Source organism: Antedon bifida, chromosome 5 (assembly GCF_963402885.1).
Source record: "Antedon bifida chromosome 5, ecAntBifi1.1, whole genome shotgun sequence".
Taxonomy (NCBI): Eukaryota; Metazoa; Echinodermata; class Crinoidea; order Comatulida; family Antedonidae; genus Antedon; species Antedon bifida.
The window spans coordinates 15,225,350-15,297,438 of record NC_136230.1 but is presented as its reverse complement, the minus strand read 5'-3'; the positions used below and the strand labels follow the sequence as shown (position 1 = coordinate 15,297,438).

The 72,089-nt window shown below is 33.2% G+C and overlaps 1 protein-coding gene across 1 annotated transcript; it reads left to right on the top strand.

Moving 5' to 3' along the window:
* The first annotated feature begins 24,517 nt into the window (after positions 1–24,517).
* On the top strand, positions 24,518–55,626 carry LOC144842385 (uncharacterized). The gene is made up of 23 exons (XM_078698832.1): positions 24,518–24,535; positions 27,778–27,868; positions 29,016–29,051; positions 29,387–29,638; positions 30,252–30,417; positions 31,277–31,380; positions 31,767–31,886; positions 32,253–32,357; positions 34,739–34,890; positions 35,109–35,198; positions 36,111–36,269; positions 38,072–38,320; positions 38,782–38,967; positions 39,299–39,454; positions 39,534–39,815; positions 40,292–40,366; positions 40,859–41,075; positions 42,146–42,283; positions 42,737–42,895; positions 43,005–43,301; positions 43,772–44,095; positions 53,021–53,551; positions 54,084–55,626. Exons 1-23 carry the CDS (start codon positions 24,518–24,520, stop codon positions 54,089–54,091), a joined length of 3,915 nt encoding a protein of 1,304 aa, XP_078554958.1. The 3' UTR covers positions 54,092–55,626.
* The last annotated feature ends 16,463 nt before the right edge of the window (positions 55,627–72,089 follow it).

Sequence of the window (72,089 nt, the reverse complement as noted above, 5' to 3'; positions counted from 1 at the left end):
ATTTAAACTAAATAATGTATTGATTATATACCAATTAGGCCTACCGAATTTATTTGAATAAACGCCGTCTACCCCATAACACATATTTGTAATATGCAACATCCACCCTCTAATAAACGCCCCGCAACATATATTTATACACACAATAAACACAAACACAATTGTATTTGTTGAATAATTCATTGACTGCTATCTATTTATTTACCAAGTATTTTCATACAATTGTTGACTGTTATCACTTCTTGATAATATCAAATACGGTGTTGTACTTGTTCATATCTAGGGGAATTTATTATTATAAAACGTTACCAACAATGCCTCCCCGAATGAACGCCGCCACACCTAACACCCACCCACGACATCACAACAACATCATTGTTTGTATATTTCTCATTACATATATCTGACGACGAGCGTTCCTTTAATGTGTCTTGGTATTTTGTGACCATCATAAAAAGCTTTTAAAAAAGGCGCCGCAATACAACCATGAGAACATTCTAGTCATTTTACAGGACGTAGTATTCCAAATGGAATATGACGATTGCTGAATTAATTACGCTTTAATTGCACTAATTGCCAAAACATAAAAAAAGTACTATTGTTCCTATAAAACTAACCCTCATAAGATTCATTTTAAACAAATTAATACTAAAACTACAGACAATTGTTAATTCCAATAAACACGCACTTCAAATTAAATTTATCTTTCATTTAAGACAAACTGTTCATATTCATAAAAGAAATTAAATACATTGAGTCGAAAATAGATATCGGAAAAGGACAATTACTAGAGTTCTAATAATTGTTAATACCTACTATGCAGGGTGACGTAAATAGATAAGTGCATTTTTTTAAAAATCTGAATGACTGTGAATTGAGTATTTGCCCGATGGCGGCTAGTTTGATGGATGAGTATGCAGTGACAATTGCTAATTTATTCTTTGTAACTTGTTTTTACATCTGACCGGCATTGTCGAAGTTCAACTCAGTCCCAAGAATGGTTCTAGTGACAAGAACACACTTTTTTTCATTGTTGTGTACCACTATTTTGGAAAATGTTTGAAGTGAAATATTTTCACATGTACACATGTACGGAAAGAGTACCTAAGTATACAGAAAATAGTGCAATCTGTGGGTATACTTAACAGAAAGAATTTCAACTAGAATGTTTACAGTTTCTCAGTAGCATGTTTTATCTAACCAAGTCAACAGAGAAAACAATATAATATAAATAAATTAATAAGTAGATAATTTAAATATACTGTAGTGTATAAGCATAAATAATTTTTTTTTTTTTAATAACGAGGATTTCATTGCCGGTTTATGTGAGCTTGAAATAAACACTCGATTCTGCTACTGTCAATAGGTGGTGTCTGAAAAACTAAAGGTTAAATAAAAATAAAGAAAGAACCACCATATTTTACACAATTATTAAGTGTTTAAACGTACTGTATCATCCATAAGAATATCATGCAAGCAATTACGTATGTAATGCATTAATATTAATTAACTTTGTTTAATTTAACAGTGTAGCATATATAAATTATATTATTTAATTGAATTAGTATTATACATGATCACATCTAATTGATTTTAGTACAATATTAGATAGTTTGTTGTGAAGTGAAAAATACTATAACATAATGTTTGTAATATTTCAGAACGGATGGACACCTTTGGGTGCTGCTGCAAGTAATGGCCACACAGATGTTTGTACTATTTTGATCAAGGCAGGTGCTAATTTGGATCTTACAGACAATGTAAGTTTTACAAACATTATTAAGGGGTGCTGTATAGTTCAGTGTGATTAAAACAATGGTTTAATTTTCAAATTTAAACCGGCTACCGGTATTATATAACACCTAAATAAATTCCTGTCATTTGATAGGACGAATGTGGTCACATGGCGTGCAATAGGACGCACTTTTAAACGATTGTTTAATGGTACTTTTTTCCGTGTACGAAAAAACAAATATTTTCGCGTTTGGAAAAATAATATATTGTTTTATACTATTGATTTTGAAATGCAACAGCGCCACTTATTTTCGCGGCGATTTTAATGCTATGATGACTAGTTTTTCTGGAGAGATATATGTACTAATTTAGATCAAAAAGGCATTTAAATTAGCTTTAGATCGTGTGTAAGATTTTTATTAATTAATGGGAACATCTCTACAAGATGTGGAATCGTTGGAAAAACCATAATTAGCCTAGATAAGTTCAAATTGTCTGTCGAAATTTTACCTTTCAGCCAAGCTAGTACTAGGCCTAGGTCTAGCTATAGGCCTGTTAGTATTAGGCTAGGCCTAGCCTAGGCGTTTTAGCCTTGCTAGGCCTAGGATTATTTGGTCGTTTGTTGACATAATTGAAGCTAAAGTGTGTTTATAAAATCCAAGTATAAAATTTAATATAATATATTATTATACTTCAAAACAACATGGTACAACATAACAACAATAGTTATTTTCATATCATTTTGTATAATAACAATCATGGCCTGTATAACATGCTCGATCTGTTGGCCTCAACAATGAAAACAGGAAACAACGCTTTTACATGCATAATTTATATTACAGAAATCAATCATGCAAATTGATTTTTATACGCCTCTTTTTTTAAAAAAAATTAAAATATTCCAATTTACGACCGACGCATTAACGTCAGAAGTCATCAGCAACATTATTTAAAGAAAAGCGTCCGCCGGTTGATCTGATAGTTTTGATAGAAACAGACATTAAGTTATACAGGGAAACCATCGATAGTAACCCTTTGTTTGTATTTTTTAAATAGTATCCACGAATAGGCCTTTTGATACGATGAAGCCAAGTAAAGCGAGAAAAAAATAAATAAATAACTAATATAAATATACTGTATAAACTTATGTTTTTTATTAACGATTTCATTGCCCGTTTATGTGAACTTAGAATTAAAAGAAAATTTTGCGATTGCAGAGTGAGACTGAGAAACAAAATCGGCTAAACAGTTATTTGAAATAGGCATAATTAACCTCATACATTATAATTTAAATGCAAAAAACTCACAGTAAGTCTTCCTACAATTGTTTATTTAAGATTCCTGATAATCGGTATGTAATCAGTTGATTTGCGAAACAGTTTTTGTCAAATCCGAAACACTATAATGTATGACTGATGAGCTTTAATTGATTTAAATATTAGTATAGTTCAGACGTTAACGAAATGAGGTTATCCGTGTATTCTTTTTTCATTATGTACTTTTTATATTATAGTATTATTTGTTTTTACTATATAACTATCAGCCCGATAGATAACATATCTGATGACGCAATGTATAGTTTAACATACATTTTACATGTTATCGTAAACATAATCACGGGGAAGGTGTTGCTGTATCATGTACGTAAATAGCAGCATACTGAAAACAGCAGTTACATAAAGACATTGGATACTAAGCAAGTACATTGTCATTTCCTGACATGTTTATTTGTAGAATATAGTTGTTTTATGATTGCGTTAGTGTCATAGGCGATTTAACCGTGCATATACCAGGGCACATTGCCATGCCCAAAAGCTAAAAAAGTGGTTGACATACCTACTAGAGAAGAGGCTATACTTGACGTAATTATTACAAATCTGAAACAATAATACTTATAACTAGTGTCACTCTGACTATACAGTAACTGTTACTTTGTCATCAAAATATTTTTTAAAAGAACACAAACAATATCAAGTGAATTCGCCGACCCATGACTCCTCTTGCCATTCAACAAATTGTTTAGTGGATTTACATCGCATCCTTTGGATGAGGTTTTCAATGTAACTAACATTGATTAGAAGGCAAGCATTATTATACTAATTAATTATTCCAATCAGTACAATTAAAGTAAGTAAGTAAACACATGATGAATTGGAAAATTGAAGAAATTATTATTATTATTATTATTATTGAGTTACTGATCCAGTGACATCGTTGAATACACGGTTTACGCGTAATACAGCATGTTCCATCCAGGGACCAAAATGCGTACGTCGTGTACTGTGTACGTACGCTACAGCAAAAGCCTACAAATTATGTTCACGATCTAGGTTGTGTTTAGATTAAATGTACTACTTGTATGACATTTTGTACCGTTGGGTACATAAAATGCACGTTTCATTGCAGGCCTACTGGATAGGCCTACAGTAAAACAAAACATGCCATTTTCGTTTTTATCCAACATTTTTGTTGCGTTGTTTCGCCTGTCACGCATGCCATCGGACCTTGATGATTTGCAATGTTTTTTAAAAATAACAAGTGGGTGTTTTTTAAAACATGTAATTCTCTCGTATCGTCGGCTTTTGTAACTGATTTTATCTTCTCTTTAAATTATATAGAAAAATGTATTATTATAGGATACTAAAATAAGCTCTTTCACTGTGTATAAATTACATAAACATATTAATACCACCAAAATTACGAGTGAGAATCAATAATATCATAAGGCATTTAATGAAAATACAGACCGTCTTAAAATTACGTGACATGTTTCGATAAATCTATTCTCATGATAATTATTGACTCATTTAAACGCAACTGTGTAGTACGTATACAAATACTCTAGGCTTTGATTACAGTTCTGATGAGAATATATTTATCGAAACATGTCACGTAATGTTAAGACGGTCTTTATTTTATAATTATAATGAAATGATGTTGTATCTTCTGTAAAAGTGTTTCCTTTCAAGTTCTCTATACAAATGAGAAATGGTTTAAATAAAAGTAGTACTGTAATACAGCCTGTTCAAGGTACGTACGTATTACCCGTACATAAACATCAAAACAATCATGTTTCAAACAAATATAGAGTAAAATACTCAAATCAATCTTAAAAAGTACTCTAGGCTTTGATTACAGTTCTGATGATGAGAATATATTTATCGAAACATTTCACGTAATTTTAAGACGGCCTGCATTTTAATTAAATGCCTTATTGATTCTCACTCATAAACCGGTACGTGTGCAGCAGAGGTGCCGTCCCCATAATGTCTGAGGAAAAGTATTATTAGGCCTACTAATATTGTAGAATTATTTTTAAAATTATTAAGTGATAGAACGTACGGGTTCAATGTGATGGAAAAGTAAGTACATCAACCTGAAGCCATAACTCATTCATTCAATAATTGCAATGGCCTCCTAGCCGCGCCTGTGTCTCGCATAATAAATTATTGTATATATAAAAAACAGAGCATTCACAGAGATGTGTAGCGGTTAAAATAAGTACAGTATTGTACGTGTGTCAAACATAAAAGAAATCTTTAGAGTCGATGGCCTAGTTTTACAACCGTCTAATAAACGTCACGTGATATTCGATTTTGTCGATAGGTGGCGGTATAAATTACGCAATATTTCACTGCATGACGATTGGTGTGTACTGCATGACGATTGGTGTGTACTGCATGACAATTGGTGTGTACTGCATGACCATTGGTGTGTACTGCATGATGTTTGGTGTGTACTGCATGACGATTGGTGTGTACTGCATGATGTTTGGTGTGTACTGCATGACGATTGGTGTGTACTGCATGATGTTTGGTGTGTACTGCATGACGATTGGTGTGTACTGCATGATAAATGTGAACGACGATTGGTGTGTACTGCATGACCATTGGTGTGTACTGCATGACCATTGGTGTGTACTGCATGACGATTGGTGTGTACTGCATGATAAATGTGAACGACGATTGGTGTGTACTGCATGACCATTGGTGTGTACTGCATGACCATTGGTGTGTACTGCATGACAATTGGTGTGTACTGCATGACCATTGTGAACTGAAGGCAGAGGAGGCGTTCCATACTCTATAACGCTGCGAATCAACTGTTACATTTTTTTAGAACAAAACGTATAGCCATGTAGAAATCGTACGCGCAGTCTGATTGTTCTGTTGACATGTCTGCGTTGATGATTAATTGACAACAACAATATATTACTGAACAATTCTGTTTTAATTTCATCACAATCGGACTACGAAAAGTTCACTTTCTTTCGACAGGTAATTTTAAGTAGTTGGTAATCTATATATAAATTTAAGTAAGGGCAACATTCGGTAATTCGCGCGTTATTTCTAGAATGTTTTACGCGATAGTATAAAGTTGTACTTTCGGAACTGATTTTAACCACCTGATGTAACCCTGTTTACTAATTGAATTGACTTCGATAATTAGTTATTTACAATTAAAACGAATTTAGGTTGAACGATTTGCCCCAAATAGGGGTGTTTTCTGATCGTGGTATACACTGTCTAATGGATGTCCATTTTGAAAAATACCCGCATTTCCTCCTACGATAATTGTTTTTAGTAGCTGAAAACCGTTCGAACAGCTCGAGTGCAGCATCATAATGTTGAAGACAGGCCGATTTTCTTTAAAAAATACTATTTTGATATATTTAATATACGTTTATACAAATGTATTGATTTGCGATGAATGGAACATTCCAATCTGTATTAGAAGCTTCAAATTCCTCGGTAAATAGAGGGCGCATTATTTCGACAAACGCTTAGTCAGGTGTTGTAAACAAAACAGTAAACTCTAATCAACAATAAGAATGGCTTTCGGATAATTTTAGATCGACGACCGATACATGAAGATTCATCAAACTGGGGTAGGCTTATAAGAACTAAACTAGGTTATTTTTTCCGGCTATAGCTCACGTTTTTGGTCACCATCCAACCAGCAAATTAGGCCTACTGATGTGTGCATGGTTACATAAACAAGAATACAAAAACTCAAAACCAAAACTCATGATATTATTTTTTTGCTCACAAAAGTGAATTCAGAACATCAATCATATATTTCTGAATAAAACTGAAAAAATTATTTGTTTAAAAATATTGCTTAAAAATTCCTTAAAAAATGTTATAAATACTGGGATTTACTTTTATACGGCATCTGAATGTATACATACACCTTAATCTGTATACCTATCCAAAATGAATACAGTGTTTAAACAGTGAATAATACTAGGCCTTAATTGTAGATTCATTCCATAACATAGTTTCATTCCATAAAAACTTATACAATAGTAACAAAACATTATCATATAACCATGACTTTTTCAATAATATTTCTCTGCTCGAATGCTGGATTGTACGAAAGCACATTAATGCCATTTTAAGTATATGTTTTTCGAACGTAATCCGTTCTAACGAATTAGTAATTCGTTTGAATGGATTAATAATCTGTTCAAACGAATTAGTATTCGTTCAAACGAATTGAAACATATACAACAAGTGCTATTTAAAGTATATGTTTAAACAGATTAATAATCTGTTCAAACGGATTAGTAATCTGTTTGAACGAACTAGTAATTCGTTCAAACGAATTACTAATTCGTTTAAATAGATTAGTAACCCGTTTAAACAAATTAAACAAATTACTAATTTGTTTAAACGGATTACTAATTCGTTTGAACGAATTAGTAATTCGTTTGAACAAATTAGTAATCCGTTTAAACAAATTACTATATCGTTTGAACGGATTCCTAATTCGTTTGAACAGACTATTTATCTGTTTAAACAAATTAGTAATTCGTTTGAAAGGATTAGTAATCCGTTCAAACGAATTACAACATATACTTTAAATATCACTTGTTGTTGTTGCAATTCGTTTGAACAGATTACTAATTCGTTTGAACAGATTATTAATCCGTTCAAACAAATTATTAATTCGTTAGAACGGATTACGTTCGAAAAACATATACTTAAAATGGCATTAATGGGCTTTCGTAGGATTTTCATGAGTTTTTTATATTAAATATTGTTATAATGTGTCCTATTAATAATGTATTGTTTGTTTAAAGATGTATTGTCCCTTTGACTAATTCCAAAAAAATAAAAAATAACAGATTTCGAAAAAAGGTGGGTCATTTTGAAGTATCACAATAGTTATTAACTATCACCAAAAATTTGTCGAAAAAAAAATCATTTAACTGAAATACAGACATTTTTTTGTTAAAAAAATAACTCTGACTTCCAGTCAAAGTTTTCGATCAAAACATACCCCATAATGAAACGCGCTTGTTTGGCTACTCTGTATGCATAATCATAAAACTTCTTCACGATCTGTTTGAAAATACCTTCTCAACCGTGACGAGTTGTAAACAATCCTAATTAGCATATGCATAATGCGTACTCGTGGTTTGAAATCTTTGTTTACTTTCGCTCGCGACGATTTTCCAGACGAAATGTAATCAAACTAATTTACCTGTTAATTACGTAAACTTGTTGCTTTTGGCTCAAATTTTCGACTTAAAGTGAATAACTTTAATATTACTTTGATATGGCCAATTTAAATTTAGAATATTTTGACCTTCATTTTTTTGTGTTTCAAGGGACAATACATCTTTAAGGTCTTTTACCAAACTGACTTTTAATGTGAAATCGAGTTAAATGTATTCAGAGTGAGATCTGACAATGTTAATTATCTTAATTAAAATAATTTACATTAAAAACTTTCAATAGTATTTATATTATATTTTATTAATGTTAATTGCTGTTCAAACACAAATGCACAGATACAAACACAGTCTACCAAATCATGGAGATATAATTAAGCTCAATGAGACTAAAAACTGTTAACTATGATGTACACAGCCTATTTAATACTTTGTTGAAATGCCATTATTTTATCATTTCAATCATTGATTTATTTAGAGAAATTTATAAAACTTCATCAGACGTTTTAGAATGGTCATATCAGTTGTATTTTGATTATTTATACTACTATATAACACTATATTTTCTCATTTTTTAGTAAAATAGTACCAACATGTATAGATAGTATTGTAGCAATATAACACCATGTTTGCATAGGAAAAAACAATAAAAATATGGATGTTTGTTTTTGAAAGAATATGTACGGTAATATGTACTGGATCAGTGTGTATCTTCACTATGTAAACTTTTATTTATGAAGAGTTAAAATCATGACTGAATTAAATGATTTAAAAAGATATATGAAAAGTTAGTATTAATGTGTTTAAACAAATTAAACACATTAATAACCATGCCTCCTCATTGCTAAGAAGTTTGTAATATTGTATGAAATATTATATTCTATGTTTAGGATGGAAATACACCACTCTTGTTAGCTGCTAGCTTTGGTCAAACTGCATGCTGCATAGCATTAGCCCAACATGCTGATTTATATTGTATAAACAAAGTAAGTTGTAAATAATTATTTCATAATTTCAAGAATAGAATAGTACTTTTTTTGTCCTCCTAAATCAGGAAAAATTTCAGATTTATAAAATTAGACTTTATATTTAGCAGTTTTAATTAAGTTATTCAAGTCCATAGAAAATAAAAATGAACACAGCTAATGATTTCTCATATAAAAAGATACAGTTAAATTCAACTATTAATGCGACATTCATTAAAATGGCATATTCACAATTCACAATATTCCCTGTTTTCAGGGGACAATAATATTTTTAAGGTAATTGATTTTTTTTTTCAAATACAGCAAAAAGTTGGTGGATAGTATTTATATAACTATCCAAGTAATATTAGTAATTTTTTAGTCACTTAAAACATTTTTACTGGTGTATGTTTTATTTATATGTTGTAATAATAGTGAATGCTGGTACTACACTCTATGCAAACTCCCTATATCTGTACCTGGCTGGTGCCAGACTATTATTGTAGGTATTATTTATTCCACTGTAAATTCACCAACCAATTTATTGAATCTTAAAGCAAAAAGTATATCAAACCATAGAGATATTGAGATAAAACCAAATGTTTTATCTTTTGATTCAAAAAGATGTAATGTGACAAGAAGCTTTTATATTAGCAGCCGTTATAATGAATACAATTCTAAGCTGAATCAATCATAGTATTATAACTGATCTAAGTAACCATTTTTATCGTCTGCAATTTGCAAAGTAAATTGAAATTTCACTAAAGAAATATGTCCTTTAAATGAAAAGTTTTTTTCTCTCCAGATATCTCATTAAATAAATATGCTCTTTTTGTATTCAGTAAATATAATCAATCAATATAATCAATGAAATGGTAGATAAGTATTGTTCATATCATTTACAAATCATCCATGTTTCAATTTGGACAGTTTTTACTAAAGTGTTGTATGTACAATCAAAATATAATATTATTCACAATTTATTAATAATGGCCTTATATCATAATTTTATATCAGTCGGCTCTGACAGAAAACTTTGAAAATAAACAAATAACCAATAATAAAAAAATCTTATTTTCTCTTTTTTTCAACCATATCATTTGTATTGATTTCTTGTAATATTTCTAGTTATAAATTGTATCTATAATTAAGGGCTGATCCTAAATTATGTTGCTATTAAGTATAGTGGGTGGTTGTCCTAGGAATAGTTGTCCTAACATAACACTAACAATAACAGGGTAATTTTCCTATAATGGAGTGATTGTCCTACAGTACAAGAGCGGTTGTCCTAGTGAGTAGTTGTCCAGAGGGTAGTTGTCTGGGTGTAAAAGACTTTTACTTTTATATGATGATATTGTAACTACTATAAAGTAGCATTGCATCAGAGAGAGCTAAGTTCGCCAGACTGTGACAGTGACCTCCTCTGATGTAATGTACTCAATTCTCATTACATTGAACAACTGAGTTCCACCTGAGAAATTCTTTGGTGGAGTCGAACCCATGACTTCAGCCTGGTATTCATAGCTCTACTGACCACTAAGTTTGTGCTGATGTCTAGGGTTAGATTCCAGTACCACCACCATTATGTTGACAATAATGTAACTACTATGAAGTAATGTTGCATCAGAGAGCCATTTTAATAATAATAATTGTTAAGATGTTTTGCAAACACTCGTGAATACATTCCCAAATAATTCTCATGTGGGACTTGAACATATTAGTTCCTGAACTGTTGTGTATCCCAGATTATTAGGGTCCCAGAGCCTAAAAATTGTTCTATCCTTTTCATTGTCTATCATTATATATCCTCTACACTACTTTAATATGTTGGTGGTGCCATTAATTATTTTTGTTAAACTTATTTAAAATATATGCAGTACAGCTGGTGCACTTTATTTTATTTCACTTTTTACTAGAATGGAGACAATGCTATGCATCTATGTGCTCGAGCAAATATCCTGTATGAAGAACACAGGAATACTTTTGTGTTCTTCATACAGGAAGGACATATGGACATTTACAATAAAAACAAGGTTAGTTTGTTATTAAGTACTGTAATAAAATTATGTTAATAATATAGATGTTCTATTCTTTTTTTACGTTATATTATAATAAATAAGGTTTATTATTATCATTGACAATAATTACAGGCTACTGTTTTCTTGTCTGATCCTCGAGCAATCTATTGACCATCCACCATGTACCTGTATATTTGTTTGAATATTTGTATAAATATTAAAATGAAAATGATACTCCCAAACAAATTGTATAGTGATTAATATTTTTTTTTTTTCATTACAGTATTCACATTGTATTGTTAAATTGTAAATCTAAATTGAATTGTTTATAATCACAAATAAACAGAACCATGCTTCCCTTATTGCTACTTTTCTCATATTTTACTAAACTGTAAACTGAAGTATTATACATAATTAAATACATATAATAAATAATGAGAGTACATTAAGTATTTGTTCTATATTTCTTTAAATTTTAGTTGTTGACATATCATTTGATATTAAATTTATCCTCTCAGTTGCTCATTATATATACATATTAACAAAATCCTAATTTATTTCAGCTGGATGTACCCTGTCCAAAAAGGTTCCTTTTGAACTATTTGTAAGCTTTGGATTTAAAGCAAATTGATTTTTGTGGTAAAATTTTTTAGTTAATCTAATCAACAAATGTTTTAGACAATTTGAGAATGCTTAGAATGAACACTTTTATTCCCTCTGTCTAGGAGGTTACGTTTTCGTCCCTGTATGTTTGTTTGCTTGTTGGTTTTGTTTGTTTGTCAATTCAACTGTCGTCTGAGGATTTGTTTAATGCTTTTCTACTGTAACTAATATTGAGATAATAAAAATGTAATAAATATTGAGAGATAGATAATCAGAACTTAGTGTTAAAGGCCTGCTACATCTAATTCTTATTAGGTGATCATTTAGAATAAAATGATCACCTATTGTTATTGTATGAAATCTTTATTGGTTATCCGCCTCAAGCGGATAAGCCCTTGGAATTGTAGTGTTACTTTTTTTTTTTATTATTCTTCTTTCTTTCTCAGATTTTGTGCACGCGTTTTCTCTTCAACGTGTTAACATAACATGTTGTAACTTGGTCAACATTTAGACATTTAACTGAAGATGTTCAGCCAAGCTTTTGGACGCTGTCAGATCCGCGTAGCGTAAGTCACGCGGGATTTTCTGAAAATCTTAAATCGGTCATAACTTAGAAACCGATAAATATTTTTTAACGAATTTTTAAGCCACGTTTTCTTCACATCAATGGCAAACTTTTAGAATGTTTAACAAATTTTTGGAGACTAGAAAGTTTTCGCGTAAATTGCGTTTGAAATATTTTACTCTTCTTATTTTGTGCACGCTGTTTCTCTTCAACGTGTAAACATAATATGTTGTAACTTGTTCAGCATTTAGACATTTTACTGAAGTTGTCCAGCCAAGCTTTTTGACGATGTCAGAGCCGCGTAGCGTAAGTTACGCGTGATTTTCTGAAAATCTTAAATTGGTTATAACTTCAAAACAAACGAATATTTTTTAACGTCTTTTTCAGCCACGTTTGCTTCACATCAATAGTTAACTTTTTTAACGCTACCGCAATTTGTAACATTAGAAAGTGCGCGCGTAAATGGCGTTTGAAATTTTAAAATGCTTCAAATCAATTTCTGATTAAATTAGAGCACGATTCAGGTCATTTTAAGCGTTTAAAAAATTGCCACTGGTGCGCACATTTTTACGCGCGCACGGCGCAGGGAACACGTATGAGCATTTCTTTTACAAGATTTGTGTTTTTAAATCTTCGGTTAACAATTTTACGTTGTTTTATTCACTTTTCAACTTGAAATGGCGTTCTACGAGCACGTTAAACATGACAGGTTGCGCACGAAAACGTCAACAAATTGTGGAAATGTTCCAAAATATGTCTACTTTTAAAAATGAAACAGTTCACCAGAATGCAAGGTTTCCCCCATTTTTTATTTTATTTTCTTGCAGTGTATGAATCATAGGTCTAATTTATTATAGTCTTGAATGTTAAAAAGTGTTTGATGGCTACATTATTTGCATATTAAATGTAATTTTTGAAATAATTATCATCAAACAAACATAAACATATTCAAAGAGTAAAACAATAAACATAACGTTTATCTTTTTTCTTTACATGTTAATATATAAAACTTGAAAGTATGCACTTTCATAATATGTGACTGTTTAAAATTTGTGAAGATTTCATCATAGTAAAAATTATGATTTAAGTTCGATATGTAATAATCAACTTGCATCGAGGGGGTTCACGACATACCGAATGAACGAGGATTCTTTCTTCGGATTTTCTTCACTTTCACGGACACAAATCAAACAGCTTAGAAATGCTCCGTTAAGTATAACCGTTTTATTCAATGATTGAATATGTGTGTATGGTACGTATGGTAAAAAGCTGTGAGCCTATGGATGCAGCACAATTAAAAACATCTGTGAATTTCTACTGTTAAACTTTGATACCTACAAAGGTACGACTGAAGTTTATGACTGGTTTATCTAACTACAGGCAAAACAGAGCCGCGAAAAGTTACAATATGAAACGCCACAAATATTGTATGGAAGGCAACTGCGGCCAGCATACTCCCCCCGTGATGACACTTCATCACCACTAACATTCTCTAACATATATAACTATTCAAAATAACATTAACAATTCAATGGTCATAACAATTATGCGTTAACTAAACAGATTCGACCAGTAATACCAGTTCATGTATAGGTCTTTGATACTCAGAGTTAGTTGAAGGTAGCCGTAGGTTGACTTTGCGAACATAGCCGTCATCGCTGGTAAACGTTTGGGTGATTATACCAAGATGCCATTGATTTCTTTTAACATTCTTCTCCCTCAATAATACAATATCTCCTACACGAAAGTTTCGCTGCTCTTTCTTCCAAAGCCGTCTTTGTTGAAGGGTTTGTAAGTAATGTATCCTCCACTGTTTCCAAAATTGGTTTGCTAATACCTGCACCATTTTCCATTGTGCTTGAAACATGTTGGATACATTGTCATCCACTGCAATTTCTTCAATACAACCATGTTTCTGAGTTAACAATAATGCTGGGCTCAAGTAAGACACTTCGTCAGGATCTGTAGTTAATGGTACTAAAGGCCGTGAATTGATAATTGCCATTGCCTCTGCCATAAATGTAACCAACACTTCATGGGAAAGAGATTTTCCTTTGTAGTTATAAAGTATACCATCGAGTACCTTTCTCGTCACACCAATCATCCTCTCCCATACACCTCCCATATGGGACGAATGGGGTGGATTTAACTTCCACTCTGCTTCGTTTTTTAGCAAATATGTTTGGATTTTGTCATCCCCAATTGCACCAATGAAATTGGAACCTTGATCTGATCTGAAAAGCTTGACTTTTCCTCTGATTGCTATCAACCTCCTCATTGCATTTATGAAAGAAGATGAACTCATTGTCTCAACAACTTCAATGTGAACGGCTCTCGACGTTAAACATGTAAACATTACCGCCCATCTTTTATTTTGGGCAACACCTCCTCTCGTTTTCCTGGCTACCACTTCCCATGGCCCAAAGCAATCCACTCCAACATTAGTGAATGGAGGAGTACATGTAATCCGGTCTTCTGGTAGATCAGCTAAGCGTTGCAAACTTAACTTTCCCCTTAGTTTTCTACAAACAACACAATGGTGGATGACTGAAGATACAACTGCTTTCAGACCTGTAACCCAGTAACCAGCCTCTCTCACAGCCCCCTCTGTGAACTGTCTTCCCTGATGGTGAATATTGTTGTGAAACCTTCGTACAAGTAGTTTTGCAATGTATGATTTGCCTGGTATGATAACTGGATGCTTTACAACAATAGGAAGATTAGCTTTTCGAAGACGTCCGCCAACACACAACAGCCCATCTTTATTTAATACAGGGGCTAATGAGAGAATCTTGGAATCGTTAGGTAGTTGTTCATTTCTACCAAAACATCTCAATTCTTGCTGATAGAACAAAGCTTGAAGTTGTCTGATTACAATAAATTCGGCCTTTTGTTTGATTTCCAAATTATAGAAGTGACAATAATGCCAGCCTACTTTACATTTGATTTCATCATTCTTTTTGAACGACTGGGCCACATGAATTAGAAATGCAACAGCCTTAATGAAACGTTCCCAACATGAGAACTTCTTGGCCTTTTCTGGAAGTTGGTTGCTTGGTAATTCGTTCTTGCGAACAACCACTTGGCTTTCTTGTCTGATTTCCTTATCTTCATCAGGCTCTACTAAGGAAAACTCGTCATCTGTCTTTATGTGAAACACCGTACAATCCGGACCAGTTAACCATGGACAACTCTTCATGGTACGAGCAGACACTTGGCGAGTACCATGATCCGCTGGATTCTTGCTTGTCTGGATATATCTCCACTGTTGAGGGTCTGAAAACTGCAATATTTTGAACACCCGATTAGCCACGTATGTATGGAATCGCCTAGTGGTGTTGTTGATGTATCCTAGAACTACTTTGCTATCTGAATGATACGTTACTTTTGAAGCTGAGATGTCGATTTCACTACAAATAACTTGGGCAATTTCTGTAGCTACTACGGCAGCACAGAGTTCCAACCGAGGTATAGTGTGCCCAGACTTGGGTGCCAGTTTGGACTTCCCATACACAAAACCGGTCTGTTTTTTGGTTACATCAACCAAGTACGCTACAGCGGCAACTGCTACTTCAGACGCATCACAGAATACATGTAGACTAACAGTTTCTGATTTAATGTCTACTGGGTATGCACGGGGCACAGACAATGATTGCAGGTCTTGTAATTCATCTCTCCACTTTGTCCACGTGGTATGGAAGCAATCCGGCAACGCATCATCCCATTCTATTGGAGAGGCTATCATGTTGCGAAATATGACTCTGGCTCGAATCATGACAGGCGCTACCAAACCTAGTGGATCGAAGACACCATTAATCGTTGCGAGCACACCCCGTTTGGTATACGGCTTCTCTGGCATCTTTATGTCAAATGTTAAGGCGTCATCCGTTAAACGCCACTGAACACCTAACGTCCTCTGTAATGGTGTGTCACTGTCACTTACACTAAGTTCTCTGACATCTTTGGTAATTTCTTCTTTTGGGAAGGCGTCCAATACTTCTTGTGAGTTAGAAGCGATTTTATGTAGATTTATTTTGGCTGTTTGCATCAAAACGTTCTTCGTTCTTTTCATTAAAGAAATTGCTTCATCTGTAGTGTTACATGACACTAGACCATCATCTACATAAAAATTTCTATTTACAAATTCTTTGACGTCTTCATCTGCTCTCTTTACTACATCTCTTAAACCGTAAGTCGCTACCGCTGGTGACGGACTGTTACCAAACACATGTTTGCACATTCTATATTCTATGATCGGTTTTTCATAGTCATTATCCTTAAACCAGAAGAAGCGTAAGAAGTTTCGATGACTTTCTGTAACATTAAAGCAATAAAACATAGACTCTATGTCAGCACATACTGCTATGGGTCGTAAGCGAAAGCGCATCAATACACCAACCAGATCATTAGTGTAGTCCGGTCCTTTTAGTAGACTTTTATTTAATGAAGTCCCTTGATAGACTGCGGAGGAATCAAACACACCTCTAATCTTTTCTGGTTTTCTAGGGTGGTACACACCAAATAATGGCAAAAACCAGCATTCCTCGTTACTTTTAAGTGGTGGGGCGACCTCAGCATGACCTTTGTTGATCACACCATCCATGAACTCAAACATGTGTTCTCTTTTAGTGGGGTTTTTGATTAAACTCTTCTTTAGTAAATTTGATCTTGTCAATGCTTGTTCTCTGTTGTTTGGTAGACGATCTCTTTGTTCTTTAAATGGTAGTGGAGCTGTCCAACTTCCATTTTCCAGTTGAGCTTCTTTTTCCATAATTTCTATAAATTTCCTTTCGTCAATGGACATACAGATTTGTTCCCTGTCAAGCTGGAACAAGTCATCGACTTTAATTTGATTTGGACAAGGTGACATTATGGTGGGCCTTCCTGACGGTAGCACCTGTGTGCGTAGACAGTTCGTGCTTTGTCTGTGTAAGCCACTAAGGCATGCTTCGCCAATCACGACCCAACCTAGGTCTAGCCGTTGCCCCCAAGGGGCGTTGTTAGGTCCGTTTATTACGTCTCTCACTTTGTGTGCTTGGGGTACATCTCTTCCTAGTAAAACTAGAACTTCTGCATTCTGGTCTACAGTTGGTATTTCACTAGAAATTGATTGCAAATGAGGAAATGCTCTTGCCACTTCTGGAGTGGGAATTTCTGATCTGTTACTTGGAATTTCGTCACATTCCAACAGGTTAGACACTTCAATCTTGACATCTGTGCTGAGAGACTCTATTACAAGATTTTCCATTTTTCTTCCAGTCACTCTTCTTTCTCCATTATATTATATTGCAGCAATTTGAATAATTTGGTATCTACTAACGATTTGTTGCTCTGTTCATCAATAAGCGCATAAGCCTTCACTTTATTTTCTGGGTTATCCGGCATGTATAGGTTGACTAAACAAATCTTTGCGCATGACCTGCTCACACCATCCTTGCAAATCTCTGTGCATTTGGTACCGACTATTGGTACGGGTGCCTGTGTTGGTGCTGTGTTTTCAGTACTTTGTTGAGGCGTCTCTCCAGAGGGTTGCGGTTGTGCAGTGTTTTTCTGTGGCTGTGCAGTGTTTTGTTGCTGTTGTTGTACAGTGTGCATTGATGACACATGTTTTGGGCTGCCGCACTCACTGCATTTTACTTCTGCTTTGCAATCTCTGGCGAGGTGGTCAGATGATGCGATGCATCGAAAACACAATCTGTTGTCCTTTATTATCTTTTTCTTTTCGAGATAGGGTTTGTTTATAAAGACTCGACATCTCTCAAGAGGATGTGATGAACCAGAATGAAGTGGGCACATTATAGACTCTTTGCTATGCTTGTCTTGGTCTTTTACACTGGTCTTTGTAACTCTTACCGTTTGTTGCTTTGGCTTTTCTTTTGTTTTATTTGCATCACATGTGATACCAAAGATTGGATCATTTGCCTTCCTGGACTCTTTTTGTGTGAATTTGACAAAATCTTGGAATTTGATTGGTTTTTTGTTTTCTTTTAGATTTACAGCTATGTTGCGCCACTTATCATGCAAATAGAATGGTAATTTGTCCATTAATTTCTTTAAATGTTCTGGATATTCAAGGATTCTACTTGCATTCACATGTTCTGCTGTGTTTAAACACTTCACCAGGAACAACGAGAACTCATCTAAAGCTTTAGGATCTGCTGGCTTTATTCTTGGCCAATCTAATGCTTTCTTGATGTATTCACTGGCAATGAATTCACTGTCACCATACCTGTCTTCTAGTTGCAACATAGCCATATGGTAGGCCTTTTCTGACGGTAAGTGGCTGTAACCTACAACAACTCTATTGGCTTCTCCTATTGTCATTTCTTCGAGATAGGCCATTTTTTCTTCCTCAGAATTGGTATTGGTAACAATGTGAGAATTGAACTGCCTCTTAAATCTTGGGTATTCTATTGGGTTTCCGCTAAATTTCTTTATCGTGTGTATAGGCTTTCTTAAGCTTTTCACAATTTCGGCAACGGCATCATAGGATGGAGCGAATGTCTTGGCTGTTGGGTTGAGTTGTTTTCTATGATTTTTAGGAGTGATTACCTTTTCATCACCACAAGCAGAAACCCCTGGGGCTGCTGGTTTAACTGGAGAAGTTTCTAGGTATTGATTGAAACCATTGTTGAATGGCATGGGTTGAGGAACTATAGGTATTTCAATAGGTGAACTTCTATCAGGTATAGACATTATAAATTTTGATACCTGACTACGTTTGTCTTCTTCTGGAACGTTGATTTGTGAATTTGCATCACTGTATGACCTTAATTCTTGATCTAAGGCCTCTGATCTGGCTTGAGCCGTTGCCAGGGCTTCTTCTTGTTCGAGGTTTTCTACTTCAACTTGAGCCTTTATAGCCGCTATCTTGGCTTCAGCTTTCTTTTTTGCGAACGTTTTCTGTGCAGTCTTCACAGCTAACTCTGCCCGTGCTTGGGCTGCAGTCAGTTCCAATTGGCTTCTCGCTGAAGAGATACTGGACATCCTGATTTATACAGCTTTTTACTTTCACGGACACAAATCAAACAGCTTAGAAATGCTCCGTTAAGTATAACCGTTTTATTCAATGATTGAATATGTGTGTATGGTACGTATGGTAAAAAGCTGTGAGCCTATGGATGCAGCACAATTAAAAACATCTGTGAATTTCTACTGTTAAACTTTGATACCTACAAAGGTACGACTGAAGTTTATGACTGGTTTATCTAACTACAGGCAAAACAGAGCCGCGAAAAGTTACAATATGAAACGCCACAAATATTGTATGGAAGGCAACTGCGGCCAGCATATTCACCAGGTGCTCATATGGCTCGATGTGTAGTGCAACCGACTTTGGTATCAGAGGTACCGGGTTCGAATGCCATCACGGGAAAACAATCAATTAAAAGGATTTATTAGGTTATTACACTGAAAGGGCAGTTTTAATTTTGAATAGGCTACTTTTTTGGAAAAGTCATAACTGAGAAGTACTTTAATACGCAAGATACGTTTTGTTGCGGGCGGATAACCAAACTCGTCCTCAACGATGACGAGTTTAAGTTCTAGTTATTCTTCTTTCTTTCTCAGATTTTGTGCACGCTGTTTCTCTGCAACGTGTTAACATAACATTTTGTAACTTTCTAAACATTTAGATATTTAACTGAAGTTGTACTGCGAAGCTTTTGGACGCTGTCAGAGCCACGTAGCGTAAGTTACGCGCGAATTTCTGAAATTCTTAAATTGATCATAACTTTGAAACAAATAAATATTTTTTAACGAAATTTTCAGCCACGGTTGCTTCACATCAATTGTAAACTGTTTTATCGCTACTGAATTTTGTAACATTAGAAAGTGCGCGCGTAAACGGCGTTTGAAATTTTAAAATGCTTCAAATCATTTTCTGATTAAATTAGCGCACGTTTCAGGTCATTTTAAGCGTTTAAAAAATTCCCACCAGATGCGCACATTTTCACGCGCGCACGGCGCAGAGAACGCGTATGAGCCTTTATTTTGCATAGACTGTGTTTTTCAAACTTCAGTTAACAATTTTGCGTTATTTTATTCACTATTCAACTGGAAATGGCGTTACACGAGCACGTTAAACATGACTGGTTGCGCACATAAAACGTTACAAAATTGTGAAAATGTTGCAAAATATGTCTACTTTTAAAAATGATACAGTTCATCAGAATGTAAGGTTACCCCTATTTTTTATTTTATTTTCTTGCAGTGTATGAATCGTAGGTGTGATTTATTATAGTCTTGAATGTTAAAACGTGTTTGAAGGCTACATTATTTGCATATTAAATATAATTTTTGAAATTTTGATCATCAAACAAACATAAACATTTTCAAAGAGCAAAACAATAAACATAACGTTTATCTTTTTTCTTCACATGTTAATATATACAACTTGAAAGTATGCACTTTCATAATATGTTACTGTTTAAAATTTGTGAAGATTTCATCATAGTAAAATTTATGATTTAAGTTTGATATGTAATAATCAACTTGCATCGAGGGGGTTCACGACATACCGAATGAACGAGGACTGTTTCTTCGGATTTTCTTCAGCAGGTGCTCATATGGTTCGATGTGTAGTGCAACCGACTTTGGTATCAGAGGTACCGGGATCGAATCCCATCACGGGAAAACAATTAAATAAAAGGATTTGTTTGGTTATTACACTGAAAGGGCAGTTTTAATTTTGAATAGGCTACTTTTTGGAAAAGTCATAACTAAAAAGTACTGGAATGCGCAAGATACGTTTTTTTGCGGGCGGATAACCAAACTCGTCCTCAAGTGACGAGTTTAAGTTCTAGTGTTTTTTTTATTGGTTATCCGCCTCAAGCGGATAACCTTTGTTATTGGTTATCCGCCTCAAGCGGATAAGCATTTGTTATTGTAGTGTTACTTTTTTTTTTTTTTATTATTCTTCTTTCTTTCTCAGATTTTGTGCACGCGTTTTCTCTTCAACGTGTTAACATAACATGTTGTAACTTGGTCAACATTTAGACATTTAATTGAAGATGTTCAGCCAAGCTTTTGGACACTGTCAGATCCGCGTAGCGTATGTCACGCGCGATTTTCTGAAAATCTTAAATCGGTCATAACTTCGAAACCGATAAATATTTTTTAACGAAATTTTCAGCCACGTTTTCTTCACATCAATGGCTAACTTTTAGAATGTTTAACAAATTTTTGGAGACTAGAAAGTTTTCGCGTAAATTGCGTTTGAAATATTTTACTCTTCTTATTTTGTGCACGCTGTTTCTCTTCAACGTGTAAACATAATATGTTGTAACTTGTTCAGCATTTAGACAATTTACTGAAGTTGTCCAGCCAAGCTTTTTGACGATTTCAGAGCCGCGTAGCGTAAGTTACGCGTGATTTTCTGAAAATCTTAATATGGTTATAACTTCGAAACAAACAAATATTTTTTAACGTCATTTTCAGCCACGTTTGCTTCACATCAATAGTTAACTTTTTTAACGCTACCGCAATTTGTAACATTAGAAAGTGCGCGCGTAAATGGCGTTTGAAATTTTAAAATGCTTCAAATCAATTTCTGATTAAATTAGAGCACGATTCAGGTCATTTTAAGCGTTTAAAAAATTGCCACTGGTGCGCATATTTTTACGCGCGCACGGCGCAGCGAACACGTATGAGCATTTCTTTTACACGATTTGTGTTTTTAAATCTTCGGTTAACAAATTTACGTTATTTTATTCACTTTTCAACTTGAAATGGCGTTCTACGAGCACGTTAAACATGACAGGTTGCGCACGAAAACGTCAACAAATTGTGAAAATGTTCCAAAATATGTCTTCTTTTAAAAATGAAACAGCTCACCAGAATGCAAGGTTACCCCCATTTTTTAATTTATTTTCTTGCAGTGTATGAATCATAGGTCTAATTTATAATAGTCTTGAATGTTAAAAAGTGTTTGATGGCTACATTATTTGCATATTAAATGTAATTTTTGAAATAATTATCATCAAACAAACATAAACATATTCAAAGAGTAAAACAATAAACATAACGTTTATCTTTTTTCTTTACATGTTAATATATAAAACTTGAAAGTATGCACTTTCATAATATGTAACTGTTTAAAATGTGTGAAGATTTCATCTTAGTAAAAATTATGATTTAAGTTCGATATGTAATAATCAACTTGCATCGAGGGGGTTCACGACATACCGAATGAACGAGTAAACTTTCTTCGGATTTCCTTCACCAGGTGCTCATATGGCTCGATGTGTAGTGCAACCGACTTTGGTATCAGAGGTACCGGGTTCGAATCCCATCACGGGAAAACAATCAATCAAAAGGATTTATTAAGTTATTACACTGAAAGGGCAGTTTTAATTTTGAATAGGCTACTTTTTTGGAAAAGTCATAACTGAGAAGTACTTTAATACGCAAGATACGTTTTGTTGTGGGCGGATAACCAAACTCGTCCTCAAGTGACGAGTTTAAGTTCTAGTTTTAGTGTTACTTTTTTTTTTTATTAGGTTATATGCATGATATGCATATAACCTCTTGATTCTGTCAGGATCTTTATTTATTTATTTATTTATTTATTTATTCTTTCCTTAGCACTATTTTGTCCGTGAATTATCTTGGCATCAGTTTCATCTAGCTAAGTCAATTTTTCAGAGTATATTCCTTATGGCCAGGAATCGATGTGGTCATGTTTTCACGGTGCGCAATCATAAATTACGCGGTCTACGCGCGATTTAATGAAATCACGTTTGTAATCATATCTTCACAAGCACGAATCACTTTTAAACAAAATTTGGTACTCATAAATTTCAGGTCATATTTCATCATATGGCAATATAATTACGTGCGTAGCGCATATAACGCATGCGTACGCGCGCTTAAAAGTTTTAAAATTGTCAAAATTTATTTTCGATGAAATTAGAGTACGTTTCAGGCAATTTTAAGCGTTTAAAAAATTGCCACGAGTGCGCAGAATTTTGCACGCGCACTGCGCGTTAAACGTTAATGCGCACTATTTTTTCCCGATTTCTGTTTTACAACCTTTCTTTAATAATATCATCATATTTGATTCACTTTTCAACTCGAAATTGCGTTATACGAGCACGTCAAAAGTGACAGGCTACGCACGTATAAGTTAACTTAACTTTCTTTCTTAAGAAGTTCATATATTAAAGTTAAAAGTATATAGTTTGACAGTGCATCATTTTTTTAAATTTTTAAAGATGTCATCATAGTAATAAATTATAATTCATTGCGGTATGTAATAATCTATCTGCACCAAAGTGGCTACTGAATAGTAAATACACGGAGGAATCTTTCTACATGTTTTAGTAAGTTGTGTATGGCTCGGTGGTCTGTGCTCGTGTTTATGGCATTCAAGGTACCGAGATCGAGCCTCACCTTGGGTAACGAAACGAAATAAGATTATTTTTTATTATTTGTATTGTTTGTTCAATTTTATTTCTTAGTGTATAGATTATACACATGATTTATAATGAAATTTAGATAAAAAGAAACTTATGTCTTTATTATTATGTAACAAATATGGTTTATGACATTATACGCAGAGGGATCTTTGATCGGATTGCGATACCGGCTATTGTATTTGCCTTAGCAAGATCTTAGCATATATTATAAATAATTAAAGATTCTGAGAAAATCAATCAATCAATATATCTTTTACAAATCAATTATCTTTATTTTAATCAAATGCATATAACCTATAATTCGTCATAGTGACGAATTAAATCTAGTTATTCTTCTTTCTTTCTCAGATTTTGTGCACGCGTTTTCTCTTCAACGTGTTAACGTAACATGTTGTAACTTGGTCAACATTTAGACATTTAACTGAAGATGTTCAGCCAAGCTTTTGGACGCTGTCAGATCCGCGTAGCGTAAGTCACGCGCGATTTTCTGAAAATCTTAAATCGGTCATAACTTCGAAACCGATAAATATTTTTTAACGAAATTTTCAACCACGTTTTCTTCACATCAATGGCTAACTTTTGGAATGTTTAACAAATTTTTGGAGACTAGAAAGTTTTCGCGTAAATTGCGTTTGAAATATTTTACTCTTCTTATTTTGTGCACGCTGTTTCTCTTCAACGTGTAAACATAATATGTTGTAACTCGTTCAGCATTTAAACATTTTACTGAAGTTGTCCAGCCAAGCTTTTTGAAGATGTCAGAGCCGCATAGCGTAAGTTACGCGTGATTTTCTGAAAATCTTAAATTGGTTATCACTTCGAAACAAATGAATATTTTTTAACGTCATTTTCAGCCACGTTTGCTTCACATCAATTGTTAACTTTTTTAACGCTACCGCAATTTGTAACATTAGAAAGTGCGCGCGTAAATGGCGTTTGAAATTTTAAAATGCTTCAAATCAATTTCTGATTAAATTAGAGCACGATTCAGGTCATTTTAAGCGTTTAAACAATTGCCACTGGTGCGCACATTTTTACGCGCGCACGGCGCAGGGAACACGTATGAGCATTTCTTTTACACGATTTGTGTTTTTAAATCTTCGGTTAACAATTTTACGTTATTTTATTCACTTTACGACTTGAAATGGCGTTCTACGAGTACGTTAAACATGACAGGTTGCGCACGAAAACGTCAACAAATTGTGAAAATGTTCCAAATTATGTCTACTTTAAAAAATGAAACAGTTCATCAGAATGCAAGGTTACCCCCATTTTTTATTTTATTTTCTTGCAGTGTATTAATCATAGGTCTAATTTATTATAGTCTTGAATGTTAAAAAGTGTTTGATGGCTGCATTATTTGCATATTAAATGTAATTTTTGAAATAATTATCATCAAACAAACATAAACATATTCAAAGAGTAAAACAATAAACATAACGTTTATCTTTTTTCTTTACATGTTAATATATACAACTTGAAAGTATGCACTTTCATAATATGTCAGTGTTTAAAATTTGTGAAGATTTCATCATAGTAAAAATTATGATTTAAGTTCGATATGTAATAATCAACTTGCATCGAGGGGGTTCACAACATACCGAATGAACGAGGACTCTTTCTTCGGATTCTCATCAGCAGGTGCTCATATGGCTCGATGTGTAATGCAACCGACTTTGGTATCGGAGGTACCGGGTTCGAATCCCATCACGGGAAAACAACTAAATAAAAGGATTTGTTTTGTTATTACACTGAAAGGGCAGTTTTAATTTTGAATAGGCTACATTTTGAAAAAGTCATGATTGAAAAGTACTTGAATGCGCAAGATACGTTTGTTGCGGGCGGATAACCAAACTCGTCCTCAAGTGACGAGTTTAGATCTAGTTTTTTTTATTCTTTCTGTACACTTTTTGTGTAACAAATATCTCAAAAAGTTGAATGGCAATGATCACAAAAATTACACAATGTCTTTCAAATACTTTAACTTAGACATAATAAGCTTTTCAGCGTGATCACTCATCCGTGACGTCATTTATACGCCATTTTGTGAAATCACAATATCAATCATATCTTTACTATTCATTATCACATATTAATGAAATTCACTACAAGTAAACTTCAGGTCAAGGTAAAAATATTAGAAAATAAAAACTTGCGCGTTTCAAGGTCATGCGCGTGAAATCGCGCGTTAAAAATTTAAAAAGCCCAAAATTAAGTTTTGATCAATTTAGAGCATGAATCAGGCCATTTGCGTGTTTCAAAAAATTACTGCGCAAAAAAAATATTTTGCGCGCGCAATACTTAAAAAGCGTAAAAAATGCGAATTTTTTTTACAAATCGCATTCTACTCACCATCCTTAGTACATTCACCAAATTTGAGTGAGTTCCGACTTAAAATAACGCTATACGAGCAGGATAAAAATGACAAAATGCGCAAATTAATTGCATCAAAGTGCTGAAAATGGTGAAAAATAATGCATTTTTAAAATGAAAATAATTCTTTAGAATGCAAGATGACCCCCAATTTTTTTAACTTATTCTGGAAGCCATTAAGTTGTAGATATGAATTCATGTACACATTTTACGTACAAAATGTTTTGACGTCATCAAATGGCCACTTGAATTTAAAAATTAGGATTTTTTATCTTTTTGTGTAGAATATCACATTCAACAAAGCGCATCTTGTTTATGTGTGCTCGAATTTCGCACAAATTTCAGTATGTGCTTGCTTAATTAATTATCTTTATCATGAGTTGACACTATTTTCTTTTGATGACGTCATCATGCGTAAAAACTTGAATAACGTAGGCCGTGTAATTTCACCTTCGCAGTAAATTTGAATATCTTACAGCTCTTCAGAATTGAAGGTTACCTTGATGATTATAATTTGTTATGAAAGCTGATGAAATGTAGATATGAATTCATATAAAAATCAAGCCTATCGGATGTTGTGACGTTAACATATGGCCAGTTGAAGTGAAAAAGTAGTTTTTTCATATTTTTCGTCAAAGTAATACACATTTCAAAGAGCGCGCAGAGCGCTTCTACGTGCCAAATTTTTTTCCAAATCTTATATTTTTTTGCTCAATTAATTATCTTTCGAAATTGTCATCTTAAAGTTTTGTTTGATAACGCCATCATTCAAACAAATTAGAACATGATGTGTGTCCCGTAATTTCACCTATGCTACACTGTAGTATATACAGTATATACTGTACATATTGTATATGGCATATAGGCACAACTCAGCACTATAAGCGTATAATAGGATGGCATACATCAACATTTTCCGATCGTATGTTAACGTACGTGCATGATTAAAAAAAATTTATTTCAGTAAAATTATAAAAATGATCACCTATAATTCGTCAAAGTGACGAATTAAATTCTAGTTTTCTTTTTTTTTTGTAATTAAGTCAGATTTGGTCAAAGCCCAATAGCTCAGTAATCAAATTTCAGGAATGTCATTAATTGTTTTACTTCATTATAGTTAATTTTTTAAAAATGTATAGAAAACTATTTTACCGCCCCTGTATATTTGTTTGTTGTTGGTTTTGTTTTTTGTGGCAAACTTTGCAATACTAATGATCTTGACCTGGAATGTTGACAGAGTTCTAGTGTAAAGAGAAGGCTGTCATAACCAGCACAAAAAAAAATTATTCTTTAAAAAAGTGGTCCTCAGTGGGATTCGAATTAGGCATTCAACCATGGAAAGTTAGATGCATACTTATTTATTACATCAAATGCACATTCACTTACTATGCAGTGCAATTAAGCTATGACACAAAATGTAATGTAGGTAGAGGTAGGTACAGTAAGCCCTCACCAGGTTTGCCATGGTTTTAATAGCAAGATAAAAATTACATTTATATGCTGGAGAAAAATGAAAAGGGGGTTATGGTCTTGCAAATTATGTGACATTTTAAGCACACTTTTGTAATATGTTTAGGACTGCTTAGTATAATATATTTTGTAATAACATAATAACATGATATTTATAACCTTTGATTGTTAGGAGGGAAAGTCTGCCTTGGATTGCTATAATGAAAACAGTTGTGATAAATATGATAAAGATCAGAAAAAAGAAATCATTAACATTCTGAAAGGTAAGTACTATGAAACTTAAAACAAAGTTGGAAAGGTAATAATGAACATAATAAATAATAATTGTGATTGCTTGTTAAAAAAATAGAAGTAATTTAATCTTAATGATCATGGATTCTTTTATCAAGTAGTAATTGTCAGTCCTATTATAAGATTTCAACAGTCTTTTGTAATTTTGATTTTGTTTTTTACTATACCCCTAATCAAATATTTACATCTTAGATGAATTTAATTAGACAAGCTTATTCAACTAGAACCCTCCCCATGAAATATCAAGTTTTTAAACTCAATATTGTTATAGATTTATTTGCAGATTTCCTAGATTGCTTAATTCATAGTATATCCTTCTATTCATGTATAATTCTCTTGCTTTTTGTCTGAATTTTTTAATAGTTTAAGTTATAAAGTTATTTTTGTATTTTATCATTTTTATCTTCCATTTTGCGATGCAATTATACGCTATATCTATATTTTGGTAATATTATAAAGTAAAGTAAAATAAAACAAAGTAAAATAAAACAGACTATTGATTATTAATGATAAAAAGCATTGCCTTTTGCAAGTTTTAAAAAATCCTATATTTAATTTGAAATTAAAACATTCAAACCCTTTGTTACAACCGCTAATGTAGACAACTGGTGGTCACTTACGAGATGTGTGGTCAGTAAGAGTTGTAGTCGATTGTGGTCGATTATGTGAAGCGGTCCCTTATGAGATGAGGTGATCCCTTACGTGAGGTGGTCGATTATGAAAAGCGGTCTTTTAACAGAGATGGTTGCTTACTATGTGTGATCGTTTAATAGTTGGTTGCTTACAAGAGGTTGAAAGACTGTAGCTAAGTAAAGATCGATGCATTTGCACATGATGACATTTTTGTAAAATATATAACATTTTCTACATTAGCTGGCGATAGTAACATAAGCTGGGAGGCAATTTTCGGTACTACATAAGCTGTTGACCGTTTCTACATTAGCTGGTGTTGATTTTTATTTATACATAAGGTGTTGATGTTTCTATATTAGCTGGCGGTTTTACTGCATTAGCGGTGGATTGTTCTACATTAACGGTTGTTTCGACATTAGCTCTTGTTAGCGGTTGTAACACCCTTCAAAAGTAACTTTTTTTTACTCATGCATTTTACTTTTTTAGGCGGACCTTTACCATTCATAGATATCACATCATCAGGTATGAATAATATTCTTCAAAAAACTTAATACTATACAAGAGGTACAGTTTACACTGATTTGCTGGGCTTTTTTATATTAGAGGTTTGGCTAAAATGTGTGGGGGTTTGTGTGTTACGTTTTTAAAAAAATGAAAGCGTGTTTGCCAATTGTCAGTAGCAAAGTTGTTAATAATATTTCCTGAAAATATTTCAGCAAAGATTCAATTAAGCCTGTTCACAGTGATTTGGAGACAAACATCTTATTAGACATGCTGGAGCTGTGAACACTGTGTTATATGTATCCCCTTTTGCATTGAATGTTTTACAAACTGTGAAAATATCTTATTTTATTTAGATATAACAACCAAAGAATTAATCAACATAACCATTAATGTCTCTGATTGGGAACAACTAGCAGTAAATCTTGAGTTTACCATGGCAGAAATTGATCATTTTAAACAAGATAATCCAGATAATGAATATGTAATGACTGGTAACATGCTGAATGCTTGGGCCATGAAATTATCAACTTCTGAGTCCAAGCGTTCGCAACTTGTTAAAGCGCTTAGGAAATGTGATGAAAAAGAGTTGGCAAATACAATTGAAAGTAAGTGAAGACAGCTGGCTGTATGCTAACTTCCAGACTGACTAAGACCTCCCAACTCTCCCAATAATTGTATGAGTGTTATCTCCCAATATTTTTGTGATCTCCTGCACTCCTGTTATTCTGCTATTTCTCACAATTTTTTGGATAAATAAAGAAAAGAAAATCCTGATAAAGATTATAATAAATGTATGCACTGTTTAATGGGTGTCTAGAAAACTCGGATCTCAGATATATCTGAATTTTCTAGTTGTAGAAAATTCAGATTGTATTCTGCTATTCAGGTTACCATGCTGTTAAATAATATTGAGCTAATATAGTAAATTTAATAATTAAATCAAAACATTAATAAAATTATGCAAACCCTAATCTATAAAACTGCAATGAAATATTTTATAAAGGTATACAATATTGTTTTTAGTCCCTCTGATTAATAATGGATATATCTGAGTTTTCTAGATCTGAGTTTTCTTGTTTACTAGCCTAGTGAAATAATGAGTTGGCACTGTATTTTCTGCCAATGTCAGGCATATATTTCAGATACCAAAATCTTTAGAATTTCCATGAAAAAATGAAAGTAGGAAATTATACAGTAATTTATTTTGTTTATTTTAAGATATGCATGTTCCAGAGGAGATATTGGCAAGAGGACCTGATGCGGTGAAAGCATTTCAAAATGCACTTGAAGAAGGACAAACAGAGTTTAATCAAGGAAGAACTATTTTTGTAGGACTTGAGAATGTTGGAAAAACTTCTACTATCAATTCTCTTTTAAGAAAAGAGTAAGCACATTATATTATATTGTATCAATTTTTATTGATTGATTGTTTGCTACTTGCAGTTGGGAACAGTGTCCTATATATTTTATTGCGTAGATGTATTTTTGTTTGATTGGTATATAACTGTACACACATAGTTCCTGTGAACACACATTGTTGAGGGTCTATACTGTCTGTAAGGATAAGTGAAAACTTACTGATAGAAACATTAACAGATGCTTTCAATTTGTTTTCAACAGGATATTGTGAACCTCAAAATATGTTGACATTGAGTTTAGGTTTGGTAATGTTTAAAAATTAGCCATGGTCAAATTGTGGCCTAATAGATGTTACTTTACTGTTTTTTTTTAAGTGGTTTAATTTTTTTAAACTATTACATTAAACCGCTTACTGTAACATACAGTTGTTACTGCAGTATCAATTACAAGAATAAGACATTTAAAATATGTTTTCTGAATAGTTTTATCATTTTATCATAAAATAATATCAAAATACATAGCAAATATTGCTGAGAGTGACCAGCAAAGCAAATCTTGTATTCCGGTCACCCATACACATAGCCAAAATAGCTTAAATATCTTATTTTAATTGGGATCATTATAAGTAATCTAAACATAAATAATCTAAATAATATCACAATGTAAAAGAGTAAGTATACAGTTTATTAAAATTTACTATTAAAATTATTGTTTGATTAAAGTATTTGGCCCTTTAGTGTTCTGGGTATGTTGAGGGTTTTAAGATAAGATTATAATGCAACGTAAAAACAATGTAATTGCAGTATACCATCAAATTATTTTGTGTCTCTAGATTATTAATGCAAACAATCTTTTCTGAATTATATAATGTTATTTTGTCATAGATTTAATCCAGTGCACATAATAACAGATGCAATGGTTAAAACAACGGTGTGTACACCAGATGCCAGTAACAAAGAAATGTTGAAAGAAACAACACAGGATATTTGTAAGTATTCACTTTATTCAGATACATGATGTTGTTTAAAAAAAAGTATGATTTTCAGTTGATTGGTTACCTTCATCTGAGGGTATTTTGAAAGCGGTGGTTAAACTGGTTTGTAAAGTATTGGAAGATGTTTATATGCTTGACTGTCTTTAGAATCTTGCATGTTGTGCTAAATGTGGACACTATATTCACCCTGATATATACACCTTTTTCAACAAATATGTGATGTATTATTATTAAACATATTTAATTTGAACATGAGATTGTTTGGCTATTTCATAGTGAATAGGCAGATGTACATTATGCTATGTTTGGCTATTTTATATTACTAAAATACTTTAAAGTGAATCACATAATTTATGATTTTCTTGAATTCTTATTAAAAGCTTTCAATGTGTATCAGGATGCTGTCACTAATATCACAGTAAAGCAAATGTTGGAAAGTAGCCGCCAGAGAGAAGAAAACCCAACAGGAGCAGAACCATCAACACCAAAAAACAGACCTGGTAAAAAACAAACAATGAATAGATAAAATCTAAGTTTTGGTAGATAGAACACATCTCATATGTTTTTGTTTATTCTGTGATCAAGAAAGGTTTTTGTGAATTTGACCTTTGAAAATACAGATAAATCTAAGATAAACTATAAGTTTGAGACGGGATCAAACTCATTTATTTCTTTCCATTTTATGACTAGGAGGCTGTTCTAACCACTAAGTAGAGAATCCATACAAAAATAAAACCACTTGCCAACTTTGTTGCTGTTAATAGCACAGAAAGTTAGTAGTTAATTATAGAACATATAGTGCTAAATGTTAATACTCTACATTATGCTTGTGATAATATAACATCAAATTATTAATAATTATTTAGAAATAAACAAAAGAGAGAAAAACACAATGGGAGCATCAATGGCCAAGCAGAAAACCAAACCTAGTAAAGCATCAAAAAGAAAAATGTCATCACCTCGAAGGAAGGGTATGCATTTAATTTGAAATTTGTTTTATATTTAATTCTGCTGTCCATACAATAACTGATAATTGCATAACAGTTATTAAGTTCTTATATTTTATTGTTTACTAGCAGTTATACCCGCCCCAGGGCGGGTTTTAAAATTAGTTTAAAGCCTTCTCAGTACATACTGTAACACCCGACGCCAGTACCTCCCTATACTCACCAACCCCCACCCCTCCTCAATAACACCCCACACTCTTTAAAAAAAAAAATTCTTCCCAGGACAAATTCAATTCAACTTCAAATTGAGAGGGTATACATAGCTACGATAGGCCTATGGTTTAAGTACGTTGTAAACTGTGTAAATAAATAGGTGTCATTTTGGCTGATAATCAAAATATCTAATTTCTTCTTCTAATGCCTTCTTTCTCCTCTCACCATCCAAACCACAATCAACAAAACTTAACTCCTCCCCTGGACAGTTCAAATGTAACTTTTCCTATTACAATTCCATTCATATAGGCTACTTCATTACGCCAGTATTTTCGCTCCTCCTCCTCCCCCTTCAAACACACCCCATATACTGGATGATGTGTTTAAGAATGTTTCAGTAAAAATTATGTTAGCCATGTCCCTCAACCCATAATCCCTCAGTGGCAGTTTTCATCCCCACTATCTTCTGAACCCCAACTACCACACTCAATCTCCCAACAAATCCTCGGACTTTTTGAAATGTAGTTTAAAACCTTCCCGGTACAATTGCGATCATTTTGATACCCCATATATATATGGTTACATGCAGAAACAGAAATTTGTATAACGAACAAACATCGAAAGTGGGCCATTTTGATCACATTGTGGCCCCTAACTTGGATCCTAGATGGCGAATGGTGTTCAAATATAGTAGTAAAAACACATTAATAGTAAAGAACGTGTATATGTTTACACAGGAAATGGATGTCTGTAATGAGACAATCCAAGAGACCGAAAAATAGCTGGATATGGTTAAAGTACTTTGCTAAATGTGTAAATGAATAGGTGTCATATTGGTTAATGATTAAAATATGTATATCTATATACATATTTTCCCAAACGCCTTCCTGAGGATAATTCAAATACTGTAAAACATTTGTAGCATAATTTTACAATTCGATAGCCTACAACCCCGAGCCCAAGCAAAAATGACATCACAAACCACACCACCCACCCCCAACAAAAACCCCAGGACTCAGGGAATTTTTGGAATGTAGTTTAAAACCTTCTGGGTACAATTGCGATCATTTTGATACCACATATGTATGGTTAAGTGCAGAAACAGAAATTTGTATAACGAACAAACATCGAAAGTGCAGGAAAGTGGGCCATTTTGACCACATTTTGGTCCCTAACTTGGATCCTAGATGGCGGATGATGTAGTTTAGAACCTTCCCGGTACAATTCCGGTCATTTTGATACCCCATATGTAAGGTTACGTGCAGTAACTAAAATGTGTATAACGAACAAACAAACAAACAGACGTACAAATTCTCTCACTTATATAGATTTATTTAGTACTGAAAAAATATCTTGTGCTGATATTGAAACCCATCTCATGCTAAATATTGACAAAATTAAAGAAATCACTGTATTGAATGTCATATGAATATGATACAAACATAAAGTTGGCAATGAACATAACTATCAAGCAAGTTACATTGATATCAGACTCTTAATAGACTCTCCTTGAATAGACTATCTAAATAAAATAAAAGAATTACTTTTGTTGTATAAAGAATATCCAGTGTATTTAGTATGTTCTGTATCAACTGATGTTCAATGCTTTGTTGCACAATTGGGTTGAAATGAGCTCCAGTGACATTAATAGCCATTAATATTTTCTTTTTTTATTTACCAATAACAAGCAAATTAGAACAAACAAAATAGCTTTTGCTAGTCAAAAGTTTGCCCCATATTAAGAAATACATTTGATAAGAAGAATAACACTGAAATAGCAATATCAATGAAATTAACATACAGTAATATTAAACAACAAAAAAACAAGAAAAAAAAACAACCATAGATCAGTATATAGATAATAAAAGTTCTGTTATATTTTTAACAACATTTTTTTAATATTCTTTATATCTAAAGGCAGGTGATGTATTCATTTCCACAAAAATATCGTTGACATTTGTTCTCACACTCTCACCCATTCAAAACTCTATGTAGTGTTTTATTTAATTGTAGCAATTTTTCACATTTGTTATTTTATTTTTGTAATGTAATTACTACTTCAATTCTATCCAAATGTTGCTAAAGTGTTAAAAAATCCATTCAATTTAAATTGAATGATATGATAAGGATTTTCTATAAAAATTTGCTGCAATGATTAAAACTGTTGTCATATCTATTGTTATTTTATCAAGAAAATCAAGAAATTCCTAAACAGATGTTTGGCCAAGTTGCAAGCAAACTTCGCTCTAAAAGAGAAGGTGGTGACTCTCAAGAAGATAACAACAAGTTTGTTATGAATATCTGGGACTTTGGAGGGCAACCGATCTACCATGTGATACAACGGGTAAATTATGAATTGAATATTCAGTGTACATTCCTCGATTTTTAGGTTAAAGATGTCAGGACAAATGTTTACTGTATATTAGTAATTAATCTAGGTTTTTTTTGGCTTACTATTATATAAAATCCGCACTGAAATAAAAAATGTTAGTTTTAACTATTTTTAATATAATATTGACAATTATGTTATTTGATTAATTATGTTTTGTCAATGTTTATTAGATATTCATGGTGTCTTATGCTGTTGTATGTGTGGTATTTAACCTGAATGAAGATCTTAATGCCCTAGCTAAAGTTCTGGATCCAACAACTGTAAGTAGATTTGACAAATTTCCAATGTTTTATGTAATTGTTGAATAAATAAAATGTTTCCCTCATGTTATTCTTTACTTTATCTCAAACTGTAGAAATAGCAAATGCCTGATATATGATTATATGTTTAACTAATATGATAAATATTAAGGGTATACATGTTCTAGAAATGGATATGTGTATATGGCACGTCATTGTGAGTGGCTAACAACAAATATGCAGATTATTTATATTATAATATCCTGGATTTATAAAGCGCTTTATGTTGTGAAACCTCTCGAAGCGTTGATCATACAGTAGAAACTGAGTGAAAAAACTAAACCCAAACCGAAGTATGGGAATATGCCCTTGTCGGTAACCAGGGTGAGCACAGTTGTGGCTTGGTCATCCCAGACAATCGAATATGAACCTGTGTATTCGACGGCCCGTAAAAAAAGCTAATCGTAATCGTCTCTTGTCCAAAATTGCTTATATGTGTACACTAAGAGATAATATCGTTGCACCCTGCTTGTTCTTACGAAATTCGGCCTCATGGAATATGGAACCAGAACGTAGATATTTCCCGTATTCCGTGAACAAGCAGGGTGTAACTAATAATATCTACTAAGACTTTTAAGCGGGAAAACGCTGAGGATTGCTAAAGGTATTGTTCGGCAGTTGCAAAGAAATTAGTCTAAAAAACACATTTTTCGTACAAATTTGCCATTCTAATAACACTAATGGAGAAAGGGGAGTTAAAAGGTGCCCCAGCTCGAATGGCGGTAGCATCAGACTTACGGTTTTAGGAGATAGAGAAACAAATTCTAGCTTAGTGCTATTATAATATAGGTGCTATAATAATAATGATTTTTTAAACCTACCTGTATATTAATCAAAAAATAAATGGTGTTCATATTTGTTGTTGTGTTATAGGGAGAAAAGTATGAACATCAAATGACAAATCTTCAGTTCATTCTGTTTTGGATTCGTTCAGTTTTTGTAAACGTAAGAAAAGGACAGAAAAACAAGATAATGCTGATTGGTACACATTATGAGAGCCTTGGAAAAACTGAACAAGAAAGACAACAAAGGGTACATATGTCATCACATTTTTTTCCTTAAACAGTACAAAATTGTTACGATGCATTGGAAACAATATGTATTATGTCATCAGTTGGGCGATTGTTTCATACGTCATTACATGCACAAACTATTATGTAATCAGGTGGCCGATTGTTTCATACGTCATTACATGCACAAACTATTATGTGATCAGGTGGGCAATTGTTTCATATGTCATGAAATACACATACTATTATGTAATCAGGTGGGCAATTGTTTCATACGTCATGACATACACATACTATTATGTGATCAGGTGGGCAATTGTTTCATATGTCATGACATACACATACTATTATGTAATCAGTTGGGCGATTGTTTCATACGTCATGAAATACACAAACTATTATGTAATCAGGAGGGCGATTGTTTACGTCATTACATGCGCATACTATTATGTAATCAGGTGGGCGATTCTTTCATACGTCATGACATGCACATATACTATTATGTAATCAGGAGGGCGATTGTTTCATACGTTATGATATGCACATACTATTATGTAATCAGGTGGGCGATTGTTTCATACGTCATAAAATAAATATATCCTGACTCCGCTTTAGAAAGCTAAACTTCTCTCTCTAGAAGCAAAAAGAGATACTGTACATCTTCTAATAGTAACCCACACTCTAATATTAACCCCCTTCTAATAGTAACCCACCTTAAGTCAATCTATAATAATAATAACCCACTGCTCTAATAGTAATTATTCAGGTGCCTAATTTAAGATTAGTAATAGTAACCCACCGTACTCTAATAGTAACTCCCCCTTCTAATAGTAACCCACCCTAAAAAACAATAAAATAATAACCCAATTATAAGATTTACAGTAGCATTGTTCTTTTATATGGTCAGGGCCTTCTGAGGTCAATCACCCACAGGAATGTGCTCCCTCTGTACAGAAATTGTGAGTGAACTGATAGATATAAGCGTTCTGCTATTCCATTCATGGTCAGACTAATTAATTCCCAAAAGCAGTTGCCCTTTTTTTTTAGTATGCGATTTGATTTTGGCCTGAACTCTTTGATAGATATATTTATTATTTTATTAGATATACTTAGCAATATGCAATATAGGTGATTAAAGATAATAGGGTTTATAAAGCGCACATATCCACAAAGTCAAGGTGTGATCTAGCATAGTTATTTAATTGTATATTTTTATAAATTAGTTCATATCATCCATCTGCTTAATATTTCGGTTTTTATATAATATGTTTTCTTGGCGATAGTTATATTTTTATGTGTATTTTTCCTAATCTGTATATCGTACCATTTTTACATTTTTTTATACCTGTTTTGTAATACAATATTTTCAGTTTTTTATATACCAGAATAAATAAAAATACTATTATGTAATCAGGTTGGTGCATGACATGCACATACTACAGTACTGTACTATGCTGGCTTATTAACTGATTAAATTAACTTAATTTTAATTAGAAATACATTCAAAGATTTAAAAAAGTACTATACTTTCAAACAACATTATTTTCTAAATAAATGTTTTACCATCAAAATCATACCATGACTTCCAAATGTTGCGATTATTTATAAAGTGAAAGGCCACCCTCATGTGCAATTTCATTGGGATACCTAAACAGATAGGCCTACAATAAATGAAGAAAGTGGTGTAAATTTCAAATATGCATTTAGCACACATTTTGAATTTTATTCTTTGGTGGTATATGGTAATGTTATGCTCTTAAATATGCTGGCTCTAAATCCGCTCTTTACATAAGTTTAATTCCAATTTGATGTTATTTATTTTAGGTAAAGGAAATAGAGAATATACTTTGGAAAGCCTTGGAAGGAAAACCATTTGAGGACATTGTGTATCAAGGAGAGCTCTTTACCATTGAAAACAGTCTCCCATTTGAAAAGAGCGGTGCTTCTAAAATCATTCTCCAAATACAAAAATTTGTCCAGATGATGATTCTTACTTTGCCAATCAAATGGCTGCAAGTACTGCTGGAAATACAACGGTTACGAAAAGACAAACTATATCTACCAACATCTGAGGTTAGAATAAATATATTTTTCTTATTTTCAACTATTTGAGCTGAATTAATTATCCTCAGCTTCGAGTAAGCAAAAAGTTGACAATAATTGATAATTGATGGTTTAATAATCAATGTTTAACATTCATTACATTTCTTATTTTTTAATCACATATTTAACCCTGTATTTCTGATTGTTGCATTGAATTGCATTAACTTAAGTGAAACAAACATGGTTCCTACATTTTAAAGTGCATCGGATACAAGTTTGATTGTTACTTCCACTAACAATTATAGAAATATTTCAAGTCTAACCCTTGAATGATAAAGAGAAAAGATAGCCATTTAGTATTATCTCTGATATAAATAAAGAATATAGACAACACAAGCTAACATGAAGGTTAAACTTCCAACAATGCAAATGATAGAAAAATCAACAGAAAAATAGTTTGTAATTAATCAACATTTTTTTATGATATTTAGATTAATGATTTACTTGCTCGTTGTAAGAAAACTGATAGAAAACTGCTTCTTGAGTACTTGCATGACATCGGCGAGATTCTGTTCTACCCAGATGACAAGATCCTCAAAGAAAAAATTGTTATAGATTTGATGGGAGTAGTTGAGAAGTTTAAAACAATCATCACAGTTATAGATCCCAACATTCAGGTTAGCACTTCTTTGAGTGGTGTCAAACATTAGTGAATATCAGTAGGTTGTAAACTTTGTGATAATGTTTTTTTTCAATGTGATGAATTTAGCTGTAAAAATGCCAACTAGAGAACAAAGCTTTCACCTTATTATTTCTATTATATTCTAATGCTAAAAAATATGCTGGCAAACAGATTAATGTTGAACCTCTAATGGGGAAGACTAAAAAAATGCCTGCTTAATAGAGGTTTAGCCATAGTGTTAATATGTCCCTCAAATAACCAGAAGAATTAGTAATTACTTTTTTGCATGACAAATTACACTTTTGTGGTGCTTTTATATTTTTTAGCCATCTCTGAAACAATTTTGGAGAAATTTAAACAAGGGTAAATTAGATGAACGTCTGTTGTGGCATATGTGGAAGGATGAGTCAAATGAGATGATTATCTTCTTTGTGTCTCTAATGCAAACCTTTGGGTTAATGTGTGAAAAAAAGACTAAAAAGGTATTTAATTTTTTTATTGGCTATTACTGCAAGCATAATTGTATTTTCCATCTACTACATGTTTGTTTGTTTTTTATAGGATGTTGGACGAACGTTCTATGTTCTTTCACGTCTGAAGCCCCAACGTGATGATACAAAGGCTGTTGAATATGAAGAGAAGCGTGCTATTTCTCTCTTTCATGACTTTGATGGCTACCTACCAGATGATCTCTTTCAACGTGTTGCAACTAAATTTATCGAGGATTTTCAAATGAAAGATGTTGAACCTACATTGTCTTATGAGCACGTTGAAATGAATGTTGATGGCCATCATCTTGTCATTCTTAACGTAGCTACTATCAACAATTGCCGTTTGTTGCAGGTAGACTCATTACATTTATAATACGTATTGGTCAGGATGCTATATACTGTCACTAAAACTGAGAAACCAAATATCATCCCAGGAACAAAATTCTGAAACTAAAAGATTTTCAGTTTAAATCTCCATTTTAGATATAACACAACCACATAAAAGTAAAATAGAAGGAGACTAAAATAAGGAGAAAATGCTAATACATCCTTTTGGCCACCTGAATAAAAATTAATAATAAAATATATAAATAATATTCACTGAGCATGACAGGACAGACAAACAAAAAACATGTTTGAAGAATATCCATAACAAATATAGCTACATTAAAAGGGTTTTTTTTATACAGTTTATTTAACTATTATTTTCATCTTGTGTTGTTATTTATTAAGGTATTGTAAGGCTTATAGTAATTCCTTTAATGAATGAAAAAATAAATGAAAACAAACAACTACAACTGAACTATTACATTCATTTTTATATTGCAGACAACAATAGTTAGAACGAACATCATGAATGCTGTTAGCAAAGATAATGATCCAAAACCTAGCATCTGTAAGAAGGTAAGCTAGTTTACAAGTAAGTTATGTGTAGAGTATAATTGCATAAGAACAACTGGCTGTCCTATTTAATGAGGCTAGAATTACTCAAAAATTGTTGATGTCGAGCGTTCTTGTACCCCATTTAAAAATCTGTAGACATGATCAAAAAATTATTATATGTTAATAATTACTTTAAAACACGAAACACTGTGCAAGGCCATTAGAAATACAAATATGTCACTTTTTTGTGTTATATAAAAAATGAATAGGCCTATGTTGCTTAATTTTAAAAGTAAATTTTTTCTAATAATGGAAAAGCAATTTTTTTTAAAATTACAGTTAAATACACATTTTGTTTAAATTTATTTTGAAGTTGTACTGTACTTTTACAAGTGAAATCATTTATTTTGTGTTTGAATATTTTTAGGCCTCTTCTGAAACAAGCTTTCAAGTTATTTTCTCTATTTAGCAATTTTCATTTTCATCATCAAATTAGACTATTCTATTTTCTAGGTACTTACTTTCCTTGAAAAAGAATTGCATGTTTTGAGTGAGAAGAGTGCACATGGTTTTGAAGTAAAGATGTACATCCCTTGTGTGTGTGCTTCAAAAGGTGAACATACTCATATGCATGTTGTACGCAAATTTAACCAAGATGTGTTGCCATGTGGAAGCAGAGGAATGGAAGTGAAACGTTACCGTAAACTGTTTGGAGACAATGTACTAAAAGGTAGATCAATCATCAATCATGTATAATTGTCTCACTGTTTAAAAAAATAGGATGAAGTAGAAGTATAGGAAATACGCCTCTTTACTTCAATCCAGATATGAGGTTGAAATTTAACAATTATATTTGCATCATTCATGTAAAACTATGGTTGCATCCTGATGCTGTCTTTGACAAGACTGCAACCTCCTGAAAGAAACCAAGGGTGTAAACATCACTGAGTTTAGTTCTAAGTCTTATTCTTAGGCAAACTAACATTCAATCCACCAATAGTTGCCCTCTTAAATTAGTTCATACTCACCAATGTGAGTTGGCTAACTAATAATCAACCCACCCACCAATAGTTGATCTAACCTTAAATTAGTTCATACTCACCAATAGTTTGCTAACTAATGATCAACCCCCTAATTGTTGGCCTAACCTTAAATTAGTTTATACTCACCAATGTGAGTTGGCTAACTAATGATCAACCCACCAATAGTTGGCCTAATCTTAAATAGTTCATACTCACCAATGTGAGTTGGCTAACTAATGATCAACCCACCAATAGTTAGCCTAACCTTAACTAGTTCATACTCACCAATGTGAGTTGGCTAACTAATGGTCAACCAACCAATAGTTGACCTAACCTTAAATTAGTTCATACTCACCAATAGTTGGCTAACTAATGATGATTAACCCACCAATAGTTGGCCTAACCTTAAATTAGTTCATACTCATAAATACTTTGCTAACTAATGATCAACCCACCAATAGTTGACCTAACCTTAAATCAGTGCATAATCACCAATATTTAACTATTTAATGTTTAAATCTACCAGTTGTATATCTAACATGAATATTAATTTTGTATATTGTTGCATTATAAAGAGTTAAATAAAAATTATAATCTTTTAACAATTATATACAAACCATAAATGACTGAAAACACCTTTTAGATGATATGATTTAATAAATCATCATTAGAAATAAAAAATGTAATAATCCACAGAATTACATAATTATCAAATATTATTGTAGATGATTTTTTTTAAATGTACATTTAAAAATGTTTGTTACTAATTTATATTTAGCTTTTAAATTGAGAGCTCATACAAAGCAAAGCATGGGTGTAGACATTGATGACGACAGTGAGGCACAAGCTTCTACTTCAAGACTTACTTTTACTCGTAGAGTAAAGACATTCTTTTCCCCCAAGAAAGATAACAAAGGTAAAGATTTATTCCTGACTAATTGCCAATCTGGTTCATTTATTTTAAATAACTACTACATTAAAAGTGTTTTATTAATAATTAATATATCGTGATTGGGACCTTACCATGAAATTAGTAACTCACGAACATATATCAACAAATGTTAAATATTTAAAAAAAACAGCCACCATCAGTATTGTTGTGATCGATGTCAGTAGAAGGTTTGTGATTCTAAAAATAATAAAAGATATAGAAACACTAATTTAGTTTACTATTAAATTAGGCCACAAAACTTAGATGTACCTTTTTTCTTTAGTCTCGACCTATGGCAGAAAATGTTCATAATACGGCATCTTGTCTAGGCCTAGATTTGTTTTTAAAAAAACCGCCATTTACATTCCATATTAAATGACCTAGTGAAATAAGAAGCTTGTCTACGCTTTATATTTGACCATTTTATTGTCGTTTTAGCTTCTCCCTTAAAGGAAGCTGGTAGACAGAAGGACATAGATCCAGAATCTGATACTGACGATACCGATACCGTTGCTGAGGCTCATAAAACATCTTTAAAATCAAAAGTTAAGGGATCTAGTAAACTAAGGAGGATGTCAGATGTCAAGGATAACAAAGGTATCAATTAGGATAACAAAGGTATCAATTAGGATAAAATAATGATTATGTTTAACATACTTTTTTAATAGGATTAAAATTGATTTTATGATTTTGCTTTTTGATATAGACTATGTGGATGACCTAACTATTGATAAAGTGTCCAAAGAGATGGATCTTTCCTGCAGACGATTTGGTGTTCGTTTGGGGCTTACATGGTCTAAAGTGAATACTATTTTTGATAATGAAAAGCAGACAGATAAAGCTACAGCAAAGATGATAGAACATTGGAGAAGCAACATTGGTAGTGACCTTAATCAGCAACAAGTATTGTGCACTGCACTAACACAACATGGTCGTAATGATCTTGCTAAGCAGTTTGAGAAATACATTAAGGATGACCTGCCAGAGATTATCAAACATTCAGGTATATTGCATTCATATGCATAGCCCGAATGCTTGCATCATTACTTTTTCCTATAATTTTCAGAAATCCTGAATAATTCATGAAGTTGATTATGCCATTAATTGGGACATTTTAAGTGCTTCTATATAAGCATACAGCAATGGTTTTCTGCTATCTATAAAACTGAAATCCCTGGGTTTGAAACATATGAAAATCCTTGATTTTTTAGAGGATTAGAGTGCTTAATTATAATATGTAGGAAGGGCAGCTATCTTATAGTTCTTTATGGAAAATAATTAATAATTACTGTAGGCTCATGGATTATTATGATTTCTACCTTAACCTAGGAAAAAAATCATTCTTACCGGCAATAAAAATAGAATGTCTATAAAATTTTTATTTTGTAATAAATTTCCTTTATGATATAATTAATCAATAATATATTAATTTTAAGAAAGCATTATCTTGATATTATTTTTCTTATTTCACAGCTTGTTTTGATGACCAAGATCTCCTATTCATCTGTGACAATTTAGGTGAAAGTTGGAGAAGACTAGCAGTGCGACTTGGAATCAAATGGGAAAACGTTGGTAAAATTGCAGGCAAAAACAAACATGTAGAAGATGCCATGATGGAAGTTTTGGTTCAATGGAGAAATAGCTGGCAACATGCAGAACCACATCAACTACCTACAATGATCAAGGCTTTAAAACAACAAGGATGTGTTGATTTAGCTGATAGCCTGTGTACAAGGTATGGATACAAAGAAGACGTCAGTTTAGAAGTTGCAGTGTTTACAGACCAATCAGGACAAGGTGGGTAATGATTGTTATATAAAAAAATATTATTTGTATACCTGATACTACTGTAGAAATAATCACTTTTTGACTTTTTAATGTCATCAGCAATCATTTGATAAACAAGAAATGTTTAAACGTTATTAAGCTTGCTACAAATTTGGCTACCAATCCATGGGTACTGGGTTCAAGTTCTGTCATATGTCAGGATTTTTTCTAATGACAAATACAACTCCACTCGCAAAGATTTGTAATAAGACTTTGTTTATGTAGAGCATCTTGTGTATATGTTTGTCTTGTGAACGGGATTGCCACCTTTAAGAAGGATAGTGTAAGTGCCAAATCCAAGCTAGGTATACTGTGCTTGTGTTCACTGAAGGGTGTCAAGTGGACAGGTGACCAACCATGGGTTATGCTAATGAGGGCATAGCTTGCTTGGGCTGTGGCTGTCAGTTGGATAGTTAAGCTTGTTGGGTAAGGACCTAGAAGCCTAAGCTGGCCTTGGCCCAGGGCTTATTGCGTCATTTAAACTAAAACCCTTGAATTTAGCTGCTGCATCGTATACTATACGAACTTTGGTAGTTTCCCTGTCCATTTTTACGACAGGAAAATGTGGTAAAAACCATTGTTGTGTAGGTGTTTGTTTGTTGTTTATTTTTTTTTTACCATATTTAATGAGGGTGATCCATCCAGCAATTGCTGATCATTAGGGACCCTCAGAGGTTCACAAGACAAACATATACACAAGATGCTTGACATAAACAAAGTCTTATTACAAGTCTTTGTGAGTGAATGGTAATTTTGTCCTTGGAAAAAATCCTGAGATGTGACAGGACTTGAACCCAGGACCCTTGGAGTGGTAGTCTACTTTCCTTATATATCCTTTGTCTAGATGTGCGTCAATAACTTTCTTGTATGTCTGCCCTAGCTCATGGTTATTTAAAAGTTACTTCTCTACATTTTTGAGTCTCTGTTTTGCAGATCTAAAATTATTTAAAGGCAATTGACATTTATTCTCGTTCCAGGGAATTCTAACTTTATACCTAGTATTTTCAATGTTTTTGGTCATAAACTATTCCCATTTCCCAAAACTTCCTTAATATACAGTACTATTGGCGTGCTTATTACAACCATGAAAAGAATGATATGTATGAACATGAAACGATGTGTTCTTATTGTGCCTATGTGCTTTAGTTGTTAACCCTACGCATGTCCAACCTAATGGTTTAAGTCTAGCAATGGGCTCCCCCGGTCTTCCCCATCTTTCTTCTAATACTCTATGAAAGTCTACTTTATCAGTCCCTATCAACATATCAACATGATTTCTATTTCTGTCAACTTCTGGAAATTCAATATCTTTTAAATGTTCCCAATCATTTCCAATTCTATTCCAGGGTTTTGGCTTTAAATTGCCAGTCACATTATCAGTCATCAATGCATTAAGTTTTTATATTTAATACTTTTATTATTTATTGGCGATATTTCAAATTTAACATTTTGTGTACTAAACGTTGTCGTTCCCACCATTACCTCTTCAATAGGGCCACTTAGTCCCAGTTCATTACATACCTCACTATTTATGTATGTTTGGGAAGCACCATTCTAAGAGACACATTGTTGTCTTGAATCATATAATTATCCTCTAATTTTGATTTAACTTTTGGACTATCTGTGCTACTGGCACTCTCGTCTACCTTAGCTTTCCCACAAAAGACCCACATTTAATGGAGTTATCAAGACTATCACTGCTACTTGACCCACCTTCCCTGTGGTTATCCTTATCGTTGCTTTCAGATACGGTATTCATACTTTTAGTTTTGTGTTAGTTTTGTGTAACAACCGATTATGGTCACTTTCACAACCTTCTATATTGCATACCATTTGTCTATTACAATCTTTTGCCTTATGATTTCCCAGGCATTTAAAACATAACGTAAAAAAAAAACTGTACGAGATACTGTAACTTTGTTGCATTATCTCTGAGTTTGGATGCTATATTTTAGTTTCAAAATTAGAAATGAAATACCAATACTCTCCAGAATCACCCCTAAACTCTGGTATTGTAGATTTAGGAAATTCAAACGATAATTTAAGTACACTAATAGCATTAATACTAGATTTGTCAAAGTTACTTTTAGTGTCCATATTACCATTAACATCTGAGCGGTCTGGTTTCTTGTCCACGGTTTCGGCATTTTCATTCTTCGTCAGTTCCAACTTCCGTCGGGCACTTTTCACTACTTTCAACTGCTCTACCTGACAATCCTCCATCCATTTTTCGGCGTCCGCAAATTCTTCGTCACTTTCTATTAATGCTACAAATGCTTCATGAATGTCCTCCAGTTCTGCCACCTGTGTTTCGGATTTCTTGAGCAGCCTTGTTATTTCTTCAATTCATCTTCTTGCGACAGTACCTTAATGATATTTAATGTTCTCGTCAAATGACCTTTTTTGTTTCTGCAACACTGCAGCCTTCCTTTCCTCCATTACGATGCGTTTTCAAACAGTCTCCAGATATAACACAAATTCCGATAACCAAATTCCACTTGTTTTGTTTTATGAACCTCGCTCTGCTACCATTTTTGTTTCAAAAAAAACGTAGGCTATACTATAATAAACTGAATTGACTGGTCGACAAACACATAAATTAAACGCATCACCACAAAAATTGTTTGATGTCGCCGAAGCTTCCATTTATTTGTTGTATTGGCTACACCCAGCACGAAGCTCAATTGTCGAATGCCAGGCACAACAACCTGTGCAATGTTTGATATAGCTAATTTGCATAAAGGTATAACAAAGAACAATACAGTATGCTCTATTGCACACTGATGTATTCACCTTCACATTACTAATTTACTGTATTACCATGACGTCTCCCTATAAATCCCCTTTTTTCTCTATTTATTATATATTTGAATATACGATATTTTATGTAAATCTAATTGTTATTACTTTAGTAGCCATACTGTACTTTCTTATGCACTTTTGACTTCAGAAATTGGTTTAGGGTAATCAAACAATTAATTTTGGCTTGGTTACACATTTAGAAAACATGGCGAAAGGACAAAAGGTCATGGTGAAAGGTTATAAGACCAAACAAAAATAGGTCCTTAAATCTTGACAACCACTGGCCACAGGCAAGGTAATTTTGGTCTCTGAGAATTTTGAAAATAATTATTAAATTGAAATTATTATCAATTTTAAAATGATTCTAATGATCGTCGCTATGTAAACAAACAAAATAGAGGGCGGTATCTAGAATTTTATTTTATAGACCCTGGTGTTGCTAGGTTGGTGTGAATGGGGTATATCTAGGGTTTTTCAACGTCTTGAATGGTCTCCGGAGATCACCACTAAGTCTATGACCTGTGACGTAGCAGTGACAAATCGTGTGTCAAGTAAACTAACCATTTAAATTTGTGTCAAAATGCAAAAATCAGTAAAAAAAATCTTAAAGTAAGTTTACAATTCTACCGTAGATCCCTACATAGACTTGTAGCAGACCTACCACATAGCTTTTAAACAATTCAACATTTACTTTTAATTTGATTCTTTATACATCCACTATATATCTCTTTATTTAACCTCACATTGACAGGTTACCTTCCTGTTACCTTCACTTTTCTAGCTAATGGATTTTAAGAATGTTAATGACTCTAACAGAAAACCACATTAATTCTCTTAATCCTAATTGGTCAGATAAGATGGGCCAAGCCCAATATTACCATGCACTGACCACATTATTAACACTCTTTTCTTAGCATCTTAGCTACATCGTTTATTACATTGTCTTATCAAATATTGTATATTGTATATTTTATCTATTTATTGAGAATCCTCACTTGATTCACTTGGAATAAATTGCATAGTTTACTGTATACATTTAGTAGTTGTTTTATTTTACCGTTGCGCCGACAATTACTAAAGTGGTGACCCTCGACTTTCTTATACCGAATTTAACTTAAAATGGAAGGACAACAGCAACAACGACAGCTACCGCAGCCTCCAGCACAACCCCAGCACCAGGAACAACCTGTGGTGCCCGCTCCTGACGCTATGCCATTATTCCCAATATGGACACCCCTCGAAAGGAAAATGGAATAGTCCAGGCGCCGTAGCGGGCCGTACAAACGTCTTTCACGCATGACATCGTCTTCATATTCCTTTTGCTTTCCATGGAAAGCGGACGTGTGACCTTGAAAGCCTTGAAAATGGAATAGTTGGGGCGTTCTATATGCCCTATGCCTTATAGGTATTTCACCATATAGTCTTAATTTCATGTGTCACTAAGTGAGTTCTACCTGGTACATCCGATAATACATTCTAATGGTACTTTAACAATTCTGTTAAGTGTTTAGTTTGTGTATCATTTAAGTTATTACTAACGTTAACATCTCTCCATGTTTGCGATTGATGATAAGACAATCCCATGTCTATTTCACTATCTAACTCATTGTCATGGACTGTTTACTTCTTCTATTGACTGGACATTTGTCACTACATAATAACCATCTTTACTTATTTCTACTTTATCATACCATCTCTTTAACATATTAACATGTAGAATTTGTTTTTCATTTCTTCTACCTCCTATGTATATGTCATAGTTTACCTCATTGACCTTTTTAGTAACAGTGAAGGGGCCTTGCCACTTACTGTCTAATTAATTTACTATTTCCTACTGGAAGGAATATCAACACTTTGTCCCCTTCTCCAAATTCTCTATCAATAGCATTCTGTGGGACATAATTTATTGTTGTTCAAGTTTGTTTACATTAGCATCTTTCATTAATTCCTCCATTTTTTCTCTTATGTCTAACATGTATTTGATAACATCAGTAGATGTTTCTTTTTCCTCTACCCAATTACTTTTGAGTAAACTTAAGGGTCCCCTCACCTCTCTACCATAAAGCAATTTAAAAGATGAATGGCCCGTCGCTTTACTAGGAACTTCTCTGTATGCAAACAGAAAGGGGGGTATGTAGTCATCTCAATTGTTGTCTTTGCTTAACTGTAAGTGTCCTTATCATATTCTTCAATGTACCGTGAAATCTTTCAACAAGCCCATTGCTTTGGTGGTGGTACACTGTAGTCTTTAATTGATTAATTCCCAACATATACATATAGATTGCATAATTGAAGACATGAAATTAGTTCCCTGATCATGTACAATCTCTTCAGGTAATTCTACTCTAGTAAATACTTCTATTACAGCCCTGGCTATTGTATCAGCTCTAACATTGGGTAACAGGATTGCATCCGGATATCTCGTAGCATAATCAATTATAATAAGCATATATTTGTTATTACGGCTTGTTCTAGATAAGGGTCCAACAATGTCTATCGCTATACGTTTAAATGGTGTACTTATCATCGGTAATGGTATCAAAGTATGTTTCCTTTTACTTTTACCCTTATCTACCTTTTGGCATTCCTTACAGACATTACAATAGACTACCACATCTTTAAATATACCTGGCCAATAGAATTGGTTCAGTACCCTACTTTTAGTTTTCTCAACACCCATGTGACCTGCAAATGGCACATTATGACCTAAGTGTAATACACCCTGTCTACACTGAGTTGGTAATACAATCTGTTCCACTTGGTTATTCTTATCTTTAATACTACTCCATTTTCTCATCAATATACCTTGTCTCATAAAGAAACATACCCTATGCTGACCTATTTCTTCTATATGGACTACCCTATCAAACACATCATTAGTTTGCAATTTGATCAGTTCTTGTTTGGTTAGGTTCAGCTTGTGCTGTTGTTCATAAGTTTTATGTTTGACTGTTTTATCTTTATCTTTATCTTTATCCTCATTTTCGTCAAACAAATTATTCATTTCTGTTCCATTCAAATCATCTAAACACTTAAGTTTTATTTACTTTGTTGTCATTTACTACTGTTTTCAACAATTGTACATTAATTTCTTTAGGCGGATCTTCTATATAGTTACTATCTTACTTTCTATAGCTACCTCAGCTAAAGGGACGGTAATATCGCCTCCTATACCTCTTAACGTAACCCATTTTCCTGGCACGTAACATTTAGTAGGCACTAGACTTTCCCTAACAGCTGACTGGGTACATCCCGAGTCTCTAAGCATACAGTAATTATATCATGCCCATCTAATTTTCCTGGCAGTGTACACTTCTCCATTTTATTTTCTACACTATCCATAACTACTTGGAGTCTATCTGATTTTATTCCTTCACATCTTAAGCCATCTTTCACATTAGGGCCCTTCTTAGCGTCACTAGTCTTTCCTTTTGCTACCATATTAGGACAATCCCCAATTTTATGTCCCTTCTCCTTACAATTAAAGCAGAAGCCATTAATCCATTCATTCGAAGGTTCTCTCTGTTGGAAATTTCTACCATTGTTGTAGAATTTGTCTCCCCTTCCGCGATACCTATTGTATCCTTGCTGCCTAGCTCCAGGGTTATTCTGAGTACTATTCTTAGGTTTACTATTTTCTTGGCCCTTATAATACGTAGACTTATTTTCAGAATTTACGGAATTCCCAATAGCCACGTCCACCTCTATTAGCTATATAACCATCGGCTATCATAGCCATATCATAGCTCTTATTTACTTGTTTATCTCTAAGATAAAGCCTTAGATCTTCAGGCATTTTATCAAGTTCCTGTTCCATTACAATCATTCCAATAATGCCTGCAGCATCATCTTCTTTTACGTTAGCACATTTCATCCAACATTTTAAATAATGGGAGAGCTCATTCAGCCACTCCCTGATGGACATATCTTTAACTCTGTTTGAATTTCTAAATTTAAGTCTGTAGGTCTCTGCGGACACATCATACATTTTAAAGATTGCCTTCTTTAAGGTATCATAATCTACACATTCTTGTACGGTTAAGGATGCATAGGCTGTCCTAGTTTTACCAGACAGTTCGGCGCTAACCTAGCGGCCCACGTATTCTTATCCCAACCTGTGACTTCTGCCAAGTGTTCAAATGTTCTAAAATATATATCAATATCATCTGATTCCTTCAAAGTAGGAACCTTTACCTTCATTTCATCTACTACATTTCTAGCATTACTGTAGCTAGACCTATTTTCTAATTCCAACATTTTCACTCTTTCTTGTGATTCAATTTTTCTTTGCTCTATATATGTTTCTAATCTTAATTGGTCTTGTTGGTACTGTAATTCTAACTTTTCGTTTTTAGCCTGTAATTCTAACTTTTCGTTTTTAGCCTGTAATTCTAACTTTTTGTTTTCAGCCTCAAACTTCATTCGGAAATATTCAAGCATCATATCTTTAGGCATACCGCCTGGTATTTCGGGCAAATCAATATCCCTAGTCATTTTATCATACATTTCATTAACTTGGTCAACCTCTTCTTGGTCAACCATATCTTAGCTAGTATCTTTTTCTGACATGGTCTTATCTATATTTTTACTAGATCTTAAAGTTGTCATGCTATCATGCTAATAACAATTTTACTAATGAAATTTGCAAACTTATGTATACAAAATATGTTATAAAAGTATTTGTATTACCTTGATTCCATTTGGATATGTAAAAATATGAGATAAATAAATGTAATACATTAGCGACCATCATGCAGCAGCTGCAGAAGTAAACACCTCAGTAAACACAAAAATAAGAAAAATCAAGACAAATCTACATGTTTAAGAAGGAAATTATGGACGTAGTAAACTGACCCAAACAGATTAATATTAATACTGAAGAAATGTCTGTAAATGAAAATTGGATTACATTGCGGGAAAATATCTTCCATATACCTCGGAAAACCATAAAAAACAGAAGAGGCATTTCATAAATGAATGATGAGTATATACTCTAGTAGCTAGATCAACATTCGTATGCACTTTGAGGTCAAGAGAATTTGACTTCAGAAATTGGTTTAGTGGGGGTCAAACCATCATTTTTGGCTTGGTTTAACATTTTGAAAATGTGGCTAAAGGTCAGGGGGAAAGGTTATAAGACCAAACACCAATATGCTCTTAAATCTCGACAACCACTGGTCACAGCGAGGTAATTTTGGGCTCAAATTGATTAGGAGGTTTACATTTATATTCAGTCAAATGGGACATTTTATTAAAAATGATCAGAAATGCCATTTCTGACCTTTGACCCACATACCAGGGCATCTTCATATCTCTGTAAGTTTTGGTCGTAGAAACTTATTTGGTATCAAATTGTTCGAAATATGCATATTTACATTCATTCTAATAGGAAATGTGGTTAAAAGATGACCAGAAATACTATTAATTACTAATGTTTGAAATAAAAAACATATCTCTACACAACTATCCTTAGTAATAGTATGCAATAACTGATAAAACAAATCCTTTACTGTTTGTAATTGTACTTTTGCTTATAAAAATGCTATTGCTAGTAAAATTATAAAAATGATCACCTATAATTCGTAAAAGTGATGAATTAAATTCTAGTTTCAGGTTAGATTCATTTGATATGTCACAAACTTGTTATCAATACTAAAAAGGTTGTTCGTGTTCATTCAAATGTGCCATTGATTTATACATGGTTATTGAAACAAAAGATTGAAAATAAATTGTCTTTATAATTTGAATTGATTATAGGTATTAGAAAAGCAAAAATATTAATAGCAATTTTGTGTTCTATTGTCTGAATATACTATTTCTGGCGGGTACCTTGATATGATTTACTATACAATAATCTCTGTATAAGTTATCGATTGGCCTACTCTTGACATAATAGTACAGAAACCTAGTACCATTTTATAATTGGTTAGAATCATGCCCAAGTTAGCAGCCATTTTTGAATTGGTGTATCAAGTAGAAAGTATTTTACCAAACTTTAATTACTTCTACATAATACGTTGGGAAAAGATGTATTATCGTTTTACAGCGTTAATTATTAGAAATAATTTTTTTTTTAACATTTTTTTTTTTCAGTCAATAGCAGTACCTTGCAAGAAAAGTTCAGAAAGTTGAAACATGATCTTGGTTCACTGTATATTGGTGACAATCTTCTTTTGCTGAGATGTTGTCTCTTTGAACACATAGATTTACAGCACCTAGCCCTTCAAAACTGCATAGCAAATTCTCTATTCAACAAACTCCATGAACAACGTTATATCACACCTACTAGTATTAACCTCTTGTTAGACATTGCTGAAGTGTCTAGGTTCAGAGCTGCTGAAGATCTCATAAATCAGTATGTTGTACACAACAATGTTCTAAACGCTCAAGAGGAAACACTGTCACCATATAGAAAACGATTGTGTAAGGCATTGCAACAATTTGATCCAAATAGGTTAAATGTAGTAATTTCTTACTATGAATTGGATTCATTGAGAAGGCATTTACCAACCATATGGGAGGTAGTGTTTCACCTAGAGAAAAATAGACAATTAGTAGAAGAATCAGAAATACAGAGATTTGCTGAAGTTCTTGGACCAATCCCAAAAGCAATATTATTAGCTGGTATGTATTTTGTATATTTAAATTTAAGAATGTTTTTAAAAAAATGCTTCCTTCAGTCAATGTATATGATTTCTTACATACACAATTACAGTATGCTTATATATATAATGATAACAATACAATACACACACCTGAATTATTTATGTTTATTATAGAATTTTCGTTTTTGGCTGTATGCTTTTGAATCTTTTAATGTTTTTTCATTATCATGTTTTTTTATGATTTGTTTATATTTAATCTTAAGAGCTTTGTATGTGTACAACAACAAGTTTTACATGATTTGTTATATATTTGACAATAAATGCTGTGCAAGCAGCACATTTATTCAAAATAACTGATAATATTATGTTGAGGCATAGCAAGAGGTTCTCTATAAACAAGCTCTTGGAAATCCACTTATACTGTATATTATGTAACATGTATTTTCTTAAGAGGTCTTTTCAGCTAAAAATGTATTCAGATCTTGAATGTTGTCTAAATTCATTATCTTAATCTACAATTACCATAATGTTTGAACTTTTTTATATTTCAGTTGAATGAGATTTACGATGAGACAATCAAGAGAGTCAATTACCGTGTGTGAAAATTAAGTGACTGCAGTTACCTTGTGAGAAAAGCGTGTGTGTACAATCAAGTAAGCTCTTACAATGAAACGTGATAATAAGGTGATAATAATGGTTCCAGCGCAAGACAATCATGCGAGAACCCCAAACCATGTGAGATGAAATACAGTAGAATATTTAAATTTTCAAAATAGTATATACTTTGGAAACACACCAGAAGATGCATTTTATGTTGCCCTATAGTATGAAATACAAATATATTACCATGCCAATTATAGATAAGTATTTCTTCGTTTAATGGCAGATTTATGTATTGGTACTGCTTTTTTTAAATTTCTGAATCTTTTAAAATCCCATTTTATATATCATAATGTTGATTGAAGACATTTTGAGATATGTTGGATTGTTTTTTTTTTTTTTTAAATCAAAAGATAAGGGACTAAATAAAACAACAATGCTGTTGTTAAATTGTGTTACAAAACCAAATAAAAGCTTCAAAGTAAAAGGCCAGAGAGAAATGCCAATCGCCAAAACTACTGAGTTTGATATATCATGATCATAAAAGAAAAATTCAAATTCAGTGGCCATATTCACTAATCACACTGCTGCTATCTACATTTAAGTGAATACCACTTAGTGAAATATCCATGACTTATGTGAAAGACTGTGTATTGGGTGAATGTGGCCACTGAAGATGAACAAAATTGAAAATATTAATTTTATTAGGAAAAAATCTATACTTAATTCCAGTTTAAATGAAATAATGTTTATTACAACATTTAAGTTTCTATTACAATGTTTATGTGTTGTAATTGTATTTTGATATTATAATGCATTTTAATTGTGTGAATGCTACAAAAATCAATATCATTTTGGCATACAAGTTCAAGAAAACGTTTTTATAAATAATTTAGATAAAATATATTTTGTGTAATCAAATGTTTAGTACTAACAATATAGACATTCCAATGCTGCAGAGGACATAAATGCAAACAAATTACTAAGGCAGTTTAATATCGACCTGTACATAATTAAATAAAAATAAAATATATGTTTACTCATTCATAAATTTTATTTTCATTAGTTTTTATTATTATCTATGAAGACTTACGCTACAGTAATTATCTTTTTTTTCTGATAAGTAATTTGACATAGTACTGACAAACAGTTACTGAATATCATGACGCATGGAACCATCAAGGTTGAATATCATATATCTAACTGTGTCGTAAATTTTTTATTGTCTATCTACTGTAAATTAGATTAAATAGTCGGTGTTTTATTTTAATCATGTATTAAGTTGGTTGTACTTTCTTCTTATTTGAATACTCATTTTATTACAATTATTAAATCACCTAATTCTCGGCTACCATTAGATTCGAACAATGCATTATCCGACACTTAATATATTATTTTTTATGTATAATAAAATGTATAAAGTAATACAATAAATTGTATAGCATAATGAATAGCGAGCATCATGTGGATCTTCTATCTTATTTGAAACACGGTAACAGGATGTATTTAAGTTAAATAATTATTAATAATAAATCATTTGAATAAAAAAAGAAATTGTATGTATTTGTTTTAAGTACGGCCATACTGCGTTGAAACATTGGTTCTCGTCAGATCACCGAAGTTAAGCAACGTTGGGACCGGTTGCGTTCTGGATGGGAGACCGTCTAGAAATAGCGGCGGGTGCTGTATATACCGGAGAGTGATGGTGTAATGGTAATATCGGACTAGCATGTGATAGGAGTTCGAGGTTTTCTGTACCATACTAATTGCATCCTTAGGCAAGATGCTGTACTCTCATTGCCTCGTCCTTCGGATAGGATGTAAAGACGTTGGTCCCGTATACTTAACAGTTAAAGAACTTCGTACACTATTCGTGTGCTGATCTGATAGGCGCTGCACTGCTGGCTGCCGTGGGTCCGTGAAGGGCCTAATCCGAATTTCCTCAGTTTCCAGTTCAACTTGAGGACCAGTAATAATACATTTAACAATGTAAGTATTTTGTGAGATTCGCTGTACAATACTTTATATGATCTTTATTGCAATTAGTTTAACAATGTTAAATAAAAACAAACCCTGTATCTAAAACCAAAATTGTTGAACCTTATTTTGATTATCTGGCTGCCGAATATTTGAATTCTTTATCTAGTGATCTCCGAGGTTGTAGTTCCATAGATTTATTTAAACTTAAATTCAGAGATACTATTTTAAATAATGATTTTATTATACAAGTTTTGGCACACTTTATATTCTGTTTTGTCAGCGTGATGTTTACATATTAGTGATTATGAATGTTAACAAATTTGCATATTTGAGGGTGCCATGTTTGTACAAATGTGGTTGTTTGTACATTGCACATTTCAAGACTTAACAGGACCCCTTAATATCAGTTCTTTTTTCTGCACGGGTAATCCCCGTTAAAGATATATTGTCTCCCTGAAAAATATTTTTGTAAATGTTTTTGTTGAATATACCATTTTAATGTCACATAATAGTTATTCATTATGACCAAAAATTTGATTGAACAAAGTATACATTTCCCTGAAAAAAAAGACAAAATAAACAGTCAAAGATTGAATTTAACTGTTTATTTTGTTTTTTTATAATTGAAAACATTTTTACGGTAGTGATTAACTTTATTACAACTACGAAATGGGCTATTCAAAGTCTTTTTTTAATTAATATTTCAATTAATCTAATTTTTTTATGTTTTTGGGGACAATATATCTTTAAAGATGGTTAATAAAATAAATGATTTTGTGAGTTTTTTTTTTCAAATATTATGTTTCCCATTTCTCTTAAATATATTTGACTATGTTACAGTTCTAAAAGATCATTCATACATTAAAATATATTTGAATTTAATAATCATTAATTGTTTATTTGAAATTTCATTTTCTAATAATATATTTTGCCCAAGGCAAATCGTGGCCTATTCTCATGTTATCCGGACGTTCGCAATAAATCTAAACTAAGATCTTGTGAAATACAACCAATTGGTGAAATGCGTTTAGTTACCTATTATAAAGATTTCATTAATTTGTTTGGAATAGGTTATACTAGTATTCTATAGGATATCTAGAAGTACAGGTACACCCCGATTGGTTTTAATGAGTCTAGATTATCGTTTGGAACTGCTGTTCACGTTTTTTACGGATGTCTCTCAAGGTATCAATGTTGTTTGTGTCATAGCTTCTTTCTCTACTAATTCTGCTGACGATAATTTTATCACATTATCAATTATTGCCATTAAAACGTGTTACGCTTTCGGATTATGCACAAATACACCCAAGGTACGATCGCGGTTAGTTTAAATAGCTATTTTACGATGTAGCATTTTTGTTCAGAAGATGATATTCAAAAGTTATCGTATTCCTGTAACATACGTCTAAACGATGATCTAAACTTAGAAAGTAGATGAACCGCACACACAAAGGCATACCCACGTAAAATGTGCTTTCTAGCAGATGCGCAGACAACAAGCGATGCAAATATTAACTTTGTAATTACACACACCTAAGAATTACACATAATAATCATACCATAATACGTGCTCTGATAATAAATAAGAAATCTTATTGAACCCATTATATACCAACGACTGCGGTATACCAGTATATTCTTAATGCAACTTATGAAACATTTGTAAACGAACTGTTAAATTTTAAGTTGTGTGACTTCATCCATTGTATCTGGTAACTTTCTATTGGCAGTTTCGGGTAAAAGTAAAACAAGTACTCCAGATGAAATGGCTAATACACTGAATGTTAACATTGCAAGTGGTGCCCAATAACTTGACAGGTGGAGGATATATGGTTCTATGTTTTTGTAATTATTATTTTATTTTTATTGCCGAAATGAATAAAATAAATAAAAAATGGTGATAGGATGGCTCCAATCCGAACAGATGTTGACAAAATACCAACAGCAACTGACCTATTGCCAAAATGCATAAAGCAGTCGGTTAGTTTGACAACTAAATACATTTATTCAATAACGCCATCATTATAATTGAGAGAAGAACACATCAACATTACAATAAAAAGGACTAATAAGATGCATATCAATGTCGAAAAAATGAAAAGAATTATTGTTTTCTATATCAGTTAGATGATAGTGAGTAGGTGAGTAAAAAAAGATGATATGATGTTTTAATGTATATACTGTAGAGTGATGGTGTAATGGTAATATCAGACTAGCATGTGATAGGCATGGGTTCGAGGTTATCTGTACCATGCTAATTACATCCTTAGGCAAGATGCCTCACTGTCATTGCCTCGTCCTTCGGATGGGATGTAAAGCCGTTGGTCCCGTGTACTTAACAGTGCACGTTAAAGAACTTGGTACACTATTCGAAAAAAGTAGGGGATCGTCTCCCGGTGTGCTGATCTGGTAGGCGCTGCACTGTCGGCTGCCGTGGGTCCGTGGAGTGCCTAATCCGAATTTCCTCAGTTTCCAGTTAAGCTTGAGGACAAATATAAATCCTTTTACCTTTATTTTTTCTTTTCACAATATATTACAGTAAGGTTGACTCTCTCCTTTTTAACGATACAAATACATACTTTGACAGATTGACAAATTAACTCTTTCCTGCTTATATAACTTTGGATAAGAGGGATTACGCCAATAATAGGGACTCAGGCGTGTATGTCAGTTAGAAGAGAAGACTGATTTTAAAGATAGTGAGGAGTTTAATTCCGCTGTTGACGAAAAACTAAACGATTTTAAAATTGAAATCGATGCTCAACAAGCGAGTAAGCCGAACCTTATTATTCAGGGTCTTAAAGAATCAAATAAGTTAACATCAGACGAAAAGAAAGCAGATGATATTGAAACTGTTAAACGGATGGCTTTGGTTGCCTGTGTTGGTAATGTTGATATTAATACAGCTTTTAGGATTCATGATAATAACCCAAATACAAATTCTACCAAACCGAGACTACTTAAAGTTGTACTTACTGATGAAGCTACCAAGCTTAGTTTGTTGTCTGGTCAGGAAAAAAATAAACTACAAAAATCTGCCGACTTTCATAATGTATCAATGTTTCCTGATCGAACCCTTAAGGAGAGAAAGGCTAGAAAACAACTCGTAGAAATGAGGAACCAAAAAAACTGGGAGCTCGAAAGTCGCGGGATAAAAGAAAAACGATGGATAGGGCCTAATAAGAAGCAGGTTACTGAAGGAAATCAAAGTAGACGAAAATCACCCGGGTCAAATACAGACAGGCCAACGGTAAAAACCAAACCAAGCGAATTAAAAAATCTTCCATGCCTGTATACAAATTTAGATGGTTTATCGAACAAAAGAAACCTTTTCAGTTCATTGGTTGTGAAAGAAAACCCCCATCTTATTTTTGTTACTGAGACAAAGTTGGAAGAGAGTCACGATACAATTACTTATTTTGATACTAATATTTATTTAGTTAATAGAAGAGATAGAATTCCAAGTGATGGAGGTGGTGGCGTCCTAATCCTGGTGCGCAAGGATATTATTTCTGAAGTTGTAATATTGACGAAGTCTGGATTGATATAGAAGTGATAACTTGTCTATTGAAATATGGAGAGAAATCTGCTCTTATCGCTTGTGTCTACCGTAGCCCTAGCTCTCGAAGTGAATACAACCAGATGATCAGGGATACGCTGTATTAATTCATACAAAACTGACCAGATTTTTTTTAAATATTAAAGATATAGACTGGGATACTCTTTCTACTAGACGCGGCGAATTGAGTGAACAGCATATACTGTTAGATGTAGTCAATGAATCGTTCTTGACGCAACATGTGACACAATTTACACGTGTAAGAGGAGACGACGAGCCTTCATTACTTGACTTAATTTTTAGTAAACATGAACTTGATGTTGATATTTTACGTTATGATGCTCCAGTCGGGAAAAGTGACCATGCCGTTATAATTTTTGATTTTGTATTAGATTGTTTTGTTGATCTAAGCGCAGAAGAATATACTAAATTTAATTTTTTTAAAGGTGATTTGACTACAATGAATGCCCAACTCGCTGATGTTGATTGGGAAAGCTTGTTTGAAACCAAATCTCTCCAAGAAATGTGGGACATTTTTCACAATAAAATTAACTTTTTGATTTCTGATTGTGTTCCGAAAAACATAGTAAACACAAATCTCCGCCCAAGTAAACAGAAGTGGATGACAAAATTCGCACTAAATAAAGTTAAAATGAAGGAGGATGCATGGCAACGTTACAGACGTCATAGGTCTAACAAAAGACATAAATATTACTGTAAGGCCAGAAATGATGCTACTTCGGCAGTAAGAATGGCTAAAGCTAATTTCGAGAAGGATGTCGCACTAAATGCTAAGAGAAATCCGAGGGCATTTTATAGCTATGTTCGTATTCAAACTTCAATTAAGGAAGGGGTATCCAGACTAAAAAAACAGGATGGATCTTTTTCTTCACCAACCAGGAAGCAAGTGAAATAATGAACGAGGCCTTCCAAAAAGTTTTTACAGTAGAAGATGACGTAATATTCCAAACATGGCTTCTGTTTTTCATGGAATCCTTTGACCAATGTGGACTTTACACTTGCTGATGTTAAAATGCATATTAAAAATCTTCGTGATTCATCATCCCCTGGACCTGATGGCATCCACCCTAAAGTGTTGATAGAATGCTGTGACCAGATTAAATATTTTACATAATTTAATAATAATTTAGTTGTGGTTATTCGATCAGGTCCAGGAGATTTACCTGTTTTTAGTTTGTTAATAACAGATAATATCTCAGCACCAGTGGTTTGGATATCAGTGAAATTAGGGTAGCCAGCATGCGAAATACAAGAATTATTTAAAAGGTGGTCAGGGTCGTCATGAGTAAAATTAGCTGAGAATCTTTTATTGAAGGTCTCAGCTATGATCTTTGGGTTGGTGACACGATTATCCTCGATGACAAAGGTATCAGTGCCGGGTTTACCCATAGAGCTTCTAACGAAGGACCTTCAAGATCACTGCCGACACCTGGGTGAGGTTGAATATCAGCTACCATGTCAGTACTACTAGAGTAAACATGATCGATAATTGTATTAGGCGAATTCATATTGTAATGTGTGTAAAAGTTAACACATTGCCTTATAGATTTAAGACGTCTACTGTGCTTTGCATATTTCTTTGTTCCGTTGAAATTGTGCCAGTAGATTTAAAATTAATGTTAAGGTCACCTGCAATAATTATTAAACTGCACAAATGGGCGTCCACTAACACTTGATCGATACCTTCCTGGAGCTTTTCGAAGAAGTCCACTCTGGAAAAATGTTCCCGTGTTTGCTTTCAATTGTACACCATATTAGCTCGATTCCGGGACAGGAATAATTAAGACATGGTGTCGCACGGAAAAACTCATGTAACGCAACAACAACACCACCTCCTTGACGATTGCGATCCTTTCTAAAAACAGCATAGGCCTATTCTTTGGGGACAATTTCAGTGGAATTTATGTGACCATCTAGCCATGATTCATTTACGGAACCCAGCTTGCATTTCAGTAACAATAATATAATTATTAGCCCAATTCTTATAAAGGCGGTTGTTAAGTACCGATGTAAAAGTTTACTAAAAATTGTAAGTAACGAGATTGCCCGAAAATTGTTCATTGTCCATCTATCAACTGTTGTAAAACTTAAAACAGCAGTATATTTTTCTTAAGTAGGTCTTAAAAAGTAAGCCCCATTACATGACGTCAAATATACAATGACAATTATTGAACAGTTGGTTGCTCCTTTAGGGTTTACGCATTTTTTGATTTTGAACACATTATTTAACTTCTTATTAAGTGAAAACCCAAATAGAGCGTCCTTTTCACCTAGAAGCTAGGCCTAGACTAGCTAGAACCACCTTAAATAATTAAATATGGTATAAATAAAGTAGGGTTATGCTTACCGTCAATTAGTTGGAACTCTGCAGTATAGAAAACTATAATACCAAATGACTTTTAGCTGGTGTGGAACTTCAATATTTTCAGCACGTTTCATATTCGAATAGTAATCCATTGGCATAAATAGCGACGATGCTTCCTATACGACCAGGTCCTGGTTTGGAAATTAAAGAATAGTTTGGAATTGATACAATTTCAGACAGTAAATCTGGTCTGTACCACGTTGTTGTAACTGATATAACATCATACTTCTGTGTCAGTAGAATAAAAATTCATCGAATGTATTAATAATGATCTAGCGTTGCACAGAAAGAACGTTGGCAAACTAACATTATGAGTGTTAATCTTCATAAAGTGAACCATGCTGATAAGCTCAGTGGGCTACCACAGATTGTATGTTGTCAAAAACTGTTGTCGAATATTGAATGCATAATCTAGGCATAGTCATTTTTTCAAATAAGTGAATTTAAGTTATTGTTGTATCAAGGCAGGAAAATTCACTAAAATAAATATCCGTACTTAAAGGATCGCTATAAAAAAATAGTTCAATATAGAAAATAAGGAAAACTAGGTACTTGTTTATGCATATACTTTGTGTGCTAAAATTATAATATAATCCGCTCGAAAAGGGGAAAAACCTATCAGAGAAAAATCTCCAAATACATTATAAATCTGGTCGACATAGGATAAGGTATTAAGGAAATGTCTACTTTCGTAACAACATTAACGTAAGCGTGCGTCGTGAATTTTAAAGCTTGTTTTCCACTAGCGACGCAACGTAACGAAACCTACGCAACGTAAGCAAATGCCCTTCCAATAATTGTGTTTGCCCCGCCTTCGTGAAATCACTGACCTGTTTGTTGCGGGTCAACGTTAGCTTGCCGTAGACTTTGACCTGGTTCACCCCGCGTACTTTTGAGTACGCGCTGTACTATGTTTTCACCAGTGTTCTTGTGCCTTGCGTTGCGTTGTTGCGTGAAATCAAACTGATTTGATTTCCTGTGTTGATGTTTGCAGCACTGTTGCGTCGTCGGTTCCCACTTGCTTGTGATTACGCAATACGGCACTTTTCGTCGATTCGTCGCTGTGTTACGTTGCGTCGCGTTCTAGTGGGAACCACGCTTAACTTTCTATTCGGGGCTACAGCAATTTTCGTGCAGCACGATGCGATCTTGACAAACATCGTTGACGTTATTTATTTTTCAACTTTGCCTAAAAGACGTAAGAATCTTGGCTGCAAATGTGATGGCGCCCTCATGCTTACAGGTTTTATACATGATTATTTATAACGTTAAAATGTTGTTCTTTAGTATTATTATTCTTGTTTCTTGAAATAGCGTCAATTAATGACATATATTATAAATGCGTTCTCTTCTCTTTCCAACAGTTTCTTTCCAATCTAAACTTAACCATAATATATCCTAATGTCTTAATACTTGAATTCAACAAAGATTTACACAATCGTGATATTTTGTTACCTATTTTCCTATATCCTCTGAGTATTTCATATTATACATTGAGGCCTTTTAGCATAAATATTATTAAACTACATACAGGCTTTAAACATATATATATAACCATATAAAATTCATTTACATATTGAGTGCGTTAGGATTCTCGAAGTGATCACACTAAGAGTATACTATATTGGGTACAGGTTATATAATCTGATACATGACTACTTCTGGGGTTATATAGAATTGAATGACTGTAAATATAAATTGAAATTCTACACAATGACTTGTGCATCTATATAAAAAGGTTCATTAGACCGTGGAAAGGTTTTTGTGCCATTATTGTGGTAAATTCAAGTATACATATTGTTATTATAAATACTAATAGGAAAACAGGCAAAGGAGTGCAGGTACTGTGAACAGCTACGAATTGGTTGAATTGAGAGTTTATCGGGAAAGTTTGTTCAGTGTTCAAGTCCAGTAGCAATAGTTGGTAAGTTGGCAATATATAATCATTATAGTATAACACAACCCTAGTGGGTACAACAGACACATGACAAAGAGTGTTTAACACTCAGTACTATAAAAACTAGTTTCTGCTATAAGACCACTAAATGGAACGATCCATTATTAATCAGAGGGTTGAAAAAAAATGTATACTGTATACCTTTTTATAAATATTTCATTGCATTATTATTACTGATATAAGTTAGGGTTTATTACAATAATAATATCGTTTCACCATTAGCATCAGTATGCATTTTCCACCAAAAAATGACCCTAACCAACAGATATCAAATGCTTCAAAGTTTTTACATATTTAGATTATTTAAACCTTGCTTTTACCGTACTGTGAATTATCTATACAAAATGATTAGTCATACAATATATACGGCGCTTACTTCCTGTTGCTATTTCGAAGTGAAATAGACTATTTTCGTTAATCAGATTTACATATAGAAGACTTACATAGTATTATAACCATGCAATTGACAAAAATATGCAAATAAATTATTACATTTTAAAGGAAGCTGGTTACTACTGAAACTAAACATTTACATAACTGAAGTTTATTCATATAAAAAATGTTCCCATTCCCTACGAATACATAATTTAAGTTTATAGAATAATTCATGGAATCAACAATTAACGAGTGTCAACACTCAGAACTAGAAAACTCAGATTTCAAGAATTAAGTTTTCTAGTTTCATTTTGCTATAAGACCACTAAATGGATCGGTCCATTATTAATCCCATGGTTGAACAAACTATTGTATACCTTTTTAGATAAAGGCCGTTGCTAAAGATACGGTACCGTATTCTAACTTCCGTTTGCTAAAGGTACGACAAAATAACATTACGTCATAATCAGCGAATGGGTGCTGGCAGTATGTGACGTCATCGTATAAGGGCGTACTCCAGTCTGAAAAGTGATTCAAACAGGAGGGGAACCAACAAGATGGCGGCCGTAAATATGTTCAAAAACATTATTTAATATAAAAAATAATAATCTAATATAATACATTAAGACCACATAAAATACAACACATATTCTTGTCAAAGCATAGTGAAGTTTTTATAAAATTAAATATAATTATTGTTCATCGCAATAGAATGAATAATTTCTTGCATTTTTTTGTATACGAGGATCATATAGAATGCGTTCGTGTTTATTTATTCCACATTTATTTAGTCATCAATTACATCATAATTGCAATACAACTGATAACAAGGATCCTGCATAAAAAAAAGCTGTAGCTTCGTTTTTTTGTAGGACCCTTTTACATAAGAACAATATAAGTAAATAGAACTTAGATAATATTTATAATGTATACGCTTAACGCACTGCGTTGCGTATCGTTCTCATGCAGATAGGCTCAATACAGGCGTAGTAGTGCGTACTGCGTAGGGCATATATGATTGGTCAACTACAGCCGCCATCTTGTTGGTTCCCTCTCCATGGAGAATCACTTTTTGAACTGCTATAACATTGTTCATTCCGATCTAGCCTTCGGCTATATAAAATCTTTGGTTTTATAAAAGTTATCACACTAAGAGTATACTATATTGGGTACAGGTTATATAATCTGATACATGATTACTTGGGGTTATATAGAATTGAATGTCTCTAAATATGAATTGAAATTCTGCACAATGACTTGTGCATCTATATAAAAAGGTTCATTATACCGTGGAAAGGTTTTTGTGCTATTACTATTATTGTGGTAAATTCAAGCATACATATTGTTATTATAAATACTATTATGAAAATAGACAAAGGAGTGCAGGTACTGTAAACAGATACGAATTGGTTGAATTAAGAGTTTATCGGGAAAGTTTGTTCATTTCTTAGAGATTTTTCAAGTCCAGTAGCAATAGTTGGTAAGTTGGCAATATATAATAATTATAAGTATAAACCACCCTACTTGGGTACAACAGACACATAGACAGACAATTAAAATGGTCTAGCTGTAAATGAAAACAAATAAGTACTATCTATTTATTTTACTGAAAGTTGCCAACTGAAACGAGTGTTAACACTCAGGACTATAGAAACTAGTTTCTGCTATAAGACCACTAAATTATTATTATAAATCAGAGGGTTGAAAAAAAGTTGTATACCTCCTTATAAATATTTCATTGCAATATTATTACTGATATAAGTTAGAGTTTATTACAATAATAATATCGTTCCACCATTAGCATCAGTATGCATTTTCCACAAAAAGTGACCCAAACCAACAGATATCAAATGCTTCAAAGTTTGGTTTAAGATAAGCAGTGCATTTTGAATGTTGACATTTGGACAATTAAAACCTTGAATAAGCGCATTTTGTAGGATTGTTGTAGGTAATAAATAAATAATTTTGTTTGACAAATCCAAAAGAAATTACTCACATTCTTTAGCTTTCGCCATCTTGTCTGATGGCTTGATCACAAGTGATCCGGTCCACTGCTACTTCCTGGAAATCTGTTGTTATTGTTTCTAGGTGACGTCATACTTTTTCGTAGCAATGATGTGTATACGTGATCGAGATATACAGAACTTCCAATCTCAACACCCGCTACACCAAAAACTAGGGGTCATCAGAACGCTCATGGATAGAATGGAGAACATAGTTACAGAGGAGGCGGATAAGAAAGAAGAAGAAGTTAAGATCAGGAATGCGCTTAGGAAATGTGGATACCCTAAGTGGTCACTGGACAGAGTCAAACAACAAATAAAAAATAAACAACCAAAGCAAAGGAATAAAAACAAAGAGCCGGAGACACCATCAAAGGGTATGGTTGTTTTACCTTATGTCCAAGGAGTGGCAGAACAAGCTCAAAGGATTTTTAAGAAATATGGTATTTCCACCGCCATGCGTCCAACGAACACTCTTAAAAGCATTCTAGTCCACCCCAAAGACAAGAAGGACATCACCCAAACAAGTGACATTGTATACGACATTCCTTGCAAAAGTTGCAAGAAATCATATATTGGGGAAACAGGTCGTCAATTTGGAGTAAGACTGAAAGAACACCAAAAAGACACTGAAACGGTCACCGATCGTAAATACACCCGGGCAACTAAAAAGGAATCAACATCCGAAATCCACAAATCCGCCATCACAGACCATGCAGCGCAAGAAAACCACATCATCGATTGGGAGGGGGCCAAAATTCTTGACAGAGACTCGAACCCATTCAAGCGTAGAATCAGAGAGGCAATCCAAATCAGAAAGAGGGGGGATAACGCAATCAACCGCGACGAAGGGGCTGTATATCTCGATCACGTATACACATCATTGCTACGAAAAAGTATGACGTCACCTAGAAACAATAACAACAGATTTCCAGGAAGTAGCAGTGGACCGGATCACTTGTGATCAAGCCATCAGACAAGATGGCGAAAGCTAAAGAATGTGAGTAATTTCTTTTGGATTTGTCAAACAAAATTATTTATTTAATTAAAACCTTGCTGTTACCGTACTGTGAATTATTTATACAAAATTGTTAGTCATACAATATACGGCGCTTACTTCCTGTTTTAGAAGCAAATGTTGCTATTTCGATTCTAATCATAATTATTAGCGACCCGCTATAAATCCCAACATGCATTGCGCGCGGATTGATTCGTTAGTTTTTCTTCTGTGATTCACCTACTTTCGATCGATCGTGAAGGCCAAAATAAATACAGTAGAAGAGTTTATTTCAGCGAAAATACAGGTTTTCCCCAAATTTGTATTACAGATTATGGAAAACATAATTACAATTAATGCAGAAACTATACAACGTCAGGCTAGGCATAGCTAGCGTCCGATGTTCGTACATTACTGTTGTTTACCAGCTATGCATACAAAACTAATTAATTACATGAATTTATGCTAATAAACTCGACTGGTGGCCGGCCAGGAATAGTGCTGCAGAAGGTGCACGTTCCTCTGGCGTATTCGTCCCTCACGTTGCTTTTGAAAACACAAACGGTGTATTACAATGGAATAACACTTATAATAATAAGCAAGATTCGATAGTACAGTATGTAAATGAGATATAAATATTCGGCAATACCGTACGTTAATTATTAATGCAATACTGTAAACGATTCGATAGTATGTAAATGAGATATACAGATTCGACTACCGTACGTAAATTATTAATCCAATACTGTATACAGATTCGATAGTATGTAAATGAGATATAAAGATTCGACAGTACCTTACGTAATTTACTATTGCAATAGTGTATAAAGATTCGATAGTACAGTATGTAAATGAGATATAGATATTCGGCAATACCGTACGTTAATTATTATTGCAATACTGTATAAAGATTCGATAGTTATGTACATGAGAAAGATTCGGCAATACCGTACGTAAATTATAAATACAATACTGTATACAGATTCGATAGTATGTAAATGAGATATAAAGATTCGACAGTACCGTACGTAAATTACTATTGCAATAGTGTATAAAGATTCGATAGTATGTAAAGGAGATATAAATATTCGGCAATACCGTACGTAAATTATTAATGCAATACTGTAAACGATTCGATAGTATGTAAATGAGAAAAAAAGATTTGGCAATACCGTACGTAAATTATTAATGCAATACTGTAAACGATTCGATAGTATGTAAATGAGATATACAGATTCGACTACCGTACGTAAATTATTAATGCAATACTGTATACAGATTCGATAGTATGTAAATGAGATATAAAGATTCGACAGTACTTTATGTAAATTATTAATGCAATACTGTGTAAAGATTCGATAGTATGTAAATGAGATATAAATATTCGACAGTACCGTACGTAAATTACTATTGCAATACTGTGTAAAGATTCGATAGTACAGTATGTAAATGAGATAGGCCTATAAAGATTCGACAGTACTTTATGTAAATTATTAATGCAATACTGTGTAAAGATTCGATAGTATGTAAAGGAGATATTAATATTCGGCAATACCGTACGTAAATTATTAATGCAATACTGTAAACGATTCGATAGTATGTAAATGAGAAAAAAAGATTCGGCAATACCGTACGTAAATTATTAATGCAATACTGTAAACGATTCGATAGTATGTAAAATGAGATATATAGATTCGACTACCGTACGTAAATTATTAATGCAATACTGTATAAAGATTCGATAGTATGTAAACAAGATATAAAGATTCGGCAATACCGTACGTAAATTATTATTGGTTTGATCATACTATTTTAGCTGTAACTCAACTCGCCATAGACAACGACAATCAAAGACTAGATTTGAACTCGTCACTACGGACGAGTTAGGTTATCCGCAGCGCAAACGCCACGTGCACGTCATACGTTAGAATATTGCGCACAGTATAACGATTATGCCATTGAAAAAATGTTAGTGCGCTCTCTATTTTATTTTCACGTCTAAGTATATACAGTATACGCTATATACTGTTTACGTACTACATACAGTGAAGAATAGGTGAAAATAAGTGGCCAAAGTTATTGACGCTTTTGGACATGATGACGTCATCACAATTTTGAAAACGGTATATCATGCGAAAGATAATTGATTGGCCTAGACAATATAAAAAAATGGGGGAAAATAGAATACGGATAAGTGGAGATGCGCTCTATTAAATGTGATGAACTATGACGAAAGAGACAAAAATTCGCTATTTTATATTCGAGTGGCCATACGATGACGTCACTATGTCCAGTTAGCCATATCGATGCATGATTCTATATCTACAACTCATCAAATTCCATAATATGTAATACAAAATAAACTTCATCATGTAGTTTAGAATCCATGACTGTTTAAAAAAAGGCATAATTTTGACGAATTTTTGAACTTTTTCATCAAAAACGCACGCAAATTATCCAATTCCACGTGCTCGTATGACGTAATTTTAAGTCGAAATTGTTTAAAAGTTGGTAAAATTACTAGAAAAGGCTGAAAAAACATACATCACGCGAAAAAATTATATTTTTGCGCTACATGCGCACGCGCGCGTAAATTTATTGCGCGTGCGTGGGAATTTTTGAAATGCTCAAAATGACATGAAACGCGTAGAAAGTTGATTAGAAATTGATTTTTCGCATTTTGAAATTTTAAACGCGCATGCGCGCGTAACTTTCTGTGAAACATGCCATTTTTAATCCATAGAAAGTTTGCCCTTGATATGACTTAAATGTTCACCAAGTGTCATTACAAAATGACTTTTGGTTTTTAGTCTATGTTAAATACGCAAAATTCATAAAATCGCGCGTAGCTTACGCTGCGCGACTCTAAAGTAAAAAAACGAACTGTCCTGCACTTCTACAGATAGAGGTAAATCTTCTGACAAAGTTATACGATGTAATGTTGATCAGAATTTGAGATACACGTGACACAAAATTCTGGGAAAGAAAGAAGAATAACATAGAAAAACTAGATTTGAACTCGTCACTACGGACGAGTTAGGTTATCCGCAGCCCAAAAGCCACGTGCACGTCATACGTTAGAATATTGCACACAGAAAAAGATTATTATGACTACTATACTATACTATAGGTCCCTGGATAAATTGTTTATCACAAATAGCCAATCAGTACTTAGTCTTATTTGGCCTGCTACATTATAGCAGTAGGTAGGAAATAAATGATTTGGGCTATACCAAATGCCGTTACAGTATATACAGTATAATCTTTATACGTACTATATACAGTTCAGAATAGGTGAAAATAAGTGACCAAAGTTATTGACGATTTTGAATATGATGACGTCATCACAAATTTAAAAATGGTAAATCATGCGAAAGATAATTGATTGAACTAGACAATATAAACCAATGGAGGGAAATGGAATACGGATAATTGGAGATGCGCTCTATTAAATGTGACGAGCTATGACGAAAGAGACAAAAATCCTATATTTAATATTCGAGTGGCCAAACGATGACGTCACAATGTCCGGTTAGCCATATCGATGCATGATTTGATATCTACAACTCATCAACTTTCAGAATGTGTAATTTAAAAAAAGTTCACCTCGTAGTTTACAATCTATGACTGTTTTAAAAAAGACATAATTTTGACGAATTTTTGAACTTTTTCTTCAAAAACGCGCGCAAATTGTTCAATTCTACGTGCTCGTATGACGTGATTTTAAGTCGAAATTGATTGAAAATTGGTAAATTTACTATAAAAGGCTGAAAAAACTAAAATCAAGCAAAAAAAATATGTTTTTGCGCCTCGTGCGCACGCGCGCGTAAAAAAGGTGCGCACGCGTGGGAATTTTTGAAATGCTCAAAATGACCTGAAACGCGTAGAAAGTTGATTAGAAATGAATTTTTCGCAATTTGAAATTTTAAACGCGCGTGCGCGCGTAACTTTATGTCAAACATGCCATTTTTAATCCATAGAAAGTTTGCCCTTGATATGACTTAAATGTTCACCAAGTGTCATTACAAAATGACTTTTGCTTTTTAGTCTATGTTAAATACGCAAAATTCATAAAATCGCGCGTAGCTTACGCTGCGCGACTCTAAAGTAAAAAAACGAGCTGTCCTGCACTTCTAAAGATAGAGGTAAATCTTCTGACAAAGTTATACGATGTAATGTTGATCAGAATTTGAGATACACGTGACACAAAATTTTGGGAAAGAAAGAAGAATAACATAGAAAAAAAAAAAAAAAAAAAAAAAAAAAAAGATCCTGACAATAACAAGGGGTTATCCGCCAAGTGCGGATAACCAACTAGATTTGAACTCGTCACTTTGACGAGTTCGGGTTATCCGCGCAAACGCAACATGCACATACTTAACTATATGAACCTTGACAATTATTATGCCATCCTATGAGATGAAATAAATATGTTTAAAGTGCTGAATTGTACCTAATATGTAGCATACAGCATATTACAGTATTTACAGAATACACTGTATATGTTATATACAGTGTAGAATAAGACGAAATTACGAGACCCATCTTTTAAATCCAATTATTAACACGATGACGTCATCAAATTGACATATAAAATAACAATTTTAGAAGATAATTATCTAATTAATTACATTGATACAAATTTGAAAAATGTTGGGCACGTAAAAGTGAGATGCGCTCTCGTTTAAACGCAATGAACT

Coding starts and splice junctions, on each gene's coding strand:
- LOC144842385 (XM_078698832.1), top strand. Junction 32,358..34,738: donor GTCATCACCTCGAAGGAAGG/GTATGCATTTAA, acceptor TATTTTATCAAG/AAAATCAAGAAATTCCTAAA. Junction 42,896..43,004: donor AGATGTCAAGGATAACAAAG/GTATCAATTAGG, acceptor TTTTTGATATAG/ACTATGTGGATGACCTAACT.